The sequence below is a fragment of the Amphiura filiformis genome, chromosome 14, assembly GCF_039555335.1.
Source record: "Amphiura filiformis chromosome 14, Afil_fr2py, whole genome shotgun sequence".
Classification (NCBI taxonomy): Eukaryota; Metazoa; Echinodermata; class Ophiuroidea; order Amphilepidida; family Amphiuridae; genus Amphiura; species Amphiura filiformis.
Genome location: NC_092641.1, coordinates 49,708,201 through 49,780,289, shown reverse-complemented (window position 1 = coordinate 49,780,289; position 72,089 = coordinate 49,708,201). Strand labels below are relative to the sequence as shown.

General features: G+C 37.4%; 1 protein-coding gene across 1 annotated transcript; it reads left to right on the top strand.

Moving 5' to 3' along the window:
- The first annotated feature begins 30,083 nt into the window (after nt 1–30,083).
- On the top strand, nt 30,084–48,912 carry LOC140170239 (carbohydrate sulfotransferase 15-like). The gene is made up of 8 exons (XM_072193570.1): nt 30,084–30,157; nt 34,180–34,512; nt 39,910–40,120; nt 41,747–41,848; nt 44,395–44,557; nt 46,600–46,771; nt 46,901–47,054; nt 48,016–48,912. The coding sequence occupies exons 1-8, from the start codon at nt 30,101–30,103 to the stop codon at nt 48,219–48,221; spliced, it is 1,398 nt and encodes a 465-aa protein (XP_072049671.1). The 5' UTR covers nt 30,084–30,100; the 3' UTR covers nt 48,222–48,912.
- The last annotated feature ends 23,177 nt before the right edge of the window (nt 48,913–72,089 follow it).

Sequence of the window (72,089 nt, the reverse complement as noted above, 5' to 3'; positions counted from 1 at the left end):
TAAATTTATTTATAAAATTTATTAATTTATAAATTTATAAAAAAAAATAAAAAATTATAAATTTATAAGTACTGTCCAAACGCTCATACCCCATCCCTTAAGAATTTCAAAAAATTCCAAATTATTTGATATCATCGGGACATTCTTCGTATTCAGAATTTGATGTCTGATGTGCTCTCATATGTTCAGTAGCGTAGGCTGCGTAGCCAGCAGGGGGCGGGGGCAGAGTGCCACCCCTGACAAAAAAAATTGAAAGAAAAAAGTGCCACTCTGACAAAAAAATGAAGAGAAAATCTGGAGGGCAAAGGAAAAGAAAAAAGAGCCCTTTTTCACTAAAATGAACCAAATCATGGGCCAAAATATTGTAAAATACAAAAAAAAAGTTCGCGCTACGAGCGGACAATGCCACAAAAAGACCCTTTTCATCTTAATCATGGGCGAAAATAGTGTAAAATGCAAAAATCGTCCCAGTAAAGCCTTTTTTTCGTGTTTCTGCTGTTTTTAATGCCCTTTCTTTCTTTTGACCCCTTTCAAAAACCATTTTGCAACCCCTTTTACGCTCCCCTTCTCACGTTCGTTCTTTCTTTCTTTCTTTCTTTCTTTCTTACTTTTCCCTTCCCTTCCCTTCCCTTCTCTTCTCTTCTCTTCCCTTCCTTCCTTCCTTTCTTTCTTTCTTTCTTTCAAATGTAATGCGATTTTTGGAATAGGTTTGTTGCCGACGTATTGGGCTTATGCATTGTTATTTTGTATGATGCGTCTGCGTCAAGTGCACAGGAGATATAAAACTAAAATTGTTTTAAAGGGGCATTTCGTGATCCACAGCCTCATCCCCCACTTTTCTCAAAAAAGTTGAGATTTTTATATCACTGGAAACCTCTGGCTACATAATGTTTATGTACAAAATATTTCTTGCAGATTAATTCATTTAGCAAAGATATCGTAAAATTTGAATTTCGTTCTGGTGTGCACCAGAACGAAATTACAACGTATTGTCTATGGAGCAGTGTAATACACATAATCATGCATAACTCGCAAACGCAATATCGGAATCAACTGAAATTTTGGGAATATGCTTTTTTCGTGGATATGTACTGAAAAATGTCATAAAAAGAGGATGCTAGGATCACGAAATACTCCTTTAATGCGTCTGTGACAATGTGTCACGATCATACTGTGTTGTGTCTATGCGTCAGCGTCAAGTTCATAAGAGATAAACTAAATTTGTTTTATTGCGTCTTGTTCTGGGAAATTTTGTCAGTGACGCATTGGTTGTAGGCCTACATATCGTCACGTGATATTTGTCATAAATGTTATAAAGGCTGCGTCGATGTGTGATGGATTGACGCATGCATGTGAGATCAGGATGTGTGTTATCTAAAATTTGTTTTGAAACTTATGACGGTGACGCATTGTAGGCTATTTATTTTGTGGAAAGTTTAATGATAAAGCGCCTTTAATGCCCGAGTCTGATAATCAGACGCATTGACGTTGGTGACACGCTTTAATCCGCTGAACGTTTATGACGCTGACGTATTGTACTTATAGGACTACAACCTGTTTTGGAAAATTTTGTCAGTACTTGCCCTGCGGGGCTGTTATATTGGGGTCCTTGCAGCAAGTTCTCGAAAATTTTGGGCTGCGGCATGTATGTTCTTAAAAAGAAGGACAAAGCCTACAGAAAATACAATTATGAGCCACATACGAAATCTCCGACCCAGGAGCTCACACTTTCTTACTTGCCCTGCGGGGCTGTTATATTGTGGTCCAACTTGAAGCATGTGCTGGAAACATTTGGGCTACTGCATGTATGTTCTTTAAAAAGAAGCACAAAGCCTACAGACAAAATACAATAATAAAACTACATACGAAATCGCCGACCCAGGAGTTCACACTTTCTTACTTGCCCTGCGGGGCTTTATATTGGGGTCTAAATTGTAGCTGCAGCAAGTTCTCGAAAATTTTGGGCTGCTGCATGTATGTTCTTACAAAGAAGGACAAAGCCTACAGACACATACAATTATGAACCACATACGAAATCTCCGACTCACGAGTTCACAGTTTCTTACTTGCCCTGTGGGGCTGTTATATTGTGGTCTCACTTGGAGCATGTGCTGGAAACATTTTGGCTGCTGGATGTATGTTCTTAAAAGGTCGCACAACATTAAATGGTCAAGAGCGCGGGTCGCACATCACTATTTATTTATTTTTATTTATTTATAACATTTGGCACAAGGCCAGACAGATCCAATATTGATTACACAATAAATTGAAGGATTGCCCTTACATTAAAATCAGAAACATTACTAGAAAATACATATAATCAATACAATAAAATAAAACAAAACATAAATTATGTGAACTGGTTAGAGGAGGTGGGACTGGATATCCAGGCCTGGAGGGAAGAAGCATTGACAATAGCTTCAGGGAGATAATTCCAGATGGAAGGGGCAAACGGATAAAATGATCTCTGGTACAATGAAAGTCGGCGGAAAGGAACTTGAACAGCGCGGGAATTGAGGTTTCGTAGACTGGGTCTGGGATGAGGCTGGAAAGATTTTAAGTAAGTGACACAGAGAAGCAACATCATGACGCTTACTAAGAAGAGGCAGGTCGGAATCCAATAGAAGGTCCTCATGGGAGAGATTCCAAGACTGAAGAATGACACGACGACAGGCGAATCTTTGGGTAGACTCAAGACGGTTGGTAAGGGTTATGTTCAGAGATGCCAAGTAGTACAACCATACTCCAGAATGGGGCGAACCAAGGCCAAGTACAAAGAACGACGGATGCTGAAGGGGGCTGATTGGAAAGATCTATGAATGAAGCCGATGATTTTGCGAGCTTTTCTGCATATATTATCGATGTGAAGATTCCAGGAAAGCTTGTCAGACAGCCAGACACCAAGAAATTTCGCAGATGACACACGTTCAATAGGCAGGCTGTTAAGAGTGAGATTGAGATCCGGAAAAGGGTCCTTCCTAGTGGAAATGACCATGACTTTTGTTTCGGAGGAATTGACAGAAAGGTGATTAAGGGAGAACCAAGAATGGATGGAATCAATGTCGGATTGGAAATCAACCAAGTCATCAGGAGCAGAGATAGGCTTGAAGAGAGTAGTATCGTCTGCATAAAGAACAAGAGAACTGTTTAAAGAAAAGGAAGAAAGAAACAAGTCATTAACATAGACAAGAAACAACAGAGGCCACAGGACAGAGCCCTGGGGAACTCCAGAAAGCACAGGAACAGATTGTGAGTCCATACCACGGATAGCAACCAACTGGGACCTGTTGGACAGGTAAGACCTGAACCAAGAGAGGAGTGGACCGGAAATACCAACAGCTCTGAGTTTATGGAGCAGAGGGCTGTGGGGGACGCGGTCAAAGGCTTTGGATAGGTCAAAAAGAGCCATGGCGATGCTTTTACGATCCTGGTGATTGTACCATTCATAGAGAGCAGTTGAGAGTGCATCCGTGGTGGAAGACTTGGGTAAGAAACCAAACTGTCTGTTAGTGAGAATATTATTATACACTAAATCATTAATTTAATTTTCCCCGGTTTTACAATTATGAACCACATAAGAAATCTCCGACCCAGAGTTCACACTTTCTTACGTGCCCTGCGGGGCTGTTATATTGGGGTCCCACTTGCAGCATGTTCTCGAAACTTTTGGGGTGATGCGTGTATGTTCTTAAAAAAGAAAGACAAAGCCTACAGACAAATATAATTATGAACCACATACGAAATCTCCGACCTATGAGTTCACACTTCCCTACTTGCCCTGCGGGCTGTTATACTGTGGTCCCACTTGGAGCATGTGCTGGAAACATTTGGGCTGCTATATGTATGTTCTTAAAAGGTCGCACAACACTAAATGATCAAGAACGTGTGTCGCACATCACTAAATCATTAATTTAATTTTCCCCGGTTTTACACTTTCTTACTTGCCCTGCGGGGCTGTTTATATTGGGGTCCCACTTGCATGCAGCATGTCTTGGGGTGATGCGTGTATTTTCTTTAAAAAGAAAGACAAAGCCTACAGACAAATATAAATATGAACCACATACGAAATCTCCGACCTATGAGTTCACACTTTCTTACTCGCCCTGCGGGGCTGTTATATATATTATGTCAATGCGACGTTAGATGTGATAAAACTAGTTGGCGAATACGTCCATGTCAATGTTACGTCAAATGTGACAGAGCTATAATACCACATAGTGGGCGAATACGTCAGTGTCAATGCGATAATACCACATAGTGAGCGAGTACGTCAGTGTCAATGCGACGTTAGATGCGATAAAACTAGTTGGCGAATACGTCAGTGCCAATGCGATAACATCACATAGTGGACGAACACGTCAGTGTCAATGCGACGTCTAATGTGACAAGGCTATTTGGCGAATACGTCAGTGTCAAAATAACTTCAGATGTACTTCAAATGGACTGAATACGACAGTGTTAATATCAGTTCAGAAGGCAAGGTTGTAGTTGCACCTAATTCAGCAATTGTACCAAAATTACATATTAATGAGCTTCGTCAGTCACTTTAGCTCATTAACTTTATTGGTTATTGATAAAAAACAATAAGATACAAAGGAACTATAAATTGATATATTTTGAAAACCGTGTCCGATATGCTTCAAACAAAAGGCATACTGATGAGTGCATGTGTTTTGCTCTGCTCAATTAATCTGTTTAAAACATGCTTTAGAGCACTTCCAAAATACCTCAAATACCACCTGAAGTTCCCGCCGAAACAGTATTACAGTTCTGTCATGGGCACACTGTATTCTTTTTCTATTCTTCTATTTATCTTCTTCACTTGTTAGATAGTCTTAGAATCTATATTTATTTAAATAAAACATTACAAACAAGAGCATATTTTTACGTGTTAGACGATTTAATATCCGATAATCTAAAGAGGAACTATTATCACTCATACATAAATTCTAGACAGTTCATGGTTGATTACCATTTATCATTTTTACCATCACCCTCTCCGTGTGATAGTCTTTACCATCATAGTGCTCTGCCGTAGTGCGCCTGCGCCAAGCCGTGCGCTGACTCTTGGACTCGCCGATTTAGTTATGGGGTGGACCCCAAAATGTGAAGTATATCACGGCAAAACATGGTGTTATGTTGATGAAAAATGTATTTTCTACCTTAAATAGTATTTTAGTAATATAATTTATGCATGAGTGATATAAAACAAATATTAACTGTCTTAAATTCGTGTAATGGTCGAAATATAATCACTCGGTGAAAGATGTATTGTTCCATTCCACTCGCCGTCACCTCGTGATTATATTTCGACCATCACACTCATAGTTAATATTTGTATACCGTACTATACTATACGTTGATTTATCATTCATTTTAAATTCGACCACTATCAATTACAGCTTCTGAAAGAATCTCATTTGTCATGTTTGTTTGGCCAGACCGAAAAGAACTCCATGTCAGTTTGTTCACATCGTGTGCCACCTTATTGGAACCATTTGGGTCTGCAAGTGTTTTAACACCCGATTTCCCAACATCCGTTTGTATTACCGTTCTTGCTTGCACAGATCTACGTGTACATTTCATGCGCCATAGTGACAATGCTTTTCCGTTGAGACAAAATGCCCATAATATGAAGACACCTTGTAGAGTATTGTTGACGATGAACACATACCAGAGTACTTCGATTCCTGTAAATGCAGCTACGAAGCCCCAAAGCCAAGTAAACCCCATCAGACAAGATATCTGTGTCATAATAAAATGGAGAACGAAATTATTATCATAGAGTATTTTATTTATAACAATACATACATGTACATCATGCACATACATTAAATATTTATGTAGCGCTGCTACATTTAGAACGAAGCGCTCAAAATTGGCGAGACATACATAAGCTGGATAAACCAAATGGATAAGAAAAAATAAATACAGACAAAACAAATGAGGTAATTCCCCCCCCCCTTTACTGCTAGCAAAGTCAAAAAATTAAAGTTCATCCATCTAATATTAAGCTACACGATCTACAATAATATAGAATAAGGATGTAAAAGTCCCTTCTCTATAGTTCTAATCTCCATATTGCAACAGGTAGCCTAAAGTTAAACCCAGTCTAACTTGCTTCGTGCATACGAACCCAAAGGTTTGCGATTTATTCCGATTCATCACCTGATAAAGATTTAGGGGAGTCGATCGGGAAAGACAAATTACCTTTAAGTAGATCCTCAGTTCTTGAAGAGCACTCTCTAGAGCTGTAACCTTACGCACCATACTCGTCTTTGATCTAGATTGATGTATGCCGTAGATAGTACGGATGTAGAAAAAGCAGTTGATGAATAGGAACACTCCTATTGGACAGCCAAATGATATCAAATTTGCCATACCACCTCGGATCCAACAGGCACTGTTGTCACCGTACGCAAACGGTATGTTTGTACAGTAACAGAACTGAATTACTACACATGGAATGACCACTGCCAAGGGAACTCCAATTGCATACGACAAATATCCAAAATATCGTCTGCGGTGCAATGAAATCACCTTCGTTGTGTACGTTTGACCGAATGTATTAGATAAATCAAAAGCAATGACATTCATAAATGCAAATCCTGAGAGCCAGGTGAAATGACCTAAAATAGCCGAAGCAGAACATGCAGTGGGATACTCCACTATATACCCACCGACGATAAAATTAACTTGGGAAACGATTAGTGTTAGAACAAACCCTATGATTAGTATACTGCCACGCGTTCGAAGCTCTGGAAAAATATAGAACGTCACAATGGTCATTACAGATGCGATAACAGATGCGGCATTTCCAACCAGGCTTACCCAAGCTTGAGCTTCTGAAAATTCGAACAATGCTGGTAAACCTGTTGACTTCACGTCGCTATCGATGTTTCCTGAACATATTTTTACCCAGTCATTGTTGTCCTGAATAAATTCTCTTGGACCCAAAACAACAGTTGTACCACTCAATCTAAGCCATTCCTCACCCTCGATCTGAAGCCTGTTGAACATAGACATTGGTAATGTTACCATTGTGCAATTATTGAGGAGGCGTGGGACACTTGAACAAAGGTTAAGATATAAAGATTTCTCGTATGTTTTGACATTATCTGCTAACGAATAGGATATCTTAAAGGTGATTTCTTCTGGATCATACCACATGTCCGTTTCGTTGATGTATATGAGGAGACTGTCGTTATCACTAGACCACTTAATTTCATTATGTTGTACATGTACCCATTCGGCGTCGCATGTGTCTTGGTTAGTGCTACCCATACATTTATTCCAAATGTCTACCCTTTCTATCATGCAAGACGTATTCAAGTCTGTCGTAACGGGGAACAGCTCCATATCAAAAAATTTCTCAATTTCCACAAAGGGCTTTGTCGATGGTGTAGCTGTACGAAGTCTCAAATCCGAAAGTTGATGGAAACTAGCAACATTTAGCATATTCAGTATAGCTTTCAATATCTTTGAGTCAGGTGGTTCTTCCAAACACGCAGGCGTATGATTAGTTTGGCTACGGCCATTCGTCGTAAAAGATACATCTAGGTTGACGCTGTCTCCTGACGAACAAGGTGAATGCGCCAGAGTTAGTTCAGGTACACAGATGTTGTTTTGTATTTGGAAACCATCGTGACACGCGATAACTCTGCAAACACCAGAATATACGTCAAATACCTCTTTCTCAATGCAAGGAGCGATACTTCTGGATATCACAACATGTCCACGTCTGATTCTGACATTACTAGAAGGCCCAAAATCGAACAAAACTGAAAATGGAATGCCAGGTTGTCTTGAGTCTTGTTCATGTTCGTAAAGACCGCCGTATCCAGGAAAATGCCTAGCTTGGCAATAAAGATCGTATGGATCAGGTAATTTACCTTTACTACAAAGAGCACAGTGTGGATTTTTGAAAAATAAGTCGCTACCTGAATCATTGTAGTAAATAACTGCTGAATAACTATGGCAACCTCGATACGCTTCATGATGTTTATCTTGACAATCTCCTTCGACAATTTGGCATTCCCTCGCGACACTTGAAGATGCCTTTTCCGGAGGTGTTATGAACAATTGACAGTTTGATGTCAGATAGCTCAAGAGAAGATCAATTGATGTGGCCCGCACTATTTGGCGTTGGAATTGTCTCTCGCAGTAGTAGTTAATGTCCCATGTTGTCACGTTACCAATTGGAACACTGTTGCACACCGCGCAATATATATTTGAAAATGACAACTTGGCGTCAGCAATTACAGGTATGTGATTGTATGTATTGTTATTACCTTTTTCATGATCATCATCGAGTCTAAGACATTTGTTGATGATTTCTTTATCTTTATATGAATCAGGACAGGTTGATATCATTATGTAACTGGAAATAAATCCTAAAGAAGATACACATGAAAACTGTGGGTGACTAAGATTGAAAGAGCGCATGTATCCTCTAAGCTCATTTGCATGTGACGATTCTGTTAAATTACACAGAAGATCACGATCATAGCAACAGTCCTTAAAGATATGACACAAGTCATCGCATCTGCAAAGCGCTAGTTCAAAGGAGTCTTCTATGCCGTCATTGCATCCACGTGATTCGCATGTATGTCGGCGTCTGCAAGACGGTATTGTAACACCATGTTTTGAGATCGGAGTATCTGCAAAAAGCATGAAAAATGATTGGTAAAAATTTATTTTATCATTCATTCATTCATTCCTTCATTCGCTCTTTCCTTCTTTTCTTTTCTTTCTCTCTCTCTCTCTCTCTCTCTCTCTCTCTCTCTCTCTCTCTCTCTCTCTCTCTCTCTCTTCTCTTCTCTCTCTTTCTTTCTTTCTTTCTTTCTTTCTTTCTTTCTTTCTTTCTTTCTTTCTTTCTTTCTTTCTTTCTTTCTTTCTTTCTTTCTTTCTTTCCTTCTTTCTTTCCTTCAGTACCACTTACAGCAGATATCTCTGCGCTCATCGAAACCATTACCGCAGTGATCGTGAAAATCACACAAAAAACCAAAAAGAACGCAGTTTCCATTCTCACAGCTGAATGTTTGTTGTGGACAAACGAATTCTGTAAAATAAAAAACAAACAAAAACTTAGTGTTATTTTCAACAACAAAGTTTTATTTATCCGATGTTGTTAAGGGGGTACTACACCCCTGCCCAATTTTGTACCTATTTTTGCATTTTTCTCAAAAATCATAGCATATTGGGGACAAGTTAGATATGTATATTATAGGGGCAAGGACTACAACTACTGCCCTGGAAATTTTTATTTCAGCACAGACAACAGTTGTGGAGTTACAGTAAAAAATGAGGGAAAACCAATATTTAATCAATAAATCAATAACTACTTACTTTGAGTTGCTGAATTTTCAGTACAGAAGTTGTAGTCCTTGCCCCTATAATATACATATCTTACTTGTCACCAATATGCTATAATTTTTGAGAAAAATGCAAAAATAGGCACAAAATTGGCCAGGGGTGTAGTACCCCCTTAATGAAAGATATATGGAATTGCTAAAAGATTGTTCTGTTGTCCTACAAACACAACAAATTCGGCGCGGCTGATTCCAATGATGTGTAAAAAGTTGGGACATGTCGTCGGGTTCATCACATTCGTTACTTGCACGGTTCCGCCATTATGCACTATGTGCGGGAGAGCCTCGAACTGGCAGCATACATGAAAGGAAGAATTATGTAACCTTACACAGAACGTTATGACTAGTTCAATTCCCATTCATGTATGCTGCCAGTTCGAGGCTCTCCCGCACATAGTGCATAATGGCGGAACCGTGCAAGTAGCGAATAGGTAGGTCGGGATTTTGTTTACTTTTAAACTGGCTGTAAATTGCGTTTGATTAAGGCTTTAGAACTTTTTTTTTTCCTTTTTTTTTAATTCATGATTTTTAAGGTCGCAAATCAAACATTTTTTAGGCCTAATGTGTAATGTAATGTATTGGGTTTTTTTTGTTTTGTTTTGTTGGGGTTTTTGTTGTTGGTTTTTTTACTTTGCTTGCCATTTGTTTTTTTTGTTTTGGAGCAAAAGCGCTGTGTTATTTGTAGAGCGCTAAAGAAATGTTCTTTAATAATAATGATAATAATAATAATTATTCAGATGTAAAGTTGATTTCGGAGAAAAACCAATGACGATTTCGATTTCACTGGGTGAAAACTGGTCTTTTGTGTTCATCCTACTGTACTGTTTTAATTTTAAACTTTAAACTTTTAAATGGGTAACGATTTCAAAGTTATACGGAAAAATTCCGTTTCCGATACAATCGGTGTATCACAAAGTATGTATGATACGCCACTATGTGAAACACACTTAAATGTGTATCTCGTAGTGGCGCATCGTACATATATCACTATGCATGTGAATACACATATTTTTATATTTTTTTACCATTTTCTTTCCATAAGCCAAATTGGTTGTTATTTTTTTAATTAACTAGCTTTCAGCTTTGAGACTTGGTGTAATTGAAAAGAACGATTTTTAGAGTCTATATTATACCTAAAATTGCAAGTTGACCCAAAATCACAATAATTCATATGCAAAATATGATAAACCCGACGATGTGTACAAAACATTAAAAATATGTAAAAAAAGGGGAAAAAAGTAAAAGAGTGAAAAACTTACACTCCAAAAGCGTGAGAAGAGTGAAAATTACTCCTACATGAGTGGAAATCACTCCTAAAAGAGTGAAACACTCTTTATTTCAAGGTATGATGTACAGGGCTAGACGCTAACACCCCGCCGCCAACGGCCAATAAGCGCTAGCGATCAAGAAACCAACACGGGGAGCCCTGAAATATTTTGGTCTTGGTAAGAGAGATTCGCTGGCTGATTTTGTCATCGAAAAGCAAGATAACGGGAGGGTCATTATCCCAAATAACCGGTTATACATGAAGATATAATTATTAAAGTATGAATTTCTGCAGTTGATTCTTGTATTGGACTCTTATTATGACTTTGAGGACCAATTTTTGGACAATTTTAAGAATTGGTGACGTCACAGCATTGTTTTAAATATTATTTTTTGCCCCGGGGGAACCCACGCAGATATATTATGAGCTACGTATCCGCTTTTAATTAAGCACGTGGAAAAAGGATCGGATTTTCACAATCGCACGTTGTTTTGGGAATAAGGGGTCAATTTTGCACCGTTCTGACATTAATGGTGTGTTTTTGGAACAATGCTCATCACCATTTATGCCTAGGGTAATGTTTATGGAACTTCATTTAACCCAATCATTTAACAGTCTTAATTTTTTTTTATAGATTTCACCCCAGGAGCGGCGTTCTACAATCCGCCTCATTATGATTTTTATATGCTACATCACAACACCTTGTGACTTTGTATATCGTCACTCTGCGGCGTAAAGCTATTGTTGAGATACTTCGATACTCAAATAATTCCAAAAGTGTATGTATGTTATCAAGCAATATTTTATCTATCTAAATCCGTTGAGGTGCGACAGTGTACCTCATTGTAAGTACTTTTTTTATAAATTTTTTGTATAAATAACGCACGATATGTTATGATATGTACTGAAAATTCATCTGTGCTAAGCAATGTAAGCGTGGTATAATGGATTTTAGCTATCTGCGACGCCGGCGGTCTCAGTTCGATCCCTAATCCCGGCAAAGATGTTTGTTTTCTTCACATTCATTTTGAATCCAAAATTATTTACTTTCATGTAAAAATATTTATATTGCAATGGGAAATATATTTTGTGCTTTTTTTGTCTGTAACGGGGCCAATAGAGGTATGTATAAACGCACCTCGGCTGGGGAAAAATAATTGCGTCCAACGTCCAGGCAGTGTTGCCGTCATATTGTCTGTTTTGTTTACGCTATTGGCTGTTGCCGCATTAAAAGACGTCGGCCACCATCGTCTGGTCTAACTCACCACTTCTCTAACTTCGCTGCAAAACCGATGCCTACCAAACCTAATACCCTTGAACATAGGGGCCATGGCTACAGAGCTATGCGCTCTGTAGTGACCTATACAGTGTATACACCCTAACCCCAAACCACCCCTCTACTCACGTCACCACAGCCCAAAAACCATTTGTTTGTTTGTTTGTTTGTTTGTTTAATTTCTTCTTTTGCCTGGGTTACTCATTCAGTGGATGTTTTAAGGTATCCTCTGTTCTTCCATGAGGCCCAGGACCATTGCACATCTGGGTTGTGTTGTGCTGTTGTTGTAATCCTTTATTGATTATACATGCATATTAACATGATCAAATTAATATATTCTACCTTTGGGGATAGAAGTTGATGCCGACGTTGAATTATCTTGAGCGATAACAGATGCCAAGCGGAGAAGAATAACGATGTAAGTCACTTTCTTCATGGCCGTATTTCTAAGAAAGCAAAATTAAAGAAAGGTGAAACGGTGAAAATGAGATACTACTAATATTCAATCCATGATTGCACACATACACACGCCCCCCCCTCACCCCCCCACAAACACACCCCTCAGGTGATGAGTGCAGAGCAATACATTAAAAAATAGTGTAGACCCATCGCTATGGTAATTTATCCTATTACATCACTATTTCTATATGCGGTGAATTCGACGTAGATGTGATGACGCAGAAGTAGTGATGTAACAGGATTAACTACCATAGAGCTCCATAGCGATGGGTCTACACTATTTTCAATGTATTTCCCTGCACTATAAGGCCCCGTATCCATAGGCTGTTCCCATGTCGCGTGTGCCCTTGTTCCGTGTTCACTAGTTCCAATGTGACCTGCCACACAGACAACCTATGGATACGGCCACTAAGCAAAACAAAGATTCGTTGTCTGTGTGGCAGGTCACATGGGAACAAGTGAACACGGAACAAGGGCACACGCCACAAGGGAACAGCCTATGGATACGGGGCCTAAGGCAGGCTGAACTGTGTATGCGTGTGTACTCATTGATTGAATACGACACACAATTCTACCAGTCCGCTCTTTTCAAAAACACTATTTTGGGCCTCGTATCCATAGGCTGTTCCCTTGTACATGTGGCATGTGCCCTTGTTCCGTGCCATGTGACCTGCCACACAGACAACGAACCGTAGCGGCCACTAAGCAAAACAAAGGTTCGTTGTCTGTGTGGCAGGTCACATGGGAAAAAGTAAACAAGGAACAAGGGCACACGCCTCAAGGGAACAGCCTATGGATACGAGGCCTTAACAAGATACATATTTGGTGCATACGTACCAATATGAACCTCGCGCCAATCGATCCGTGTTCCACGACTCTTTAGGATATTTGGTTAAAAAGATAGCCAAACTTATATCGATTGGCACAAAAAGTGAATCTCATTAACCAATGATCCTACAGATATGCGACCACTGACCTTTTTGTTCCTTATGACCGGAGGAAAAGTTCGACATATCGCACGACTCTCTAGGATATTTCGTTAAAAAGATACAGAGATACGTGCACAAAGTACAGTAAGTGACTATATCTCATTAACCAATTATCGTACAGATACGCGACCGCTGACTTTTTGTTCCTTATGACCAGATTAAGTTTGACATATAGCACGACTCTCTAGGATATTTGGTTAAAAAGATAGAGGATTTTAAAGTGCACAAAATTAAAAAAGTGAATCTCATTAACCAATGGTCCTACAGATATACGACCGCTGACCTTTTTGTTCCTTATGACCAGAGAAAAGTTTGACACATTACACGACTCTGTAGAATATTTGATCAAAAAGATACAGAGTTAAGTGCACAAAGTACAATAAGTGACTATATCTCATTAACCAATGATCGTATAGATACGCGACCGCTGACTTTTTTGTTCCTTATGACCAGACGAAAAGTTTGACATATCGCACGACTCTCTAGGATATTTGGTTAAAAAGATAGAGGGTTAAGTGCACTTTAGCCTTTTGTTTGCATAAAAATGATGCATTTTGTAAAGATAGATTGGCCGTTTTATGCATACATAGCACGAACGTTTGGAAAAGGCCTCAAACAAAATAATAATAAAGACACTGATACGACGATGAAATTGCATAAGTCGGGGAATATCTGCGTCGCAATGTTTTGTTTTGATTTTAGGAATTTGACCTTAAAATTTATGACGTTAAAACATTATCATTCGAAATCAACAAAATATATTTCAGCAGTATATGGCGGCATTCTTTCTCTAGAGTGTTTTGAACATGTATGTGAAATAGCTTCAACAATAGTTCGCTGCATACTGGTAAAAATAGCCTTGACCTGAAAAAGGGCGAGGGGTGCCATATTTACGGATTCCGGCTAAATTCAAAATTGGTATAAAACGTGTGGTTTTTGATCGATTACAAAAATTCATGTTTGTCATTAAAAGAAATTGTGTCTGGCGTGAGTTACACTACAATCTTTATTCCTAGGGCTCTTTGATTTCTTCAAATATTTTTTATAATGATAGAGTGAATCCCTGGCCCTCTATAATTACGCACAAAAGATCGCCTCCCCTTAAGATTTTTAGATGGTTCAATTTTTTAAGGTCAAAAGATTCTCTTATAAATGCATCTACGCACAGTTTCTACCTCGATACACCCGCCCGAATACACAGATATTTCCAAGCACAGCGAGTCAAGCCTCTACGCAGGCTGTGATTATACTACACGGTTTAGCGCACAGCATCATAAGAGCTGTGTGAGAGCCAGTGGAAAATAGGAATCTGTGATTGGTTTTTATCAAAACCTCAAGTGTTCCCTTCATCAAATCAGATTTTTTTTATATCGAACGAAACCTCACATTTCCCCCTAAAAACACCTTTTTTCCTTACATCAACAGATAACGCAATTCAATGATTATAGCAATGTGAATGTGGTAAATATGTTGAAAACGACCTATCCACGCTCATTTTTTGACCAAAATGTAGGTTTTAAGAGTCAAAACCTCAAGTGTTCCTTACAATATTTTTTCCAATTTTATGTCATTAAATGAAAGAGCACACTTATATTGTCCATATACTAGCTTCATTTCAATAAGCAATGGCCAATTCTCATTAAATTGCAAATCTTGTGCAAAAAGTTACTATTTTCGCCTGTTTTGTCATACGGTTGTAAATTCAATGAACTATGACTTTGCTAAAGAGCGCTTACAAATTGATATAGCCGATTAAGATAGTCAAGTCAAAATCCTAACTAGGTTTAAATAAAGAAACAACCCCCCACCAAAAAAAAATTGTTTCCTGCATGCAAGTGAAAACCAAAATGCTATATGTAGTTTTCTTCTTTTTTGCATTTGTTTTTTGTTCGTTTTTTAGAACGGGGTTGATTTTAAAAATATGCCTGAAATGCACATATTTATAGTCAAGTCAACAATAAAATAAGTTTTAGGGCTAAAACCATGTTTGGTGGCTGAACCCAAAATGTAATATGCGTTTTTATAGTTATATAATTTATTTATTTATTAGGTCAGAATTTATCCTTAAATATGTGTCAAATTGCATATTATTATCAACAAGGCTGAATGTGAAAAGTTTGAGCAGCAATGAGGTTGATTTATATATTTTTTAATGCATTTAAAAAGATCTTTTTCATTATTTGTTTTTGCATGATAAAATCAAATTAAAACCAAAATGCAGTGCTATCAACAAAAGCAGCAAATGCTGGGGCCGCAGATAATAATCTAAGTGCTTGAAGATAATAATCTAAGTGCTTTTATCATTATGTTTATAATAACAATATAACAGAAGATTCGTTCTGCACATATAATTAAAGAGGTGAAAGTGACAAATCCTTACAAAATAGTTTTTGCTGAAATTATCCTTCCTTGGGGATATGTTATTGTTGTCTAATGATGGTTTTTCAGATAAAAAAAAAGTAATTACTTGAGATGGAAAAATACCACGCACCACACATTAGCGATGCGTGGTTCTCCTTTCCCCTATTCATATATCAAGAATTATGATTAAGGGTAGACGAAGTATTGTTGGTCGAAGCAGCCAAGAATATATTATTGAAAAATATCAGTTTGATGTTTTACAAAAGTTTATTCTACAAATCATATACTTTTAAAACTTGCTTGATTTATTGTTTTGAATGAGTTATGTACGTTTTACAAAAGTATTGTTGTTTCAGCTCTCTTTAAAACATAACCGAAGAACCACAAGACCTACAAAAGTACATCTGTGATATTTGAGTTCTTCTACACACTCGCTATGAAATGATCAATGCAATTGTTGCCAAAACTCACTAGCATTCACAAGATCGCACCAGTTTAAAATAGTTGCTAACCTTAAGGGGGTACTACACCCCTGCCCAATTTTGTGCCTATTTCTCAAAAGTTATAGCGTATTGGTGACAAGTAAGATATGTATATTATAGGGGCAAGGACTACAACTACTGCACTGGAAATTTTATTTCAGCACAGACAACAATTGTGGAGTTACAGTCAAAATGAGGGAAAACCAATATTTGATCAATAAATCAATAACTACTTGCCTTGACTTGCTGAGTTTTCAGTGCAGTAGTTGTAGTCCTTGCCCCTATAATATACATGTCTTACTTGTCACCAATGCGATATAATTTGTGAGAAAAATGCAAAAATAGGCACAAATTGGTCAGGGGTGTAGTACCCCCTTAAGCATCATGAATTTGATCTCGTGCGCCAGTTTGTTATATTTGAGTGTACGATATGTGAGCCTTGTTTTAAGTTACGATACTTAAGCCCTTACGTAAGTAGTATACAATAAGCAGATACCCAAGCAGATCATGTTAATTTGTAAGCACTCTTTAGCAAAGTCATAGTTCATTGAACTAGTAACTTTTTGCACAAGATTTGCAATTTAAAGAGAATTAACCATTGCGTATTGAAATGAAGCTAGTATATGGACAAGTACAAGTGTGCTTTTTCATTTAATGACATACAATTTGAAAAATATTTAGAATATATTGTAAGAGTATAACTTGTTACTTCCCTTCACATTGTACAACAACAACAACAAGAAAGACGCGATTAAGTGATAAGCTTGTATCTTCTTAATAAGTCATAGTTCATTAAATTGACAACCGCATGTCAAAACAGGCGAAAATAGTAACTTTTTCCGCACGATTTGCAATTTAAAGAGAATTGACCATTGCTCACTGAAATGAAACTAATATATGGACAATATAAAGTGTGCTCTTTCATTTAATGATATAAAAATATTGTAAGGAACACTCGGGGTTTTGCTTTTAAATCTACATCTTGGTCACAACTTGTGCTTGAATAGGTCGTTTTCAACAGATTTTTGGGCGGGTGCGTGCCGCACCCGCCCTGTATTCTCTGACTATTGACCTACTTTCTCACATGCCGCAGTGTTAGAAAATATTCGTGCCGGTTATATCCCAAACACCCACAGAGGTGATAGTTTACGGCGAGTTTTGTAATTATTACTTGATTTTGATATGTAAGTAATACGATAAAGTCATCATAGGCAGTAATGTGTTTGTATTAAAAGAAATAACAAAAATAATTATTTTAGTAATAGAAATACTATTTGGAAATTGCAGCAAGATTTGCAGATGTTTTTATTTGAACAGTACCAGTTCACCAGTTTTGCTAGTTTTCCTAATCTTTGGGCTAAATTAATAGCATCGTGAAGGTCATATATATCATTTTATACTGATAGCTTCGGCATGTACTTCAGCTTGTATGTGCATTGTGTTCAGTGTGTACATAGGCTATTTACTTTTCAAATCTTGTGACAAATAGTGCTAATTGCTGATGCTTAGTTGTATAAGGTATTATAGACAAATTATTAGAATGCATGTACACCAGTAGGCCTAGAAATGGCCCAGGTTGAATAAAATAAATAAACATATGAATGAATATTTTATTCCCTGGATTATTTTTGTTGGGACAAAATAATGATATAGTTTGACGCTTTGAAATACAGTTATGTTAATCATAATAAAGTTACAAAGTTAAAAAATAATATCGAAATATTGTAAAATCAAACTTTTCCCCTCATAAGTTGTATCAAAACAACATATTGAGGAAATTGATGACAGATTTTTAAACTTTGATATGGAAAGATACCCCAGCCCTGTTGTCTCACCAGAGAAGATGAGCAGAAGTCTTTCTATCTGATGATAAAAACAAAACTCTATAGGTATGATTACGAAAATGTTTTAAATAACTATTATCTACAAAAGTTTTATAACAATGTTTTATATAAAATGTTAACATAAAACGTCTTCTGTTATGATGTGAAGGGTTAATATAAAAACAGGGAAAATCTGTTCCAACTGACCAGCAGAGAACAAAGGATAAGCAATAGATAAGATTACAATCAAGGAAAATATGACACAACCTCCCGATGGGGGAATAACAAACGTATAAACGTATAAAGTTAAAAACTCTTTTAACTTTGTTTATACGTTTTGTGTTATTCCCCCATTGGAAATCGATGTTGTGTCATATTTTCCCTGTTTTTAATTGTGAACTTGACTTACTCATTCTTTCATTTCTCTTGACAATTTTTCATTTGCCCGCCCTATTCCTTTTAAAGGAATTTTTATTCACATTCGCGTTGCCCATAAACATTATTGCGTCATCTGTTGACTAAACGAAAAAATAGTGTTAGCGGGAAGTGTTAGCTTAATTCGTTCAATATATAAACTTTTCTGATTGGATGAAGGAAACATTCGAGGTTTTGACAAAAACCAATCACAGATGTCGTATTTTCCACTAGTCACCAGCTATATAGATCTCACACAGGTCTTATGATGCTATGCAATCAACCGTGTAATATAAACACAGACTGTGTAGAGTATAGACTCGCTCTGCTCGGAAAAATATGTGTACTCGGGTGTACCGAGGTGTAAACTGTGCGTAGAGTAGATGCATTTATAAGAGAATCGTTTTGTAGCCAAACCTTTTCATATGAATTTTACAATATAAAATAACATATAAAATCATTATCATACTTACAAAATAAATTACACAACATGCTTTCAAAAGCACTTATAGTGACCCTAATACGTCCGGTTATTTTAGTTAAAACTAGGTCGCATTTAGTACAGGTGCTATCATGCCGCTTATATAACAAACAACGAAAGACGGGTCACCACTAGTTAAGTTTTAAAACTCAATAACAATGTATAAATACTGCGTATATAACAGCCATCTGCACGAAAATGTTTCATTTGTGTTTGGAGAAGATTGTCTCTCTTTCATGGATTTGTTTTTTCATCTTCAATCACTGATAATGGCAGTATACAGGATGAGACTTAATATCAGGTCTGGAGGCCTCGTAATTGCTAATACGGGCTCACTCAGAACTTACCTATAACCGGACCTATAAGCCATGTTCACTCCATCCAGGTTAGGTAATTTCTGGTTAACTTAATGATGCCAAACAAAAATAGGAGGATAAAGTGCATAAAATCGTGTCTATACACTCGTTGCTCCGTTAGGGAACAACCAAAAGATTGATGACACCCTTTCTAAGTTTAGTTAAGGGTGGGTTCAAAATGTTGCGCAAGTTTGCTATGCTCTATCTGAGGGAAGCAATACTTAGCGGCGTTTGCACTCAAATGTTGAGACAAATCAAGCTAACGCACAAGAGGAATGATAATGTGTTTTAAAAGTAGATCCTAAGGCTCGACATTTACTTCCGCCCATGTGCGTAATTTTTATCTGGAGCGGGAACACGTCCAAAACCGCTGTTTTGATATCGTCGGTCGCAACAAATGTATAGTGGCATTTTCCGTTTCACATTTTGACTTAAAGGTTTAGAGCTAGCTATATCCTATAATACTCCTTTTTAACTAAAAATAGTTAATAGTTCTAGTTTGAACCTTAAACTGCATTGTGTATTTTACACGCTTTTTAGTTTGACAAACAATTATGACGGCGAAGTTGCGATTAAATTTAAAAGACTAATTTTTGACACTTGTAAACATCCTCAAGCTTAATCAATTTAAGGTCTACAAGCCTCTCAGAATATGAAGGATGATCTTCAAAATCAACTTCTGGAAAATCTTTATAGAACAAAGAACGTGTGATTTTCCTCTGAATTTTTCCAACCTATCAAAGGGATTCAGGAAACGAATAGTCTTTGCTATCTGCGATGTCAAGTTCAGAAGATAGATGATAAATAAATCCAAATTCCATGGAATCCTATGAAATCCTACATATCTTTTGACTTTTTGCTGTGTAACATGCAAATAGACATTGACGAAGAACTTGTGCTATTTTAAAACTTGATTAAAGCATAACAAAATAAATAAATTTGTTCAAGAGTGCCCTTGTGGATTCTGAAACTGCACACCCCAGGTTGTTATTTAAAGCAAAAGCAAAAACAAAAACAAAATAATATGATACGGTACATTAGCACGCAACTTCACAGCCATACGGCAATAATTTTCCTCGACTATTTTTTCCAGGTATTTATAAACATCTCAAAAAAAGTAACTGACCCCCTTAAATAAAGGCCATTATTCAGAAAGGGGCTATTGTATTGCAAATTTGTAAAATGCGTTGGATGCAGAATTTATTTCTATGCATTTTGACACCTCATTTGATACGATAGCCTAGAAAACAATAAAACACTGGTCAATTTAATGTAGTGAGGTCCAGATTTGAAAGTTGCACTTACATACAAATTTTTACAATACAAAAACACTCAGATATCCTGACACAGATTTCCTTCTATTATACTGAATACAAAATCAATAGAATTTATTGCAACTTTCAAATCCTGGGCTACATTGATTTAAATGTACGCTGTGACGTCAATATTTGGTCAATTGCTACAAACGAGGTGTCAAAATATGCAGAAGTAAATTCTGCTTCCAACGCATTTTACAGATTTGTAATAAAATCCCCCGTTTTTGAATAATAGTCATTATTTAAGGGGGGTCAGTTACCTTTTGGAGATGTTTATGTCAAACTTGTCAAAGTTCTGGTGACTATTTCCTGGTCATGTTTTCTGATAATTGACGGGAGTAATGGGCTGTAAGACTGGTTCTATTTTTGAAATATTATATGCTCATTTAAGCATCAAGCGGCAAGTTTGCGTAAATTAAAGCTGACAACCAAATTATTTTGGTTAATTGGGGTATGCTGAATTCAAACTTTTGTCTGCCAAGCTATATTGGAACCACGTGACCCTAAAAAAAGACCCCCAAACCCGCTACATGCTCATAATAGGGGGGGGGGGAATTAAAAATGCTCTAAATTCAGTAAAAACATGTCAAATTATTCGTGGCGTCTGGATCTAAGGATCACAAAAATGTAAACATATTTGTTACCATGACATATACTGCGCCAAGAAAGTATCCTTACACTTGGAAAAATAATCACAATTTCAAAACTGAACCATATTTGAATAAGTTTGTTTTTGTAATAGATGCCCAATATAATCCTGCACATTGTGACACCACATTGAATCCAATATGACCTCAAGAAGTAAAGTTACAAGCAATTGAATAGACGAATGTCCAGTTTTAAAAGTGACAAACTGGCCTATACAAGGCGCAAAAAGATTCCAACAAGCGCAACAAAGAGACAACACAGTTTCTTCAATGAAGCTTTATTCAAAGCATTTTTTTAAAAAGTTTTTACTTCTCTGTACTTTTCATAACTTTCATTTCATTTGTTAGTTCTTTTGTTTCAGTTTTCTTTTGTTCCTTTTGTTTTAAATTAAAGGCACGCATAAATTAGTCCCGGGGGGGGGCACTTCAATATGAAATGGATATGGGTGTAGGGCTGGCACTTTCGCACTAAGGGGCATTCGGTTAGAGCAAAATGTGAAAAATATGGGCTCATTGGGTGAGAGCATGATTTTTGGCATTCGGTGAGAGCAAAATGTAAAAAATATGGGGTCATTGGGTGAGAACATGACCTTTTTTTAAATGGAATCTTTGAGTGAGAGCCGAAACAGCGCCACAAAAACCTCGAAAATCGAATTTCTAGTTCTAAATGGCTTCAAATGTCATTGTTTTTTCAAAATAAGTAACAAAATCAGTGATAAATGAAAATTGCTGTTCAAATTGAACTTATAAGGGTCTTTGGGTGACAGATCAAATGGAAATATAAGGGGTCTTCGGGTGACAGAGCATGTGTTCTTAAAAAAATATGGGGTCTTTGGGTGACAGCGATGATGAAAAAGGGGGTCTTAACAGCCCTACATACGCGTCACCTCCAAAGTTGGAGTGCCCCCCGGGAATTAGCCATTCAACACTCTCAACCCAGATGTCTAGTCTGTAGAGTTTTGAATAGGCCAGTTTGTCACTTTTAAAACTGGACCTTCGTCTAATCAAATGCTTGTGACTTTGCTTCTTGAAGTCACATTGGATTCAATGGGGTGTCATAATGTGCCGGATTAGATAGTACATCTAATAAAAAAACAAATTTATTCCAATACGGTTCATTTTTGAAATTGTGATTATTTTTCCAAGTGTAAGGATACTTTTTGGCGCAGTATAGTTACCAAGTTATGAGGGTCAACAGATCCAAGACCAATTCCAAGAATATGTTATACAGGAGTGAAAAATTAAAGTTGCTCCGAATATAGTAAAAATTAATGCAAACTGTTCCTCAAGTTCAAGGGATTCAGGAAAAGAATAGCTTTTACTATCTGCGATGTCACGTTCAGAAGATAGATGATAAATAAATACATATTCCATGGAATCCTACATATCTCTTGATTCTTTGCTGTGTAACATGCTAAGGGGTGGTGCAATAATTATGTGTACCGGGGGGTGAATTATAGGGGGGGGCAAAGATTTTTGGCAGGCCAAAAGGGCGGTCAAGCATTTTTTGGCAGGTCGAAAGGGGGTCAAGCGATTTTTGGCAGGTCGAAAGGGGGGGCAAGCAATTTTGGCACAGATATTTTGGGCACTGTTTCTATATTACGCCCTAAAAAGGCGTAGGAAAACGTTACGAACACGTTCAAATATGCAAAATTTCCTGCTCGCTGCGCTCGCATTATATGTTAAGACAATTTAAGGTTTTAAATTCGGGTTCCCCAAAATCTTGCATGTGTTAGGGCGGGGGGGATTTTTTGGCACGTTTTTTGGCACGTCGAAAGGGGGGAGCAAAGGTTTTTGGCACGGCCAAAGGGGGGGAGCAAGCGATTTTGGCAGACCATTTTGAGAATTCACCCCCGGGGTACACAAATTATTGCACCACCCCTAACTAGACATCGCAGATACTGCAAACTACCGGTATTCATTTTCTGAAACCTCTTAGCTAGGAGCACAATTTGCCTCAACGAAAATGGAGCATCTTGTGACTTTAGACCCATACACAACAAGCAAATCGACCAGTGTCCCATAACTTCTTAACGATAGGTCGTACACGCACGAACATTTCTGGGGTCTGTAGGGCCAGACGAATAATTTGACATGTTTAAAAGTTTTATTGTATTAAAAATAATTTTCCCCCCTATGCGATCCTATGGGTTCATTTGGGGGTCTTTTTGAGGGTTACGGTCTTAAAATATTGCTTAGCAGATAAACGATTCGAGTTCAGCATACCAAAATTAACAAAAATAAGCTGGTTGTCACATTTTAGGCAAACTTGCCGCTACGAATGCGATGTTTCCAAAATAGAACCACTTTATATATGCAGTTAGCGAAAAAGCACCAAAGTCGACGTTTTAGTTTAGTTCAAAGCACAAGTCCTTAGAATTTAATCACGATGCGTGGTACGGATGTGACGAGCTCATCCTAGCAAAAGTGTAAACATATTAGAATTGTTTATAAATCGCTTAAAAGTGAAGGATAAGTCATTCAAATTGTCATTTGGTATTTTTGAAATGACAAATTTGGCAAAATATGAAGAAAACAGCAGTATTGACGAAGTTGAAGCCCCATTCAAATACATGGAGCTAATGTATATACTCAGTATATAAATAACAGATTCATGTAAATTCCTTATTTTGTCTTAAATACACGGCTTTCGGCTGAACCACTATAGCAGACTATGTTAACACATTTAAAACAATGACAAAGGTACCAAAATTTGAATTTTGATGATTTTTTGCGATCGTCCGGATGAGGAAATCACTGAATGGGCCTTTAACTGCAACACCAGCCTAATAAATAAATAAATAAATAAATAAATAAATAAATAAATAAATAAATAAATAAATAAATAAATAAATAAATAAATAAATAAATAAATAAATAAATAAATAAATAAATAAATAAATAAATAAATAAATAAAAAAAAAAAAAAAAAAAAAAAAAAACAAAGAGCAGTGATTTATAGTGAGCTACGCACAGGGACAACGTCTAGACGTTGATCCACAAGCCTCAGCACACTCCACAAACAACAACAACAGCAACTGCAGCGAGTACAATATCAATAGCAACACAACAAATCCAAAATAGTTTGAATGATTAATTTGAAATGAAATCACCTTACCTTGGACATACCAACAAGTTTCTTCTTTTAGACACCTCCTCCATGTCAACAAACCGAGTACAATATCAATAGCAACACAACAAATCCAAAATAGTTTGAATGATTAATTTGAAATGAAATCACCTTACCTTAGACATATCAACAAGTTTCTTCTTTTAGACACCTCATCCATGTCAACAAACCGTTTTAGACTTCAACACGTTAGGTTATGGAAATCAGTACTAGTCATTGTTTTTGCAAAAATATTAAGAATGCGATGAAAAGAAGATAGATTAATACCCAATTGGTTCAGTCAGGTTTAAGTTAGAATCACAGATGATGGTAGCATTTTACACACGTGCATTAGTCATTGTTAGTCATGCAGCGCATTGTCGCTACTGTTTCATCTCTACACATCGTATTTATTCGTTTTGTGAGTGTTGTCATTGCGCAGCTTAAAATATTCAACATGTGATGAATTGTGGTAGTTTTAAGGGTAGACGCGGTATTGTTGGCCGAAGCAGTAAAAAAATCGATATAACACTAAGATGTTTTTTTTTCTTTCAAAAGTTCATTCTACAAAACATATACTTGCTTGATTTATTGTTTTAATGGGTTATGTACGTTTTACAAAAGTGCTGTTGTTACAGTCCTCTTTACAACCACAGAACCTACAAAAATATATCTGTGATATTTGAATTCGAAATGATCAATGCAATTTTCGCCAAATCTCACTACCATTCGCAAGATGCTGTGAACTAACAAATCGCAATAGTATAAAATAGTTTGCTTGCTTAGAAGGTCGACTCAATAATCTTACAATAATTCACCGGAATCTGTCTGTCTGTGTGTCTGTCCGCATCTTTTCTCGGAGACTGGGGTCGCACGTTCCTCAAACTTGGTGGGTGGGTGCAGCTTGATATGAGGAAGAACGAGTTTATATTTTTTTAAGGGCAAAGGTCAACGACCGGGTCAAGTCCAATTGAAGTTTAATTTCAAATTGCTCTTATGGAGCTCAAACTTGGTGGGTGTGTTAACCTTAGACTAATAAATAAAAATTTCCACAGTGACCTTTTCGTCAGACCTACGGTTAAGAGGTCGGTCATAGGTCAAAAAAGGTAGAAATTTCAAATTGCCCATAATGGAGCTCAAACTTGGTTGGTGAGTGGATCTTGGACTAACAAACAAAAGTTTCCACGGTGATTTTTTTTGTCAGACCTACGGTTAAGAGGTCATAGGTAAAAAAAGGTAGAAATTTCAAATTGCCCCCTTGGAGCTCAAACTTGGTGGGTGGGTGGACCTTGGACTAACAAACAAAATTTTCCACGGTGACTCAAATTGCTCATATAAATGGAGCTCAAAAAAGCCCCAAACTGTGGGTGGGTGTAACTTTGGCCAAGGAAGCTCAGGTTTGCGTTTGTTAGGTCATCCGTGGTCAAAGGTCATGTCAAATTTCAAATTGAGGGCGAAAGTCAGGTCAAATTGCAAAAAGCTGTAATTGAGCTCAGCTGTGAGGAAAGTGATCCCAGCCAAAGGACATATCCTGATTTTGAGATCTGCAAAAGCCAATAACCATGATAGCCGAAAACATTTTTTACATTAGGTCAATAGATAACGCAATTCAATGTTATAGCAATGCGAACGTGGTAAATCTGTTGAAAACTACCTATCCAAGCACATTTTTTGGCCATGTCCTAGCTACATTAGAATGAGCAATGGTCAATTCTCTTTAAATTGCAAATCTTGCGCAAACGGTTACTGATTTCGACTGTTTTGTCATGTGGTTATAAATTCAATGAACTATGACTTTGCTAAAGAGCGCTTAGAAATTGATATGTAAACTTAAATCTAATGATATGTAAAAAGTGTATGTAGCTGGGAAGAAAAGCCGATCATCATTTGAAAATGTTAACCTTTCGTATTGAAGATACACACACATGAATTTGTAAGCGCTGTTTAAGCAAAGTCATTGTTCATTGAATTTACACCTGTATGACAAAACAGGCGAAAATAGTAACTTTTCGCACAAGCTTTACAATTTAAAGAGAATTGGCTATTGCTCATTGAAATGAAGCTAGTACATGGACAATGTAGGTGTGCTCTTTCATTTAATGACATACAATTTGAAAAATATTGTAAGTATCACTTGAGGTTTTGACCTACGTTTTGGTCAATTGTGCATGAATAGGTTGTTTTCAACAGATTTACCACATTCGCCTTGCTATAAACATTGTATTGCGTCATCTGTTGACGTAATGAATAAAAGTGTTTTTAGCGGGAAGTGTTAGCTTTCGTTCGATATAAAAAATCTGATTGGATGAAGGAAAAACTTGCGGTTTTGACAAAAACTAATCACATATGCCTATTTTCCACTAGTCACCAGCTAGAAGCACACACAGCTCTTATGATACTATGAACTCAACCGTGTAGAGTAAACACAGACTGTGTTCTCTACAAGGTACTGCTGCTTGGACAAAATTGTGTGCTCAGGTGTATCGAGGTGGAAACTGTGAATGGATGCGTTTATAAGAGAATCTTTCTGTAGCCAAACCTTTCCATGTGTTTTTCCCAAAAATATATAAATCAGGAGGATGTTCCTCGTATTCAGAATGCAATTTGGTGTGCCTCTGATGTACTCTCAGGTACCCTGCACAGTGTCATCGCCCGATATCTTCATGGCAGAAATCGCCATGGTAGGTTGAATCCACCGCCACGCATGGCCATTTTGTATCGACCGGTTTAATAGTTTTGAGTCGCATAATGGGCCGAAGGACATCTGCACTCATAGAAATTGTTCGTTGGCATTACTCAGTAAGTTGATGTAAGTCGTTGCGTCAACTTTCCGTGTAATGCCAACGCGTACAATTTTGAGTAACGCTGACTCGATATCATTATGTTGGTCGCACTCATTTGCACTTACTTTATTGAGTTGTTACAACTCAGGAAACTAGCCTAGGTTAGCATAATTTTCTAGAGGTGTGCTATAGTATACAAAATTTTGCACTGATTACAAAAATAAATATTTGAATACTGCTAATTGTGCAGAAAATTATACAATTACGTGAATTAAGTAACAAAGTACCAAATTGGAATAACTCAAAACAATAAGTACCAGTAACTTAATATGAACGAGTTACATCAACTTACATGTTGAGTTACAATAACTCAACTAATTGGTTCTTTGAACCTTGTTTATTTTTCTAAGTTCCCTGAACTTGAATTCAGAAGTTGGCATTACTTAAAAAGTTGATGCAACGACTTACATCAACTTTTTAAGTAATGCCAACAAAGTTGATTAGTTGACGGAACTTTTTGAACTTTTTCAGCATTTTTTAAGTTCGGATAACTAAAATGAATTTTGTTTTGGCAACTTTTACACTATTTTTGAGTTGTCCAAACTTACTCCTTTTGAATTGCACCAACAAGGCGAACAAGTCGTTTCTATGAGTGTGACTAAGGCTACTGACATAAGCCCCGATTAGCTCGGTGACTGACCTCGCTGTGTGTCAGTCTAGCATGGTACCCCATAGGTCATATGCTTTTAGATTACCTCCACGATTGGTCTATACACTGCGATACATAATTCGGCACATATAAATCAGAATTATTGTCAGTTTTTGACTCAAGACGCAAGCTACTCTCTCAAGACGCAAGCTAACGACTATCATATCTGTTCAAAATATATATTCAAGTGCAAGGTACCACATCTGTTTTCTTTATACGAAATCATTTACGGGAGATATTCATCATTTTCTACCCCGGTATCCAAAGATTTTCTTCTCATATCAAACTCGTGCATAGCAAATTCACGTGTATCGATCCCGGGTATTTATTTTAGTATCTCTGCTGACAAAGTAATTATTAGCCAGGCGATGTCGGTGTGCCCTATATCCCTACTATATACAATTATACATTATACAACATATCAATATTGTGACTAAATCGGTTCAATAGGATGATTTAACATAATTATTGTCTTTTGCGTCATATGAGGTTTTTACTCGTTCTAGTACACAGTGTCGACAACAGGTAAATAATTATTTTTCCCTGCAATGAATCGCGTCCTAATACTCCATTGGTGAGCGACGGGCGATTGGTATTTCACCAATAAGATAGCTCGCTTTTCCGAACGCAAGAAAGGGAGTCCTATTTGATTGGCTAAAAACCGATGACAACTTCAGATGTAGAGATGTATTCAATTCCAAAATCAATATTCTATTGTTGACGCAGATAAAGAAAGTTGTATAGTGTTTCACTGTGCTGCATTGTATTATAGACTTGTGATTTAATATTCTATAGCCAGAGAAATAAATGCTGTACAGCACCTTGGTCTGAGCTGAATGGGCTATGCTTGTTCTTTTCATAAGATTATATTCTCAAACAGTTGAATATATCACATTATTATCGTACGATTTCAAAAAATTTCGGTGAAAATGCATTTAAATATATGTGTCGAAAGAAAACAGCAATCGCAGCTGAGTTTATTGAACTTCCAGTTGGTGTATTGAAAACAAAACCTGAGTTTTACCTGACAAGAAATCGAATTTTCTTGTAATGGCAACGTCATATGGGGTACTGTGCATGCGCATATCGTAAAAACGTGCATGAATGGAAACGCTGCGGTATCTCATATCGTGTAAGTGATATGCTTAGCCTGAGTCGCTCGGCCTATCTCGAACAAAATCGCCACGCGTAGCTGTTGAAGAACGAGTGCATTCGCCGTACTATCACGGCAATTTTTGACACGAAGATATAGAGATGATGACGCAGTGTAGTGTATATTTTGGAAAATGGTACAGATCACCAGTTTCACTTTGACCTTGTAACAAAATCTTTTGTACTGTGTTCGTGAATGTGTGTGTGTGGTATTCTTTGGAGCGGAACCAATCAATGACAATTTTGCTATATATTCCGTATATATATATATACATATATATATACAGTGAACTGGTAAAGAAGCCGTAACGTCACGCCTAAGCTTTCGGACATAAGCTGTCCTTTTTCAGAGGGTGTAAACCATGTGGTAGACCCAGGTGTAAACTCTGCAAGGATATTCAGACCACTGAAACATTCACCAGTAACATTACAAAAAAGACCTATTCGATCCGCCAATCTGTTGATTGTACATCTACTAATGTGGTTTACCTTATTGAATGTGCCTATTGTGGTATCCAATATGTTGGCGAGACCGGTAACGATGCGCGTGAAAGGATGAGGAATCACAGGTCTACCATCAAACATCATGACAAGCATACTGATAAACCAGTTGCTGTGCATTTTTCTCAACATATCAATAGTCTTAAATTAACTGTTATTGAATGTCTTAACACCCAATCAAAATTCCGCCGTTTACACAGAGAACGCTTTTGGATTAACGTTTTGAGGAGTAATCAACCCAGTGGTCTGAATATCCCCCCAGTTGACTAAGTTTCTTTTCAATGCATTTTGTCTTTTTGACACCATTTTTTGCTGATTGTGCTCTTTCATTAGGTCTGACACTGTGGAATGTATATTTTGATTTTGTATGCATTTCATTTTGTTAGTGGTTTCTTTATGCCTCTGAAAAAGGACAGCTTATGTCCGAAAGCTTAGGCGTGACGTTACGGCTTCTTTACCAGTTCACTGTATTTTATATTTTCGGAGCCACGCATCTTTTATAGATCCGTCACTTTTACACAAGTATGTCGCGTTTGCCAATTTTTCTGTTAACCGTATATATATATATATATATAAATATATATATATATATATATAGGCATATATGACATTGGCAGCCACACGAGGAAAAAAGTTAAGCCTACTGTGTGTCGTAATGCAGGTAAGATGTGGATTAATTTAGATCTCCAAAATGAGTAATATATTAGCCATTATATGCCAATATGAATTATTAAATCGTGTAGAAACATTGATTAATTACACTGCACCTATATTCATCATGGCAGTCAGATGTATCGGTATCGATACACGTTTGTATAGTTATTTTCTAATGCGCGAGAGGCGCGAGAAATATAATTTTAATGGTATTAAGGTTACACGAAGAAACGTATAAAAAACGTATAAAAGACGTATAAAGTTGTTCTCTAAAACCGCGTTTTCTCAGCAATCAAATATCGCAGTGAGTCAAATGTGGGTGCATGGATGTATCTTAACATTATTTTTGTGTGTTTATACACATTTTTAGAATCCGTTTGAAAATCCTTCGTTTAAATCATTTTTACGCACCATGTTCACAAGATCAAAAACACGTTCCATGCAGTTTTTTTCAAATATTCGCTCCGTATAAAACCACGCCGAGTGATTGTGTTCTCCTTTTTTGTATTGTACTACAAATCGACCAAAGAAATAATGTTGCCATGGGGAAGAACCAAATACAGCACCGATTAAATTTTATTAGCCCGTTTTGGGGAACAATTTTCGAAAATCTTGTACCGCAAAACACTGTTATGTTACATTATCGATATCTGGATTGTGGCACGTTAATTTTGATTTCTAACTGCCTACATTATTTCTCAAAAGTATGTCGATTCCTTTACCATTTGAATTTCACTCCAAATTTAAGCTACTTTTGCAAAAATCGAGGTTTTTTGCCATCGATACCTCCGACATTTACAGCGGTAAGAGATTGTTTATCATAAGAGCCTGATATGCACTATTCCATAATAGTCAGTTTGAGATCGATCGATTTCACAGGTCACTCAGTAGCTCAATCGGTTAGCGCGCTGGACTCACGTTCGACTATATAATACTATAGTTTTGAGCTGGAAAACGTGTTCGAGTCCCTATGTGGTCCATTCCATCTATTTTATTTTATTTTTCTCTCACTTTTTCTCTTTTTTCTTGTTCGTTTCTTTCTTTCTGACTGCAGCGATTGATTGTTTTTGCCCGGTTTTTTTCATTATATAATTCAGGAATTTTTAGGCTATACTAGTCTAATAGGCGCGGCCTATGAATATATTTTTACAAATTAGATTAACAAAATATTGGTTGTTGGTTTTGTTACTGTTGTTGTAGTTATTGTTGTAGGCCTATATATTGCATAATCAGGGTATAAATAGGCATACTAGGCCTATTATAGCCTATAGAAGCATTGATTTATTTCACGACAGATATCATTCAGGATAATTTTAAAAATTGAAAATTTAGAAAATCCAAAGGAAATTTGCCGAAAACGGCTGCCCACAATCACCCCCCCCCCCCATCAGCTCATATGGTCCTATCATGGTCGCCCCTTCCCTATCCCTGCAACATATAGGATGACTCACGAGCCGCGGGCCCGCGGTTTGTCCGTGGCCCTAGTTCAGATTGATACACTATTGCGTGAGTTCATTCTTTTCTGCATGGCTGTTTCCATTATTAACTTACGCCCCTCTTGAAAATCAATTGCAAATGTTTGTAAAGTTTATCTCTACATTTCGAGACAGGGAATCAACTACCCCCTGCCCCAGTATGTATAGGCCTACGCACAATACCTATGCCACTGGCGCTGATGAATGGTGTGGTGGGACTGGGAGGGGGTGGAGGGACAGCTCACACATAAGTATTGCGAATCTTGCACAGGGGCGTAACCCAGACCTGACCTTCAGGGGTGGGGGGGGCAATTTCCCAATTTCTGTTGTAAAGTTGTAGTATTTATGTGCGAGCGGCTTGCCGCGAAGCGTTAAACAGGTGGTGTCCAGGGGCCCGCGGTATGGCCCCTGTTGGGATCTTGGTGTTTGGCATATTAGTACAAATTTCACATTGAAAGTAGTATAGATTTGTTTGAAGCTGCACTAAAATTCGTCCCTCTTTCTTCTTTTCTTCTTTCCCCTTTTTCTTCTTCCCTCTTTTTCTTTTCTTTTCTTTTCTTCCTTCCCTTTCCTCTTCTTTCCTCTTTCTTTTTTCTTATCCATTCCTCTTTCTCTTCTTCCTCTTTATTTCCCTTTTTTCCTCACCTCCCCCCTTTTCCCTCTTCCCTGTTTTTTCGCTCTTCTTCCCATTTTGTTTGTGTCCGGAGGGGGCAGCTCAGCGGTGTAGCTAGGATTTTTCCCGGGGGGGGGGGCCTGCATGGGTCGGGGCCCAAATCCACCAAATTTCCCTGCACTTGCAGGGGGGGCAGGGGCCCAAATAGACAATTTTTGCCAGGCTTATTGATAATAATCGCATGGTATTGCATATCGTATGGATTCCCCATCTCTCTGCCCCTCCTCTCCCTCTCTCCCCTTTCTCCCTCCTTCCGCGGGCGTCCAAATAGGCAATGTTTGCCAGGGGGGCAATTTCCCCCTGCCCCCGGCAGCTACGCCACTGGGGCAGCTTGCAACCACCACCCCTCCCCCCCCCCACACACACACTGGTTACGCCACTGATTTGCATAATCTTTTCATGCACCCATCATTGCCATCTATAACATCCTTTGACCCAGTATGTATCCAACAATTGGACACTACTATACTGGGCCCAAGGATGTATACTCCAAAAGCCCAATTTATAACTAATACTGGTTCAATTATACAGTTTTTTCTCTCCCATTTTTGTAATTGCAATAGCCAATAGCCTTTTCATAGGGTCTTTGATAGTTGTTTTATCGCCCATTGTTTCTTTTGGCCCCTTTCAAAAACCATTTCGCTACCCCTTTTACGCTCCCCTTCTCACGTTCGTTCGTTCGTTCTTTCTTTCTATTTTTTCATTCTTTCTTCTTTCTTTTTTCATCCTTCTTGCTTGATTGCTTGCCGGCTATCTTTCTTTCTTTCTTTCTTTCTTTTCTTTCTTTCTTTCTTTCTTTCTTTCTTTCTTTCTTTCTTTCTTTCTTTCTTTCTTTCTTTCTTTCTTTTTCTTTCTTTCTTTCTTTCTTTCTTTCTTTCTTTCTTTCTTTCTTTATCATTCTTTCTTGTTTCATCCTTCTTGCTTGTTGGCTATCTTTCTTTCTTTCTTTCTTTCTTTCTTTCTTTCTTTCTTTCTTTCTTTTCTTTCTTTCTTTCTTTCTTTCTTTCTTTCTTTCTTTCTTTATCATTCTTTCTTGTTTCATCCTTCTTGCTTGTTGGCTATCTTTCTTTCTTTCTTTCTTTCTTTCTTTCTTTCTTTCTTTCTTTATCATTCTTTCTTGTTTCATCCTTCTTGCTTGTTGGCTATCTTTCTTTCTTTCTTTCTTTCTTTCTTTCTTTCTTTCTTTCTTTCTTTCTTTCTTTCTTTCTTTCTTTCTTTCTTTCTTTCTTTCTTTCTTTCTTTCTTTCTTTCTGTCTGTCTGTCTGTCTGTCTGTCTCCTTCTTGGACAAAGATATACAGCAACACATTTATCACATGCGTGTTGTGCTAATTGAGAAATAAGAAGTCTCTGTCGTACCAGAGAAGATGAGAATCTATCCTCATCTTCTCTGGTCGTACAAACATTTAGCGTGAATCCATCGATCGCTCACAGCTCATCGAAGGTAAATATCTGATCCGATATCATGATCAATAACGATTGATTATCTTTTATAGGCCCTATATAATATTTATTAATAATGAAATGTGCACATAGAGTGAAAATGTTCTTACAAAGCATTTAACGGGACTGGGGTATACGTTTGGCATAGGGTGTTATGGCTAAGTCGGTACGCTATTTTCAGACCATTCATTTTGTGCAGTATACGAGCCTACAGCTATATCGAAACCGGGAATTTATTAAACACATTACCATCTTGAAAATACCAATAAATTCAAATCATACTGTTTTTATACAATTGGTTTAAAAAGTTTACGAATATTTTTGATTATTATTATTGTTATAAGTTTGAAAAAAATTATAGAAAAAAAAAACTTCTTCTAAAAGTAATTGCTTCAGCGGTAATTTTACATTTTTATTAAACCTTTTCTTTTAATTTCCAGAAATTATATTTTCGTACGCGTACGGTATGTTTCGCATTATCAGGGATAGTAATCACAATTTGTACATACCTGTATATTAATGCGTACGATACCCATGCGTTTTTGGCGCAGGTAGGCCTATCGCGAACCATGGACATGCAACGCTTCGACTACAGGAATTTGACAGACACAGGTAGGCCTACGAGCACCATGCGTAGCACCAGCACCAGCACCAACACCAGCACCAACACCAACACCAGCACCACGTGTCCGCGAAGAATAGGCCTACCTGTCGTTCCTGCGGGCAACCAAAGGGAGCATATACCTCATGCGTTATACAGTATGAACCCTAAGGTAAGTTTTAATGTATAAAGCAGAAACATATGGACCGAAGGTCTCTCATCAGGTGTATAATTTGCATCTTGCATTTGAAGGGCACGTCCTCTTTTTATGCTGTGGTTCGATACTGAGACTAATAAAAGCCTATTAGGTATCCACGAAAAAAGGTTATTTCCAAAATTATAGTTGATAATAGGACATTAAATTTGACTTTGTGAGAAAAACAGCTTTTTTTAATTGTGCAAGACTTACTAGTTCGATTTGATTCAATTTGGGTTTGGATAAAGTATTGATCAATAAAAACTAACAGAACAGGTTTGGTACAATTTCCAAGCCTTCCTATTTATTTCGGCATTTCTTTTATATCGCGCCTTTTGTGGATGTAAGGGCTTTTGCAACAAAATAAATTTACCCCTTTTATAGAAACCACCTTTGCAATCAAATTTGCGCCCATTTGTTTGCACTATGTAACTTAATTAATGCTTTCAAAATCAAAAAGAAAATTTAAATATGTCATTTACTTTTTTAATTATGAATTTGTAATCAAATCCGGCAAAATGACATTTTTGAGCATTTCCGAAGCTACAGCTTTGGTTAATTACAATGATTTTTTCAAACATAGTGACCCAAAAAGAATTCCCTTTGTGGCACGAAGGTCAAACAACCACCAAAATGTGTATTTTTACCCACACTATAATATCATTATACACTATAATAACTCAATTTCAACTAGAGCTGGGATGTAAGAGCTTTTGCAACAGATTTCTTCATATATTGCCCCATGCGAAAATGTGCACTTTTTAGGTTAAAATGGCGAATTATGAGGTTAATTTGGTCAGAAACCCACATACAGGCGTCAACATTGGGGGGAGGGGGCGGTGATTGCATGGGCCATCCCAACTTTCAAAATATTGGGGGATTTATCCTCAACACCCCCCATCTACGCCTATGATAGAAAATACAAATTGGACGATATGCAAGAAAATGTTATGCACGCAAATTATGAAATTCTTGGAGTAAGGGAATATAGGGTATGGATCATGAACCCAGCAAACACAAAAACGTTTTAAAAACGTTTTAAATAAGTTATATTTTGGCTTTTGGTTTAGGTAAAACGTTTTAATAACATTAAAATGTCGGGTTATATAAAGGTCATGATAACGTTTTAAAACGTTTTCAATGAAAACACACTACAACAATATCTTTAAATGTTTTCAAAAAATGTTATTGTAAACTACTTTTTACAAACATTTTTGCCAAATATTGTGTCAGTACTTAAATAACATTCTGTTAAAATGTTTGAACCCAGCAAACACAGAAATGTTCTTAAAATGTTTTTTTTTCAAAACCTTTTAATAACATTAAAAACCTCGCGTCGAGGTTTAGAAAAGAAAAAAAAATAACGGTTACTTAATGAAATAACGGTTAGTTCATGAAAAGAAGAAGTGAAATTTAGCAAAACGCGACGAGGTTTATTTGCCCGTAAGAGAGCTCTATTGTTCCGCTATTGTATCCGCTATTGTATCCACTATTGTATTCTATTCATAAAAGCTACTGCAAGAATCGCGGCAATCCCTGATATCGCAGGTGTCTACCGCCGGCGTTTCGCATTTATTAACATTCAAAATGATCCGATACTCTTACATTTATAGACTTATTAGTGCTTTTTATATAATATTCAGAAATTGCAATTATGAAAACTACAAACTTTGAAAGTGAAAATATATTACCATCGAAAATATATCATACTTAAATTCTATAGAATCTATAGAGGCATTGCATGTGACGTATCATCCCGTAAATATGGCAGACTACTCAAATGCATTCAACAAAAGCATGATTGCAATCTACCGTGACAGTTCGTCTCACGCACATAACCCTGCACTAAGATCAAATAGGTTGATGACAACATTTGATTGAATGGACTGTACTCCGCCATAACTACGGTGAAGGACACCGGTTCAAATCCTTTGTTTGGAGCCAATCAATAATTTCATGCAGGGCCTCTATAGATACCCAACCCAGAAGTGCCCATTTATTTTCTAATTTTTTGTAATCGCGCCCAAATATCCCCGCAAATATCTTATACACGGTTTTATTGATTCATTTTGGGCTTACCAAAAGTTAGAAGTCGTCAAAAATGGCAACATCCATTGATAGCAATGCTTGAGTAAACATTGTCTAAACACTAGATAAAAATACAGCTTTGTACAACAGAGAAGATGGGAGGAAACGGAGATAGATCCAGCTATGCTCAAACAAAATATGTGTGCTGCCGCTCATTCAAAAGTAATCACGCTATTCAGGTTTAACAATAAAATACAATAAAGGGGTTCAAACCCATGATGGGTGTGATACACAACTTGCTGCTTAATAGTTTTAGGGAAAGATCAGTGTCTGCATATCATCATACTATGCATACCATGCATGCAGACCCTAACATCCAGTTATATTTCAAATAAAATATGACGTAAGTTCCATGGCAAATTATAATTTCTGACGCTTGTTGACTCTTTCAACCTCTACGATTTATGATACAGAGTATTTTCAATTATCAAAATATCTTTATTAGGTTTGCAGGAAATGACAGGAAAATACATACAACAATAAAATAAACATCATCCCTTTTCTAACAAAATCCTAAAACACTCTCCCTAAATAATTATAATTCGAAATAATAACACCTATTCATTTATTCATTATAAACCTCTCGGGTAACAAACGGGTACTATAATATTTTTCAAAATCAAGAATAATATCAAACAAATCCTCTTACTCGAACAGTACACTTAATTTAGGCCCGGGATTTAGGCCTGCATTATGATTATAGACCTAAGGTTAAAATGCTTGAAAAGATAACAAGAAACTACACCACATTTCGCCATACTGCATTCTACAAACGCTTGCTGTTAGAATAAGAAAAATTTTAATGCTAATTTATTGCACATTCTAGGGAAGCGTGGTAACCTTTTTAAAATAACCGAGTGAGAGGGTTTTCAAGAAAATATTTTTACTGTCAAAACTGAAGCATCCTCTGTATAAAAGAAAATATGAATATTAACTGCACATCATATATAACGATTCGTGATACCCAATTGTAGCACATTTGATGTCGTTTAAGAGGTAAAGAATTTTATTTCAATTTTATATACGCCAAAATATTTTTTTAATTGAGCAAGAATAAGGATAGAAAAAACGTTGAAAATTCTATATGAATATTACATTAGACCCAACCAAAGATTACTGTTTCGTTTTTATGGTAATCTAATCTTTTATTTCCTGAAAAAACATTAAGGGTCTAATGTCGATTATTCACATACTTGATCAAAACATCGAACGTTTATACAAGAAAAATGGTAGGTTCCTCTATAGTATTTTACTGACCATGGAAATGTACTGACACCGCAGGGCTACAAAGAACTGCTAACCGCGAAATATGGATATCCACCTAGTTTGCCCCTCGAAGCTTCAAAAAACAACTCATCGCGAAATATGGATATCCAACTAGTTTGCCCCGCAGGGCTACAAAGAACCATTAACCGCGAAATATGGATATCCATCTACTTCGCCTCGCATGGCTACAAAGAACCACTTACTGCGCAATATCTTTTTACCTCAAAAAAAGAATTAATATCTACCAAAAAACGTTTCAAAGCGTAAAAAGGGGCCAAGTTTAAAAATCTTTCCTGTGTGGCTTTTCACCCTTTTTTAAACTTGGTCCCATTTATGAAAGTTTCTAAAGACCCATACGAAGTCATCTTTAGGCTACTTGTTTGTTTTCTTAGTTGTCAGTGTTCATTTTGTAGAGTAAATTAATTAATGTTCGTGCTTGATTGAAGTTTTTCCGTAAAGACGTTATAATGTATTTTGAATTAAGGCAAAAGTAGCAAATACTCACTTTGTTAAATTCTTCATCGTCTTGTGCGATTATGCGCCTTATGTACAGATGTAGGGCCTACAATATGTAACAGGTTGACAGACAGTCAATTTGCTAAGTATATATAATACTCTACTACTCTTTATGAACACGCAATATAATGAAACATAAACCTTCAAATGTTTTTGATAATACATAGCCTACGTCATATTGCACCGCTTTCGAACAGTCTTAAACCTAATTGTTGCATGTAGAAATTAGGACTCATTCTTCATGTTATTACGGTACTACTTTACTGAATGGGACCAAGTTTAAAAAGGGTGAAAAGCCACACAGGAAAGATTTTTTAAACTTGGCCCCTTTTTACGTTTTGAAACGTTTTTTGGTAGATTTAAATGTCGGGTTATATTAAGGTCATGAAAACGTTTTTAAAACGTTATTGAAAATATTTTTTCAACCCCAAAATAACATTCTGTTTAGAATGTTTAAATAACATTCTGTTTAGAATGTTTTGTATCAAGTTTTCAAGAATGTTTTTGGAATGTTATTAAAACGTTTTTATACCCTCTATATAACCCGACATTTAAACGTTTTCTGTAAAACATTTTTGTTTGCTGAGCAGTAGATTATCAAAAATGTTTTTTAAGGTTATGAAAACGTTTTATACTCTTAATATACCCTTTATATAACCCGACATTTAAACGTTTTCTGACAACCTTTTATAACCTTTTGCGAATGATGTCAAAAACGTTTTGTGTTTGCTGGGAAGTGCCCTTTAAAGCTTTCATTGCATGATTACGCTACAGCTCTCCTTAAACAAATCGGTTTTGTTTTACCAACGTTTTACCTGAATAACTAATTTAACCATTCTATGGTCAAAACATAACCACGTATCTGGGACGAAGGTCAGTTTCTGGAAAGCTGGACTTAACAAGGTCATCTGATAAAAAAATCTAATTCCCTTGACAACTCAATGACAGGAAAAACTGTCGAAAGAGAATGCTGTGATATAGTTAATACACATTTTACTTCAACAGTTTATTTAGTATATAGATTCACATTTCGGCATTAAGTTCGTTGCCTGACTGTCATCATAATAGATCCAGATATCATACTCTTTTTTTCTCAAATGGATATATGTGACCGTACAGCACGAATGAGCCGTAAATGTCCTCAACTGTATTCTGAGTTACAGTGTAAAATGGGCATGAATGTCGTATTCATAGGTACCTCAATTGGGTGCTACGTGTACCTCATTTAATGAGATACACGTAGCACCAAATTGAAATACCTATGAATACGACCTTCATGCCCATTTTACACTGTAACTCGGAATACAATTGAGGACATTTACGGCTCATTCGTGCTGTACGGTCACATATTAATAACCTTACGAAGTTAAATCGGCAATTGCTATAATTCCAGAATACCTACCGTATTTATTCCGAATTGGGCAATTTTTTTCGCGCAGTATCTGTATTTTAAATGATAACCAAAATATGCGTGTAACACATTGTTTTTGTTTTATTTTATAGCTGTTTGATTCCATTCCGAAGACATTTCTGGACAACTTTACAAACCCATGCTGGCAAGAAAACAATACAGTGACATGTGTACCTTTCTATTTTCTAATCGGTTTCTCTAAATCGGGAACATCGGATATCTGGACAAAAATATGTCGTCATCCAAATGTTGTTTGCGATTATCATAGGAAAGAAAGTCACTTTTGGACAATGGAAAGTAAAGGTATAGCAGACGAACAAGTGTTTAGTCGTGACCACGCAGTCGGACATACACTTATTACCAATAATAAGTCACTTATTGCCGGTAATAAGTCACTTATTGCCAGTAATAAGTCATTTATTACCGGTAATAAATGACTTATGTCAGACCGTGTGAACACGACTTTAAGGAAATGGAATAAACCGAGAGTCATTCATGCATAATGTCAGTTAAATCCGTAGACACAATTGCGATACCCAAACGGGACGAATCCTAAATGGTCGTCAACATACGCAGAGCTGCCCACGCACAAAGCGGGGGAGTATTTAGTCTGAAATTGTAAGGAGATCGACAACGGTTTGGATAAAATGAATTAAAGTTTTAACTTCAACTCTGCACATTTTTCGTTTGGGATTATAGGGTTACGGAATGTGATGATGAGATCAACATATTACGGGTATGGGATAAGGATTATGTTTGAATTTGAAAGTTTGAGATTGTTTGTAGCTCTTGCTTGCTTATTCCGCCTATTTCGGGTGGTTTTCCCGAACCACGACAGCTTTCCATATCCTCCTGTCCTGCATCGCCGTTCCCAGGTCTGATGCTTGTAGTCCAATGTCCTGCTTGAGAACATCTACAAATGTAAGGGTGGTCTACCAGGGATTCTTGTTCCATGTTTGGGTGTGCAGGTTATCAGATTGGCGACAGGTTCGCACTCACTCCTGAAGCAGTATCCAGCGAAGCGTGTCCTCCTGTAGGTCTACATATAGAAAACCTGATCTGATACGGTGAAAATAGACTTTGTCCCCCTTGGCCTTATTTGTTAACTCCGTCGAGAGATCCTCCCTCTCAATGATCCAGAACCGCGCCTGGAAGCCGAAGTCGCGACCACTATAAAGTTCTAAGGTTGATCGTTTAAGGTATGCGAGAATTTTAGTAATCATCGGAGTGAATTTCCGTAGGCCGAAAACATCTCGCGAGGTGTATCAAGATTTGTATAACATGTATGCAGGCGGCGAGTGGATTACAGATGGAAATTTACTGAATTTAGAGAATGCACGTAATTCACCACCTGTGTATAACGACAATTTCGACAATTTATTTCTCAAAACATTATAATTGCTTTCATGATGTTCATACTTTGGAGGTTTCGCGTATGGAGGGCTGTTAAGACCCCCTTTTCAGCGTTGCTGTCACCCAAAGATCCCATATCTGTTTACGAACACTTGCTCTGTCATCCGAAGACCCCTTATTTTTCCATTTGATCTGTTACCCAAAGACCCTATTGAACAGCAACTTTCATTTATCACTGATTTTTTTACTTATTTTGAAAAAACAAAGAAATTTAAAGTAATTTAGAAATTCAATGTTCGTGGTTTCTGTGGCGCTGTTTCGGCTCTCACCTAAAGGTTCCATTTGAAAAAAAATGTCATGTTCTCACCCAATGACCCCAGATTTTTTTATATTTTGCTCTCACCGAATGCCAAAAATCATGCTCTCATCAAATGATCCCATATTTTGAACTCACCGAGGTGTCAGCCCTACATCTATATCCATTTCATATTGAAATGTCCCCGGATGTTGTATACTAAATTTCAGGAATATGGTAAGATTGTAACAATTTGCGATTTTCTTCTCTCTCTTCTTCAGCTTCCAGGTATATGGATTTACACGATCATTTTCGAGTTCATTATAAAAAGTTTAGCAACATGATTAAAAATCACAACCCTCGTGCAGCCGACAATATTATAGGTATGTTAGAAATTACAGACTTGACATTTAATATGGAATATTTTTTCGACAAATATCAAGACTGGTCTGGAAGGGGTTTGCATAAACCGCACGGGCTAAATGTTAATTGGGGTGTGTTGGGAGATGGTGTACAATAATCGTTTGATAGAAAATGTGATTTCCATGAGTTTACATTATGGTTCTCATTATGTAGCGAATCTGCCTATAATGGCGGATTTAGGAGGCTGAATTTGAGCTTTGTGGGGGACACAATTTCGGACTTTATGCAACATTGTTCTGTTATTATAAAATTTATAGGGGTTTGAGGTGATATTTCCTAAACTTCGTCAGTAAATGGCATTCATCACAGCTGAAATTTTTTCAACATGGAAGGAGCTTAAAATATGGCTTTTAAAAGGGGAACGTACTCTGAACGTTTGAATGGCTTCCTTGAGGTCAAATGTTATAACCTTAAGGTACAAATCAACTGCGCGGATTCTTGGTTGCCCAATGAACTCACGCTCTTTCTTTGTGTACTGTAAGTTTATAACATTTGGCCCCAGGGGGCCATTCAAAATTTCTGAGTGCGTACCACTTTTCAGCGCCATATTTATAAAGCACCTCCCACTTTCAAAACTGGTAGATTACAAGTGCATTTCAGGTCTGACGAACACTTATTGGTATTTAGGTTCAGTAAATATCACCTCAAACCTCAATAAATTTGATAATATCAGAATATTGTTACTCAAATTCAAGTATTTTAACCCCCACAAAATCAATTTCAGTCTACATAAATCCGACATTTTAGGCTAATTAACTACATCATGAGAACCATAATATATACTAATATATAATAGAAAGCACATTTTCTGTCAAAAGTTACTTTACACCATCTCCCGACACACCCCAATAAATATTTGTCCCGTGCGGTTTATGCAGACCGCTTTCAGACCAGTCTTGGAATTTTGCGAAAAAATATTCCATACTCAATGTCAAGTCTGTACTTGGTACTCTAGGTCGGTAAACATGAGTAAGATTTGATCTTTCCGTAAAGAAGTCCTTTATATAGGGCTGAGCTTTTGGAACTCTAGTGAGTGCCATCTTCAGAGCAAATAAATAAACATGATGATGCGCCTTATTTGCCACCCCTAGTGTATATAAGGCGCATCATCATGTTTATTTAGTTTTTCTGAAGATGGCACTCGCTAGAGTTCCGAAAGCTCAGCCCTCTCAAAAGGACTTCTCTAGGGAAAGATCAAATCTTACTCATCTTATAGGTATGTTGTTTATTTCCGGTGATTTTGAATAGTGTTGAACACGCGTGTCAATCAAATAATGAGTAATAATTCGTTTTTATTTCTTTAATTATTTATTTGCTCAACTCCAATGTACGATTGTGTAACTGTTTCGCTTACCATTATTGAGCAGTGGCGTAGCTAATGGTGGGACAAGAACAACCCAGTTCCTCGTCTTACTTTGTGAATATACCACAATCGTACATGTATATAAAATGTAGTATATAGTGCCCTCTACTGAATGCAGTTAAATGCCATAACGAAACTTATTCTATGGGACACATTGTACAGTTTTCCAGTTTCAGTGGTTTAAAGTAAGTAGTCATGTGGCATTAACCTACATTACACTCAGCAAAGTGTTGCTTAAACTATGCAGCCTTTCCGCCCAAGGTTAGAGCTACCCGAACGTAAGCTGCTTAAAGAGGATGGTCCATATCAATTTGTAAGCGCTCTTTTAGCAAAGTAACAGTTCATTGAATTCGTATGACAAAACACGCGAAAATAGTAACTTTTTGCTCAAAATTTGCAATATAAAGAAAATTGGCCATTGCTCATTGAAATGAAGCAAGTATGTGGACAATATAAGTGTGCTCTTTCATTTAATGACATACAATTTGAAAAATATTGTAATGAACACTTGAGGATTTGACTTTTAAAACCTACATTTTGGTCAAAAATTTAGGATAGGTTGTTTCCAACAGATTCACCACACTTGCCTTGCTATAAACATTGAATTGCGTTATCTGTTGACTTAATGGAAAAAATGTTTTTAGGGGAAGTGTTAGCTTTCGTTCTATATAAAAAAAATTATGATTGGATGAAGGGAACACTTGTGGTTTTGACAAAACCCAATCACAGATGCCTATTTTCCACTAGATCTCACACTGCTCTTATGATGCTGTGTACGCAACCATGTAGTATAAACACAGACTACATAGAGGCTAGACTCGCTATGTTTGGAAATATAGATCTGTGTACTCGGGTGTATCGAGGTGGCAACTGTAGATGCATTTATAAGAGAATCGTTTTGTAGCCAAACCTTTTCATATGATTGAAAGACGATGGTTTAGAATTGTCAAAAGATTTTCGTCTTGCACATAAAGCCATGAGAAATATCACTTTCTGCATCTTGGTTGCGATGGTTAATTTAGCTGATTAGGGCACTGCGGTTGTATGACGCTGTCTTCCTGACTGGTGCTAAATGGGGTATCATAAGATGTGTCTTGTGGGCCATGATAACTGTCTTTCTGCAACTATTCTTGTCTGTAACAGGCGATGGAACACCCAGTACTATTTGGTTTAATTCGCATTGGGCAACTTACTTTGATGCCGAGGCATGTAAAGCTGTTGGACCACCTTATGTATTTGCTGACATAATCCACACAGTGTTACCTGACGCCAAAATGATAGTCACTCTTAGAAATCCTACAGATAGGTAATGTATCGGAACATATTTCTTTCTCTGTTTGTTATAATTATTCTCAAATTATTTGAGAGATTGCGATGTTCTATACACGCAGCCCGTGCGTTCATATAGCGTTCATATGTACGTACAAAATCGCTAGTTGTGCTCCTTCATCACTAAGGAACACAAGACGGCAGGGGTGCTGGTCAGTAGAAGGCGACAAACTCAAAATATAGTGGTACCTATGCAACATTTTTAATTCAGGCTGATTATGATTTTAAAACGGGCCTTATAATTATTATGCCGCTCAAACTTTTTGTTTCCCCCGAATACTATGGTTGAAAAACATTCATAAGGCCCACTACATGCATATACCATGACTTTATTTTCAAAATGATACTTTTTCGAGGGGGAAATTGGTTGCATTGCATGCACCGCATGATGCCGTATAGCCAATTGCAACGTTCTCCGTGCGTTTGTATATGCAAATCGCAATCTCTTTTTCATACGGTCGATCTCACACACATTTCAATGGACAATCTGCGGGTATGAAGCGCGCGTATGAATGAAGTCAAGTTTTTACTCTTCACTTTTGCTTTATTATAATAACGATTTCTTACAACGGACATGCGTCACGAATAGTTATACTTACATTCGTATGTTCAATATCGTTGACTATCTTTATTAGGCGGTAGCAAGCGGGGGACAGGGTGGACGAAGTCCATGGACCCCGAGGGTTCAGGGGCTCCGAGCACAAAAGCGAAAATTAAATAAGTGCTGATAATAGAGAGTATGGTCGGATTTACCATTGGGCCAAATGGGCCCGGGTTTGGTGGCTCCAAAATATTGCCCTATGCTCCTTTCTTTTAACCCCAATAACAGCACGTTTTTTTTTACCGAAATAGATCAAAATTGTAAAATTTTCCGCGCTTCGCGCGCATTCAAATACCAAAATTCATGTTGATCTGGGGCTAAAATAGTCTGAAATTGAATTTTTGTGGTGCTTTTTGAACAAATGTCCTAGTAACATCGGAACAAAATAATGTTAGCCCACCTCTATATTATACGTAAAACAACACGTGAGTTCGGGACCTCCGAATTTTACCCTTGCCCAGGACCCCTTAAGGGAAATCCCGCCCTGGTTAAAAGGGCCCGTACTACTCCTTGTCCACGGGCCCCTGGTGTTCTTGCCATGCCCCTGGCCCCCTGGCAACACCCCTGAGCTTATTATCACTACGTTGTTAACCGAGGAACCGAACCAGCTCTCGCGGTTCAAGCATCATGCAGTTATTGTTAACTACAATGTATGCACACAACACAGGGGCACTCACAATAGGCAATTGTCCCGTACTGGTAGCGCTGTTTTGTAGATATAGGAGATGAACTACTTAGCGTCATATATCAAAAAGTTTATAAGTTATGATTTTAGTACTTGCTCTATGTTTCAATTACTTATTCTTTTCAACATATCTGAATTTCTAACCCGGTACAAGCTTTAATAACGGGGGACCATACATTTGTATGAGAAAGGAAACCTACATCTTATCCAAACTCCCGTGTTAATCCAATGCACATTTTGCTTCACCAAGCCGCCCTGACTTGGTCACATTTGGAAGAGGGGTGCCACGAAAACGTAATAGGTACAAATTTAGTACTTTCTTTCAATCAAGTATGGTTTATTCTCTACATGTCAATTTTTAAATTATTAGCATAGTCCTTATAATAACGGGGGACCGCCTTGGTGAGTAAATGATAGCAAACCAGTGAAAAATACCCCCAAACTCAGTCAGTGGCGCTCCGCCCGTACCTGTCAATAGCGTCATTATCGATTGGTTTAGTCGACCGTAGCGGACAATTCGATCGCTCATTGGAATAATATTATCACGTGGTAAGAAATTTGCATTGGACAATCGATTACTATAATGGTTTAGTACTGCATATCTCGGTTTAATCTTCACTAAGCGGGTTTATGGCTGAAATGGTCACGGTGAATTTGCCGTGGACAAAACTGCACTATGGTGCTATTATTAAAATCTTGTTTCAATAAATCATACCTTGAACTTTATTTGCAGACTATATTCTGACTTTTTCTACTTTTCGGATGGAACTGACACTCCAGACACGTTTCATCTATATGTTATAAAAGCGATTGAAATGTTTAACGCATGCGTGAAGGAGGCGTCTTTCCGTGCATGTGCTTATACATATGGAGAATTCCGGTTGAACAATGGTAAAACAAACAAGGTAATAAGTATTTAGTGATATAAATTTTTCTTGGGTGTACATTACAATTCTAATAAGCAATTAAAGCCATTATTATTTTGCAACCTCTATAATTCTTTATAAACTATTTTGTTTTTGTTTTATTTTCAGAGAATAACGCGAATAACTATTGGCTTTTATGATGTGTTTCTTCACGATTGGTTAAATGCGTTTCCACGTGATCAGTTCTTTGTTGTGAAGTTTGAAGAATGGCGAACAATGTGTCTAACAATTCTTCCAGAAATATTCAGCTTTTTGAAATTAGGTATGTATCCATAAACTTTCATAATATTAAAGGAATATGACCCGACTCAACAGCATCCATCATTGGCTCTATGTCCCACTATCAAAGTTAATTATTTTGTATGAGTGGAAGACATGGATTTTGCTCATTGACCTTGCGAAATAGTAGGAATGACAAATACACATTTCATCTTGTTAAAACCAGACGTTTATTTATTAACCTGACAGTTTCGACAATTTCTTGGACAATTTTCCGATTTCACATCTGGACACCAACAGAGGGCGTACTAGCGCACAAAATCGGATCGCATAAGGTATTTTCAATATGCCCCTTGCCTGTGTTTATCGTTTTCAGTGCCCTCTTCCTCATCCAGATTGACTCTCTGATTTAGCGTTTCATAGCTCTGTTAAATTGATGTACTGATGTTAGATTAAAACATTACCCCCGGGCATCACCCAATCGCCCAAGATGGTTCAAACTGGCAGGTTATCACTTGTTTGACAAAACGAAATGTATATGTATGGAATTCAACAAACCTACTGAGCCTTTTCAAGATAAAATGTGTCATGTCTGACGTGTGTAAGTCTTACATACACAATATTCCGCAAGATTGGTTAATTTCACATTCTGGCATCTCATGAAGCGATTGAAAGAAATAACAGCGAGAAACTCCACGCAGCTCTCCTCCTTGGATCCGCTACTACCCCATTCCATAAAATGTTAAAAATTCTAGATAATACTTGCGATGTTTATAACATTTTAATCGATTGTGAATTTTTGGTACAGCCAAGTTCTCAATTCAAATTGATATTATTAAAAAAAAGGTGAAGTATGATGAAAACTAAATTTCAAAATAGCATTAATAACAACATTGATATGACAAAAACGACATTGACGTAGAACATAACCGAACCAATAATGTGGGTCAAATTAACATCACATTTGTGTTGGATTTTCATTTTCATTTTATTTTCTCTTACAGAAGGACAACCTGAAAAGGACATCAAAAAGTACTGTACTAAGAGGATCGTTAATAAAAACTCATATTACCACGGAGAGATGTTACCTGAAACGAAACAAATCTTAGATAAATTCTACCAGAGTTCACGACAGGAGGTTGCTAGGATACTGGAGAATAGGAAATATTTGTGGGAGGATAACCACCAGACAACAGAGCAAATATCATGATCATATAAAAAATCCCTTAAAAAGGGATGAGCAGCGACAAAGTTCAACATTTGGCTATATGGGGAACAAATTTAGAGTAAGCTAAAAAAGTTACCTTATCAGAGTCCGAATTGAGCAAAGACGTAGCTTGCGACGCCATCACGGCGTCTTCCTTAACTTGCCGTAACGCAAGCTACGTCTTTTTTGGGCGGCGCGGTCACTGGACTTTCGCGATTCGTCTTTCTTGCGCCATGTGAGAAAGTGATCATAGTGTGAAATGTGTATAGTCTGATAACTTAGAAAAAAAAGGTCCTACTCGTCGGACTAGTCTTAACTAGTGCATTATTTTATGGCCAGGGTACGTGTTAAAGGCCTATACGTTGAATTGCACCACAACCAATTGCATGATTATATTAGCCTACTATTCCTTAGCCATATTGCTAAAAGGGAACACTAAGTGTGTTTTGTCTATTAAACATGGCAAGAAAGCCTTGGTGAAAACTATGCGCCTTTCTGAATGGTTTCAAGGATCCAAGATGTGACTATTATACGGTTTGACTACAAGAAAAAATAATGAAATCCTTTATATCCAAATAAATTATAGTTAGCTTGTACTGTCGTTCGAAATATTGACATTTGATCCTGATGTGACAAAAAAATAGCAAAGATTGTTGAAACACATATAAATGCATACAGTTCACTTGTACTGGTCATTTAAGCGAAGTTAGCTGAGGGATTTGTCACCGAATGGATTATGTCGGATATTGAACACAATCTTGACCCAAATCAATTTGGTAACCGCAAGGGTGTTTCAACTTCACATTATCTAGTCAAACTGGTTAACAATTTGTGTTCTCATACGGACCAATTGAAATCAAAGTGTTCGGTTGTCATAACCGACTTCAGTAAGGCTTTTGACCTTATCAATCATAATATCGTCATAAAGGACCTTCTTAACTTGGGAACTCGTCCATCAGTGATCCCTTGGGTGTGCAGTTTCTTAGAAGAACGAATGCAGTGTGTTCGTTATCAAAATCACAGTTCTGAGTTTGTTACCCTAAAAGGTGGTCTTCCGCAGGGTACCAAGTTTGGCCCTCTTGGTTTTCTGGCCAAATTTAATGAAGCTGTCCGCACAAATGTCACTGATGGCCGGGTACTGAGTTTAAAGTATGTTGATGACATGACAATTGTTGAGAAAACCCGTATTGGTGATACTGAATCTTTGCAAAATGTTCTTGATGGTTTTTGTGACTGGGCAAAGCAAAATGATATGAAATTAAATCCTGACAAGTGTGTTAACATGAATGTTACCTTTATGAAGAACCCACCTGACAGTGCACCTGTCCAAATGTGTTCCGAGAATTTGGCAATTGTGGACAAAGTGAAAATTTTAGGTGTTACAATTTCTTCCGACTTGAAATGGGATCTTCATTTGTCTCAAGTCAAGCGTAAGGCTAGCAATAAGTTGTACATGCTTAAAGTGCTTAAGAAATTCAGCCTTTCTGTTGATGATTTGATTACTATTTACAGATGTTATGTGCGGCCTTTATTAGAGTATGCCGTACCTGTGTGGAATGCAGGAATAACCGAATCTCAGGTCTTAATGCTAGAGAGGGTGCAAAAAAGAGCCCTCAGGATCATTCTTGGTCCAGATTATCTGTCGTATGACCATGCTCTTGAACTGTGCAACCTCGCCAGCCTTCAGGAAAGGCGTAAAATGCTGTGTGTTAAATTTGCCATGGGTATCTACAAGTCAGATGAGTTCAGTGCCTGGTTGCCTTTAAAAGTTAAAGATAAAGTGCAATATTCTCTGAGAAATGCTAACCATTTTAACAAAATCAAGTGCAGAACCAATCGGTTTCAAAATAGTGCAATTCCTTATTGTGTCGATTTGCTCAATGAAATCATGTAATGTGCTCTAATTTTAATCATGTTGCTGGCTAACTGTTTTTATATTGAAGTGTTTTATTTTTCCAAATTCTTGATATTATCTTATTGTATTGTTGTATTGAAAGTATAGGGGGGAGAATAGACTATGATATGTGAGTTTTGTTGGTGTGAGGCCTCTGATTGTGGTATAATTCAGGATGTGTCCAGTGTCATGCTGAGTGGTGTGTGTGAGCAACTGTTGTGAGTGGTTATGTGCCCTTCCAGTGTGCTGTAAGTGGATTGTGCTGTGCAAATGTTGTGTGCTTGTGAGTAGTCTGGGTTGGATTTCTTGGGGTGGATTATTAACTTGTTTTGCTTTCGTATGGTTTGTGCTATAGGGTTTGCTGCAATATTTTGTTTATTTATTTTGTTGTTCACTTGCATTTTGTCATAATTCTTTATTGTGTATATTATATATGTCTTTTAATGTAAACTTTGCTGTAATTTAGCCTGCGGGCTACAATGCATTGTGTTAATAAACCATAAATGAATGAATGAATGATTAAACATGGCATTTGCCGTGATAAACTTCAGTGTAGCACAAACATATATAGTCTTTCAAGACGAATAAAACATAGGCAACCTTGGCTCATGGGGCCCAATAAAATTGGATTGGACATTTACTCCTCATTAGTCATTAATATTCTTCGCCAAGTTGGAATTTTTCTACAACATAATCATATATAAATATATTTTGCATCTGGACCTATAAACCCTTATTTTTTTTACTGTTGTGAAAAGAATAGGCCTATTAGTACGTGTAAGTCAATGTTTGTCGGGATGTGTCAACAGTCCACGCCTTTGTTGGTGGGGTGTGTGTGTGGACGTGGATGCGGATTTGGGTGTGGGGGAGCGGTTAATCTTTCTTGAGCGATCAGAGTTAAAGTATAGTTGGTAAACTAAGAAAAAAACCAGGTCCTACTCGTCGGACTAGTTAAGACAGATGAATCATATTGCATGAAACACATCTTTTCTTCTAACGAATGTTATCTTAATTGACCCAATTATACTACACAACATGACCCTGGTGTTATGGGGTTATGTAACGCGTTGTGGGGACATAATAATGGAGTATATATATAAATATATGCGGACGTGTGTATCATACCGGAGTATGGGCCAAACAATGTCTCCATAAACGTGTCCCCACTACCCCCATACCCCCTCTATCCAATTTCGGTGTTTTTAAAGTGTTTTATATGTAACGCGTTGTGGGGACATAATAATGGAGTATATATATAAATATATATGCGGACGTGTGTATCATACCGGAGTATGGGCCAAACAATGTCTCCATAAACGTGTCCCCACTACCCCCATACCCCCTCTATCCAATTTCGGTGTTTTTAAAGTGTTTTAAGAGGACTGGTGTTATGGGGACACTGAAATGTCCCCGTAAGTTGTTGATGCATACTGCAGTTACTGTCCGTTTTCCTATACACAATACACAGTGCTCTTTCCCATTGACGCATGACCTCTACAAATAGCCTACGTTAAAAGTATGGAGATATGCCTAGTTAACGTCGCTGTGTGAAAAATAACCGGCCAATATTAAAAGTACTCTTCTAATGTTCTAGAAAATATAGTTTTGTAACATGTCCTAAATTTTAGCTAATTTAGATGTTTGGAAATATGCGTACTTTGGTGTTTTAGTTAATGTTATAGGTAATAGTACATTGCCTAGTTAACGTCGCTGTGTGAAAAATAACCGGCCAATATTAAAAGTACTCTTCTAAAATTCTAGACAATATAGTTTTGTAACATGTCCTAAATCTTTAGCTAATTTAGATGTTTGGAAATATGCGTACTTTGGTGTTTTAGGAAGGATATGTAAACGAAAAATAACAAAAAAAAATATGAAGAAATTATTTCCAAACCGTGTTAAGTCTGCAAACCACCATGTTTCTCATTTTCAAGAACGCTGGTTAACAATAAGCACGTATTGTCTCATTTCGTAAACAAAGACCACACACAATTGTTCTCTAGCGCTCGCTTTATAATCGTTCACCCAACTGAAAGTATAATCCCAGCTCATTGCTCCATTGTACGTGTAAAGCAGACACATATGTTGTGTGTATTTAACCAGAGAAGATATGATTTAATCAGTTGAGCTGTTTTCAATGAGTGTTATCTTGGTTTAATAGCTTTTAATGGGGTTTAAGTCCTGCAAAGGTCGAATTGAATTCTACTGTAGACATGACTGCATCATGGTCCCCATTGCCAGGGGATATACTTACGGGGATTAGAGCCAGGTATACCAACTTGGTGTGGGGAACAAGACAAAGACAAGAAAAAAACTAATGCAGTATGTAAACCATGAGTGTACACAGTTGGTGCACTAGTAAAAATCTAAAACCACAGGGATAGTGGACAAACTTAAACAAAAATACAACCGACGTTTCGAGCAGATAAACTGCCCTTCCTCAGGGACAAATAATACGTACAGTAGGCCTGACTTACATTGTGCATGCTGTTATGACGCTATTTGCTTTCCATAGCTAATTTAAATATATATCGCTCCGCGGCGTCCTCTCCTCAATTACCCCGGACTATTATTCTGGGCAGTTGTCAGCCAGCCACAGCCGGAGAAGGAACGAAGAATATTTCACTCATCTATAATATTATTGTGATCACTTTGTTGATGAGAAATTAAAGTTTATTTGTGAAGTTATATTTTGCTCTCCGTTTGTTTCTGTTGAGTCTTTCCCGTCTCAGATGGAAGATCTACTAGCCATGTATTTGGTTTAATTTCTAGTAATCAGATAACTGGTTAGTGGATCTTCACATGAAATCTGAGTCATAATAAATGGTGCAGAATCCTATCTTTTCCGGTACCAACCAAGCAGTGACTGGCTGTCAGCTGCCCCTGGTGGGAAAAACCAACCCCCAGGTAAGTTAATTTGGTATTTTTATTTTTAGCAATTTTGAATTGATTCATTGTATATATATTATGTGATATTTTTGATAGATTAAGTGAAATACGCTTCTAGTGATTTCCCGCCAAAGTTGAATTGTGGCGCGAAGAATTTTGTTGCGTGTTTTCTGTTTTCGGCCATTTTGTGAATAATATTGCAGCGTGATATTCTTGTATTGCTACAGTGTATATTAATGTACAAGTAAATGTGATTATGGCTCCTCCTATAATAAGCCACTTAGCCCTAGGCAAGGCCTATTTAGACACAGGTGAAGGTGCGGGAGGTCAAGGCGAAGGTGAAGTTTCAATAGACGATATAATGGCTGAATTACAGAGTATGGACGATAGATTCAAGAGTTTGGAAAAAGATATTCGAGACGCTGAACAAAGGGTTGAATGAACTCATCGTAATCAATATCAGTCGCCTCATCAAGCACATAACAATGCAAATGGGTCATTCAACTCAGGCCAGTCCAGAAATTTCAGGCCGCCCATTGTATGCTATAGATGTGGACGATATAATCATATGCGTCGTCGTTGTTATGAAAGGTTCCATATTGATGGGCGTCCTTTAAACTGAATGACCCATCTGATACTATTCAAACTGTAAATTCAGAACAAGTTCAGGAAAATTCAGATGGGAAAATAGGTATCTTACCTGAACGATTAAATTGTCAAACTCCTGTGAACAATTACTCTCCGTGTGAAGATGTTTGTGATCAGAGTCATACTTTGTATCCAACTAATGAGCAGGTAATACATGCACAAACTGTACAGAAATTTATTTCGAATGATTGTAATGTAAACAAGAGCAGTAATTCTCCGTGTAATTCAGCCCAAGTTCCGCGCGATGGAAAATTTGATTCAAATTTTGCCGCGTCTGAATGCGATAGTGATAACGTTGAAACAGATTTTGATGAAGAAGTTTATATTTCTGTCACTATTGGTAGCCAAAACATTGACTGTTTAATTGACACTGGTTGTACAATGAATCTAATCGATCATGAGTACTGGCATTCTTTGGAATTGTCACACCAAATTGTAGTGTCAAAACCGCGATTAACAAAAGCCCGTACCGCTAACAAATCTGTTGCAAATCAGTGGTTTTGTTGTTGTTCCGTTGTTTATTGAAGGTGCAAAATTTCTCGTGCCAATGTATATTGCTCGAAATCTTAGTCAGGAAATCATGTTGGGAAAGAGATTTCTAAAACAGCATAAGGCCAGATTAGATTTTAACACACAGAAATTGCGATTGTTTAAGAGGAGTAATTTACGTGTAATTGAAAGGCAAGAAATTCCACCTCATTCACAATCAGTGGTGCGTGCGAGGTTATCGAATAATCTTCCAAAAGGCACAATAGGATTATGTCAGGGAGGACGGAGAGTCACTGCTTTAGGAGTATTGATTGCCAATACAGTATCAAGTCGTCGTCCGTATTCCATAGTGGCGTATAGTGGGGCGCCGCGAATAAACAACTTTTCGAGAAAATCGGGTTTGAAGAAATGCCAATTTAAAATCGAGTTGTGTAAATCAGACATTCATTATATTTTGTAAATGATGTGAAATTTCTGTAGTAAACTAAATAGATTTTATTGTTATATATTTTTCAAAAGAAATAAATACATACTATTGCTGGCAAACTGACAATAAAACTATACGTCACTATGGAAAACGAACAAAACGCAATACCCTAACCTTACGTTAACCGTACGCCACCTCGGTCGCCGTGTAATCCCTATGGCGTTATTTTTTCGTCGTTCGTATTCCATAGTGGCGTATAGGTCCGATACGCGTACGCCACTATGACATACGATGTTTTTCATTTTTGCCGATATTTCATAATTGAATACCTGAGTGGAAGAAGGGCCCAACTCCATCAAAACTGTTTTTGAGATATTAAGAAAAAACTTCATATTTTGAAAGGTTTTATAGACAGAATGTTTTCATCTTCAGGGAACCTTCAATACATGATCCTACAATATTACATACATTCGAAATTATATGTGATATTTCCATGGCAACGGTACAGGTCTTAATACGAGCTGGAGTTGGGCCCTTCTTCCACTAATATACTGTAAGTACCAGTTCCTATAAGCAGATGTGTTATAAATAACTACAGAAATCCATTAATTGCACAAGTAGAAGCATGTAATATGCTAGCAAGAAAGTTTAATGTCGTGAAAAGCAGATTTCATGGATGAACAAAATTTCTCTTTAACCCAATATTTGTGGAAGAAAACCATGATTAAGTGTACATGGAAGACTATTTAGAGAGTGGATTTTGGCTCATCTTTCACACACAAGGAAGAACAGTCTGCTGGCCATAAAATGATGGGTCTAACTCATTTTTGTGAAAAATTGGAGTTGGGCCCTTCTTCCACTCAGGTATTCAATTATAAAATGTGTATAAAAAGTGGCGTATGGTCGATACGCCACTATGGAATACAAAAAATGTCACTTTGTAACTATACGCCACATTTAATTAATTAATTACTAATTAATTAGCTAATTATGACTGATGAGACTTAGAAAAAATGAAAGAGAACATTATTAAAACATATGTGCCAATTTTCAAAAAAATGACCAAAAATCACTATACGCCACTATGGAATACAGCCGACGAAGTGTTCAACCTATTGCTAACAAATCTAGTTGTAGTACTCAATTACTTGTGTTAAACACTAGCAATGAACCAATTGTGTTGTATCCTAGAACAAAACTTGGTACATTTACACTTGTAAATAACAGTGAAATCATTCATTTTACCGATATAGATGACTCTGTAGTAGATGAAGTACCTGTATCATCAGTCCGTGTAAAAGCACAGAATTCGCCAGATCCTAAGGTACGTGAAGTTCTTTCTCAGGTCAATTTCAATGATTCTCATTTAACTGAAACCGATTCTGATATGTTATCTGATCTTATATCTGAGTATGTAGACGTTTTTCAAACCAAGGATAGTCCTAGAGGAAGATATACGAAAATTGAGCATGTCATAAGAACTGGTAATCATCCGCCAATCAAATGTCGTCCTTATAGACAACCTCCTCATGTGCAAGCTGAAATACGTTAGCAAGTCAATCAGATGTTAGAAGATGGTTTAATCAGAGAATCCACCAGTAGTTGGAGTTTTCCTGTTGTAATGATTCCTAAACCTGATGGTACGCTAAGATTCTGTTGTGATATGAGATTATGTAACCAAATTGTGGAAAAGAATAACTTTCCTCTACCTCACATAGATGATGCGTTAGATAGCTTAGGCGCAGGAACACCAAATTATTTTTCCACACTAGATTTAGCGTCAGGTTATTACCAAATTGGACTTGAAGAAAGCTCAAAACAAAAGAGTGCTTTCATTACACAAGATGGGTTGTATGAGTTTAATGTAATGCCAATGGGGTGTACAAATTCTCCAGCCACGTTTCAAAGAGTTATGCAAGAAGTGTTCAGAGGTTTAAATTGGAAATTTGTATTAATATATCTTGATGATGTAATAGTGTTTTCCAATTCTTTTAATGAACATGTAGATCATTTGAGACAAGTATTTCAGAAGTTGAGAGAAGCCAATTTGAAGCTCAAGCCTAAAAAGTGTACTTTTGCTCAAGAACAGGTACGTTATTTAGGACACATTGTAAGTAAAGATGGGATAGCTACTGATCCAGAGAAAACCAAAGTAGTCCAAGAGTATCCAGTTCCAACGAAGGTATCGGAAGTAAGATCATTTCTAGGTTTTGTAGGCTATTATAGGAAGTACATTAGAGATTACAGTAAAATAGCCGCACCTTTAACATATCTCACTCGGAAAGATGTTCAATTTATTTGGTCAAAAGAGTGTGCAGAAGCGTTTGAAATCCTGAAACAAAAGCTAGTAGAACCTCCAATTCTTGCCTACCCTCGTTTTGATGGTACTCAATTCATGTTGCAAACTAACGCCAGTATAAGAGGTCTTGGTTTCATTTTAGCACAGGTACAAGATGGTGAAGAGAAGGTAATTTGTTATGGAGGTAGAGCTTTGCATGATTCCGAAAAGACGTATACAACTACTGAACTTGAAGCTTTGGCTGTAGTTGAAGGGATTAAGAAATATTCCCCATACCTTCAACATACTGTAAAGTTCATAATTCAGACTGATCACTGTGCATTGAAATGGTTGTTTGGTCAAAAGCGTACAACAGGTCGCCTCGCAAGATGGGTACTGAAGTTACAATCATATACTTATGAAGTAGTCCATAAAAGAGGATGTAAGAATGGTAATGCAGATGCACTAAGTAGAATACCAACTCAAGTGTCAGAATCTTGTAATTCATGTAACTCATATCATGTTGACTCCCCTACTTCCTCAGCAACAGATTCAAACTGGACAGAATGTGGCTTGGAGACAATGACTGATGACGTCATCAATGACTCTCCTACGTCAGAGACAAAGCCAGATCCAGAAGTGAATACTGTTCGAAATCTGAGATTTCAGAGGAATAGACGACTGGATGGAGACAAAAAGTATGTAGATATTCAAAATGTTCCTTCTTTACCAACTGATGTTAATGTGGACCATTTCAAAGATGCTCAATTAGCTGATCCTTTTGCTGGTCCCATGCACGGTTGTTTGATGTATATAGAATTGGCTTCATTATTAACTAATTGCAAACTATAGATGGCGCTATTTATCCTAAATCATATTATTTATTTGCAAGGGGTAGGTGATTAATACTGCCATTAAAACAGCTGGAATAGGTGAAACAAGCAACAAAGAAATTTTAGAAACATATTTTATCAAACAATAAAAGGAGTTGTTTGTATTAAAAGCTTGAAAGAGTAATTTCCAGTAACTAAATAGCGCCACCAATTTTGTCATAAATAGATACATTTTGTATCCGAAAAAGCTATAAAAATGCGATAAAAGTGAATAATTTTGTAAAAGAGGGAAAATTAAAGTTGAGAATGACTCAAAAGCATCTGTATACATTAGCATGATATCACATTTAGCTATTCAGGCCTAAAATTTGGTTGTATATGATGTTTTGTGTGAAAAACTAATAAATGATCCCATCAAACAACCGTGCATGATAAGGATTTTTGGATGAAGACATATTGCCTGATAATCAAAGACACGCACGTGATATTTTATTGCAGTCAGATCAATACTATGTCCATGAAGGTATTTTGTTTCATATATGGCACACACCCGCCAAACGTCACATGCCAGAAAGAAATACTGTGCAATTTTATATACCTGTAACCATGATTGATATCATACTTAACAACTGTCATGATAATGTTTTAGCAGCTCATTTTGGTTTTCATGGAACATATCACAACATCCGCCAAAGATATTTCTGGAAACGTATGTATAGAGATGTTGACAATTGGGTAAGATCGTGTATATCTTGTGCTCAGAGAAAAACACATAGACACAAAGTTAGAGCTCCCATGATGACCATGAAGGTCCCCAGTGCATTTGAACGTGTAAGTGTGGATATCTTGGGTCCTCTACCTATTACAACCAATGGTAATCGGTATGTATTGTGTTTTACAGATCACTGTACCAGATGGCCTATCTTAATTCCAATTAAGACTATGGATGCAGCTACTGTAGCTAGAGCATTCTTTGATCATATTATATGTCAACATGGTTGTCCGCAATATTTGCTTAGTGATCGAGGTACAAATTTCCTCAGTAAACTGGTGCTTGAAGTGTGTAGGATTATGCGTACATCAAAGTTGAATACAAGTAGTTATCATCCACAGTGTAATGCTATTCAGGAACGTTTTAACTCTGTTATCTTAGATACCTTGTCACACTATGCTAATGAGTATCAGACAAACTGGGATGAGTATATTCCAGCCATTCAATTTGCATATAGGTCTACACCAGCAGACAATTCTGTAGGATTTAGCCCTTTCTTTTTATTATATGGCAGGGAAGCAAGACTACCCCTGGATGTGACATTGATGGCTAAGAGTGAATAATAATAATAATAATAAACAAAGATTTAATATAGCGCCCTATGCAGAAAAGCCTCAGGGCGCTTTACAGATAAAACAATGCAAAACCTTAAAAACTACCAAAAATAACTTAAACTTACACATGATACAACATGATAATATATACAAAATACAATAATATTACTATAACATGAGAATAGGCAAATTGTTTTTAAAATCAATACAAGTAGCAAGTAATATAAAATGTACAAATTAAAATACAAAATATGATATCATACAAAACACATTTGGTGATGTGACCGGCACATGAAAAAGCATGATAACCCAGGAGAGGAGAGGTTACCAGCACTTGCACTCTCAGCGAAGATCAACAGCATCTTGCTCCCATTGAATGGTAAGTTGGGCTGGGTGTTATTAAATGCACAATATAACATTATACATGAACAATAATACAAAGTATGGAAGTAAGCGAAATGTGACCGGCACATGAGGCGAGAAATAACCCAGGAGAGGAGAGGTTACTAGCACGTGCACTCTCAGCAAGATAAAGGCAACAGCATCTTGCTCCCATTGAATGGTAAGTTGGGCTGGGTGTTAATTGCACATTATAAAGTAACAAATAAACAATAATATAAAGCATGGGGTTTAAGCGAATGTGACCGGCACATAAGGCGAGAAATAACCCAGGAGAGGAGAGGTTACTAGCACGTGCACTCTTCAGCAAGATCAAGGCAACAGCATTTTGCTCCCAAAGATGGTAAGTGGGCTGGGTTTAAATAATTGCACAAAGCGAATAGATACACAAAAATACAGCATTACTGATCCTGATGAAAATACATGGTAAAAAGATGCGTCTTGAGCTTGGATTTGAAAACGTCGACAGATGAAGATTGACGGATTGCTTTTGGAATCTGGTTCCATAAATTAGCAGCAGCGAATGAGAAGGACCTAGCACCATACGATTTTGTAGATGGATTCGTTGTTACCAAACGACATTCAGAAGCAGATCTTAGCGTTCTGGTGGGTACGTATTGGTGGACAAGGTCAGTAATAAACTCAGGGGCCAATCCGTGAAGGGCTTTGTAGCAGAGAAGCAATATCTTGAACGCTATCCGCTGTTGAATTGGTAGCCAGTGCAACTTTTCAAGCACAGGTGTGATATGCTCACGACGAGGTAATCGAACAACAAGACGCGCGGCCGTATTCTGCACTCGCTGAATTTTCGCGATTTCCCGTTCTGGTAATCCAAAGAGCAGTGAGTTGCAGCAATCTAGCCTAGATGTAACAAACGCGTGGATTAGCTTGACTGTTGAATCCTGATCAAGATAATGGCGGATTTTACCGATCTTTCTTATGCCATGAAGAGCGGATTTACACAAGTTGTCGACGTGCTGGCTCATAATCAGCGATGAATCAAAAGTGACACCAAGATTGCGAGCTTTGTTGGAGGGATAGACGACAGAATCTCCAATCCGTACAGAAGGTACCCAAGTAGTGTTGACAAACCTCGAAGAGAAGTATAACAACTCTGTTTTGCTGTCATTCAGCACCAGCGCATTGCCTCTACACCATGATCTAATATCGGCAATACAATTTTCGATCTTCCGCACAGCACTTTCGCGATCTTTGGGCGAGAATGTAACATACAGCTGGGTGTCATCAGCGTAAATAACTGTGGAAATACCATGTGCAGTGATGATATCTTGCAGGGTGCACTGAATAATATAAATGCGATGGGTCCTGCAACCGAGCCCTGGGGACTCCACATTTAAGATCAACAGGGTCAGAAAGCACATCATTAATCGCGACTGACTGTGTTCTACTTCTAAGATACGACGAAAACCACTGGAGTGCTTTTCCTTGGATTCCATAGCGAACAGAGAGGCGATCGAGCAGTTGACTATGATCAATCAAATCAAAAGCCGCGCTGAAGTCGAGTAAAATCAGTAAAGCTTCTTTCCGTTGGTCGAGCGATGTCAAAATATCATTTTGAACCTTTAAAAGTGCAGACTCAGTACTATGGCACGGTCTGTATGCGGACTGCATAGGTGCATGGAGATGATTCTGGCTAAGATAGGTCTGCAGTTGATTCACGGCGATTCGTTCGATGATCTTGCCAAGAAAGGCCAAATTAGATATAGGACGATAATTAGACAAGACATCAGCATCCAATGGTTTCTTTAGGAGTGGAATGATGCGAGCATGTTTAAGATGTGATGGAAACATACCAGATGACAATGAGAGGTTAACAATTTTTGTTATCACAGGAAGTAAGTCATCCAAACAGGTCTTGAACAGGTTGACAGGCAGCGGATCAAGTGCACAAGATGTCACAGACGCCGACTTAAGCCGATGGATTTAAGAACTTCCTCCTCAGAAACTTCACAAAATTCGCTGAAAGTATTGATACATGTTTCAGAAGTCGATACAGATGCAGGTGGTGTGATGTTGGTTTTCAGACCATCACGAAGCATCGTTATTTTCTCGTCGAAAAATGTTGCAAAAGAATCAGCTAAATCTTTGGGACTATCATTATGAGGAAGAACTTTTGCAGACGTTTGAGATGACAACTTGTCTACAATGCGAAAGAGATCACGATCATTTGATCCTGCTATTTGGTGGCTGTGATATTCGGTCTTGCTCTTATCTAGAAGCGACTTGTATTCCTCACATTGGTGTTTATAAGATTCCTTATCCACTGTGAGTCCAGAACGCAACCACCTTCGCTCGCTCTGGCGACGTTCTTGTTTAGCTCTTCGGAGGGAATCATTATACCAAGGAGCATGTGGGCGGAGCACAATATTCTTCTCTAGTACAGGCGCATGTTTATCAAGTGTCTTTTTCAGAGCCTCGTTATAACCATTGGTTAAGGAATCTAAGTCACCAGTTGTTGCCAACGGCTCCAACGCAGACTGAACGTCATCGGAAAAACCCTCGAGATCAATGGACCGAATCATGCGAGTTTTAATGCGCTTTATTGACGGTCCAGGACGGCAGATATTGATCAAACATTTAACTGCGAAATGATCAGATGGTAAACCAGTCTGTACCGAGGTACGGCTAACAAGATCATCATCTTTTCTTGATATCAGCAAATCAAGTGTATGACCGCTAATATGGGTAGGTTCATGAACATGTTGTTGTAAATTATGACGATCCAGAATATTGCGCAACATTGAACTGTCGTGGTCGTCATCATCATCTACATGAACATTGAAATCACCAGCTAGTAATAGATGATTGGCGCCAAGTGTCAAAGTTTCCAAAAGAGAAGCGAACTCTTCAAAGAACATAGGCGAGGTGAGTTTCTTTTTGCTGTCTTTTTGAGGGCGATATATGGTTACAAGTTCAAATGATGTAGGCCCTGAAGAAACAGAAATGATCATATGTTCCATGGACTTGAACTCGAAGCTGTCCTTCATGCGTATACGGAGGCCATCGCGAACGAGAACGGCGACACCACCTCCTGTACGTTGTTGACGATGAATATGATGAATCTGATAGTTAGGTAATGTATTTTTGATATTTGCCATCGCATGGTTGTCTCTATCATCTCCTGTTAGCCACGTTTCAGTAACAGCAAGAATATCCAACTGATTATTGATCACATAGTCGCAAAGGGCAGTTGACTTCCCCTTTTTATTAACGGATCTGGCGTTCCAAGTGGCGAAACGAATGCCCGGGGCATTATGGGTTGAATTTATGTTGCTCCGAGGAACGTAGATAAGATTGCTCTTATTGATGGCAGGTTTGACAATTGACGCATTGCATTTTGGGATTCTGATTGAGTTCACTGTTGATATCAGTTTCCTCTTATGTCGTCCCGCTCGACATCCTCTTGGAGGATCATAATCAGAAAGTTTTACTGATGTTGCATTCGTGAAGTACTTGTTTATCACACCTTTCCATTTAGCTTGAAAGGGAGCTGATTTAAAGAGGAAAGGTCTCATGGCAGCACAATAAAAAATACAAGTACAATTAATGGTATATAAATAGTACAAGACTGAATACAGGATCAGAATTCTGCATGGATGCACCGTTGCTAATGTCAACAGAGTCAAATATGATACAGTACGGCGAAGCGAAGTTCAACAAAATGTGATATAATGACGAAATATCTTCAAAGTCAAAGTTCACAACTAATGTCATATAGTACTTACAAATCAATTGACGATAACAATGAAAGCTATAAAGTGGTGCAAACGAGTTAAAATCACAAAAATTTTGGAGAAGTTCTTTTATGCTGCAGTTCGAGATCAGCGCCCTCAATAAATATACCCAGAGAAGACAGTGAGAGAACATATACATCATTTGGTATCTCAATTAGAAGTGTTCCGTGCAATATCTAAGCAACATCTTGAACTTAATCAAGCTAGCATGAAAGACCGTTATGATGAACATGCAAGTGATGTACAGTTTCAGGTATGTGATACAATTTGGTTATATATTCCAGCCACTCAACCAGGCTTGTCAAAGAAGCTCATGAAATTTTGGTCAGGACCATACTTACTCGTAGAGCAAACGGGGCCCGTGAATTTCCGTGTTCGAAATCTGACAAACAATAAGTTGATGTCAGCCCCAGTGCATGTTAATCGAATGAAGTTTGCCTATGATCGATATGCCAGACCAGAAAATCATGTCATGCCCAAAGATTTTGTGCAAAGGGATCCTCTAGAAGATGTTGTAGATGCTGATTGTCCAGATGACTCGTTTGCCCCACTTATGGCATCCCAGGAATTGGATAAGCGCACATCTTTTATTACGGGTCTACCTTTGACTCCTGTTACCACAAGTAGTGAGTATGAAGTAGAGAAGATTTTACGTGGTAGGTACAGGGACAACAAGCTTCAGTATCTTATCAAGTGGCGTGATTTCCCAAGTTCCAGAAATACTTGGGAGCCTGCTGATAATTTAAACCCAGCTGCTGTGGAATTTTTGAAAAGTAATCCTGTGAAGATATCTGGCAAAAGCAGATGAATGTTTTGCAATTAAATTTTGTAATACTAATGTTGTGCATAGAGCAGATTGTAATTTATGAATTTTTGAAAATTGTGTGTTTATGGAATTTTGGATGTATTCATTTTCCAAATTATGTGGAGAAAAAAGCAGATTGTAATTTCAATTATGAATTTTTGAATTGAAAATTGCGTGTTTATGGAATTTTGGCTGTGTTAATTTTTCAAAATTAGAAGAATTTAAGAAAGGCAGCGTATGTTATGTTATGATGAAATACTGTATTTCATGTTATATTATATATGGTATACGGTATTCTTATGATTATGGAATTAAGAAATATGCTAAATTAGATAGTATGTATGTGTTATACTTATACTGAGTATTTTGCTTGAGTTTATATTTCAGAGAATTCGAGTCGTGCTGAATGGATTATGGAGTTCTTCGGTCATTTTCGTGGTCAATCATCTGAACAATAGGTGCATTTGGATTTGAACTTGACACAGAAGAATTTTGTTCCAGTTGGTATGCAATATGTGTGATTCTGAAATGATTGTGAATTTTCGTCAGTACAATATTTGTGATTCCAGAATAAGATTTGATTCAGAAAATAATAAAATACGGGATAATTAACTGTGACCTGATACATGACATCAATTCGTGCGGAGTATGGTGCACAACTTTGCATACGATTTTCATGTAAGCCCGTTATATTCTGAATCAAATATTATCAAGGTATTGGTCTTCAGCGCTGAATGTTTATTTCGTCGTGTGGAATTGTTTCGTCGTTTCGTCAAGTACTGTATCTACGGGAGGAACTGCGTCTTATTTCACAATGTTGGTGCATTGAAAACTGCAATTATATGAAGAAATCAATTCTTCTGTTATTTATATTGACATCCGTCATCAGTTATCGTCTAATTGCAAAAAGCAATTTTATTACGTCATGTTTAAAATTTTATGGAAAACATGATCTGAATCACACCGACAAATTAAATGTCAAGTTCATCACGCAAGTGTCAAGTTCAACGTCAAGATCAGCGTCAAGTACAGTGCAGCGAATGGGTTCAAGTCGACAGCGGTGGATCTACTGGCCAGGGATTCAGCGATTCAAGATTATGAACTCTAGGGTTAATTTTAAGGTGTAGTTTAAGGTGTAGAGTAAGATCTTCGCACCTACTGAAACACATGGAACTTGACATTGTAAATGCCCAGTTTGGGGATTGTGCAAGGTCTTGGTCGATGTCTTTCAGAATTGTGTTAGTTTGTCATCCCCTTTTCCCCTTTTCCTTGTCTGCTGTACGAGCTTCAGAGTTTTAAAAGATGTTGTTTTTAAAAATAATTTTCTCCCCATCCAATTGTGTTTTGGAGTTAAATGTTTCAGATAAAAAGATGCAGTTAATTATTAGTCATGCAGTTACTTGAGGAATGTTATGTCTGATGTTAAAGTTTATGTTAAAAAGATATAATTATTTTTAAATCATATGTTGAATCAATTCAAATTGCTATTTTAAAAAGTTATATTCTTAAAATTAGAATTGTCAGGCGCCAATTCAAGAAAGGCAGAGCGTGTGTTATGATGCTATTTGCTTTCCATAGCTAATTTAAATATATATCGCTCCGCGGCGTCCTCTCCTCAATTACCCCGGACTATTATTCTGGGCAGTTGTCAGCCAGCCACAGCCGGAGAAGGAACGAAGAATATTTCACTCATCTATAATATTATTGTGATCACTTTGTTGATGAGAAATTAAAGTTTATTTGTGAAGTTATATTTTGCTCTCCGTTTGTTTCTGTTGAGTCTTTCCCCGTCTCAGATGGAAGATATACTAGCCATGTATTTGGTTTAATTTCTAGTAATCAGATAACTGGTTAGTGGATCTTCACATGAAATCTGAGTCATAATAATGCTTTGTGAGAATTAAAGGAGGACTTGGAAATTGGATCAGGTGTGAAACACAAAATCGGCTACCAATAATTGTTGCAATTCTTTAATTTCGTAAAAACATTATATAAAAAAATGAAAATTAAAAACAAACGAATCATAAACAGGAAATGTCTTTAAAAAAGACAATGCCTCCAAGATACCAGTGGGCACATTTTGTTATTAGTTAAGGAGATACTTATAATGCTAGCTTTAAGGTAGCGCTATTGGATATAGATTTTTGTCTGATTGAAATATGTGAGTCCATTCTCTCCATTTTAATCGGATATACGGTTACCAAAATATGGCCTGTCAAAATGGCGCGAAACCAAGAAGTTGGCAACAACTTTCTTTTAATTTTGTTATGCAATGTTGTCAGGTAGGCCTTATTTTCTAATTATATATGCAAGAATTATGCAAAGTAAAATTTTCAGATAGGCTACAAAATAAGATATAAAACCCATGGATGCCTTTGGCAAATTTGAACACCACTGCAACAGTCCGACACACCGCTAGTCCGAATCTGAAAACACTTTAACAGTCCGACACGCCCCTAGTCCGAATCCGAAATACACTGCGCTAGTCCGAGTCTGGAAAACACTTCGTCAGTCCGAAACTGCCCTAGTCCGAAACTGCAGAAAACCAAAGCGGTAGTACGAATCTGAAAATAACAGCGCTGGTCCGAATCTGAAAAACACGGCGCTAGTCCGAATATCGTGATAGCAATTTGCTTGTACGTATAAATCGTAATTGTAAACCGGCACGGATCTCACTGTTTAGTGTCATGTATGGTCACTGATGGTCCTGAGTTTGCAATATTGAAATTGTTATTGAAATCAGTTTCTTCCATGTTCAAGATAAAAGTAACATGATTGTACTGAAATGTAAGTTTTAAACATTCTTCCTGTTGTCCAGCGTGTATGAACTATTATTATGATGCAGACACGATGATTGCGGCCTAGTCGAGCATATAAATTTGTAAGTTCATCCGGCCAGGCCTGGCTAGGCCTGCATGTGAGTCGGTCTGCTGACTCGCCGCGTATTAAACGGCACAAAAATACCTCCAATTTTGCACAAAACAATCCATCAAATTATCACATCCAAAGTGTCGCCATGAACGTCAGCTTCAACTTCTCCAGCCAAAGTTTTTGCATTGATAATCAGGTTTCATGTAATCATGAAATTAAACCTTGTTTGAGGTTGTGCAATGTATGAGGTTGTGCGCTGATGTGTTGCAGCACACCTCTCCTGAATCTATCTGGCTATACTACAGATTTAAGGAAACTATACTTCTGTATTTGTTACCAAGTGTCAAGTATTGTTCATGGAAACTCCTGGACAATTTTGGTCGAATCTCAATGTGATTTTGCTGTGTTTTTGTGGATTTTTATGTAACTTGGATCCTCTTTTCTGAATATGGCAAGCACAGTAGCAGGCCTACACCACAGAGCTAGATCAATCAATACATCATTGATTGCATTTATTGGGACTTGGCTGGTATTGGTAACACTATATTGGTATTCACCAGCAGTAAGTACTATTGATCAAATTGATTGTGATATACAACTTCAACTATACAGCACTATGTGTTTTACCAGAACCCAACTAATGGAACTTAGAGTGCATAGTAGACATGTTGAACTGCCTGAAGATATATGGGCAAATATCACCTCTCTTGGGTTACGAGCAAAACCCCCGACTAGAAGGGGTAGAAGAGGAGGTAAACGACACCCCAGCCTGTTACAATATACTCAAGAACTGACTATGGAATCACAGGACTGTAGAACTATCCCATGTATAGTATCTACAAATAAACCTAGTCAAAATGGAAGCATTATAAATAAAGCTACTGTGAAACGCAATCTCATATACCCCCATATAAACAGAGAACCACTTTTTGATGTTCGATTATGGAATTCAAGGTCAATTCGAAACAAAACAACATCTCTCAATGCATATGTAATTCAACATGACATTGATGCAGTTTTCCTTGTTGAGACTTGGTTAGCTGTTGATGATCCGGTGGTAATTGGTGAACTAAAACCTGATGGATACACCTTTTTCAATGTTCCCCGTGGTACAAGCAATCACGGCGGTATTGGTGCCCTTTTTAAATCGCAACTTGGTTTGAGGCTCCAGACATCAAAAATGAACACTGTCACTTTTGAGCATGCCAACTTTCTTGATCCCAACAACGGAGTTCATTACGTTGTCATTTATCGCCCATACCCATCACAAAAGAACAAGTATACAGTATCTGGTTTTCTTGAAGAGTTTGAGGAGTTTTTACATGAAGTCACCTTATTTCCAGGTAAACTAGTTATCCTTGGTGATTTTAATTTTCACTTAGATCTACCTGATAAACCTGATGTCTTACGTTTTACTTCAGTTCTATCTGCTTTTGGGCTACAACAGCATGTTAAGGAGGCTACCCATATATCAGGCCGCATATTAGATCCTATAATGACTCGTGATGACGAGGACTTAGTGAGACTGTGTGACGTAGGCCTCTATCTTGGCTCAGACCACAAGATAGTTAGATGTATCCTACAACAACATAAGCCTCCACCCATCAGAGTTACCTGCGAATTGCGTGACTATCGCAAAATTGATATGTTAGCATTTCAAGCTGATCTTGAACATCAATTGACTACCACCATGATAACACCTCCTGAGTCAGACGTGAACGACTTCCTTGAACGCTTCGCGCATTCTTCTGAAGTTGTGTTAGATAAACATGCCCCGCAAAGTACCAGGTCTCGGACTATTCGTCCACGACCCCGGTGGTATAACGATGACATTAGAGAAGTAAAGCGTGAACAAAGAAGGCTGGAAAGAAAATGGAGGAAGACTCGTCTGCAAGTTGACAGGGATGCCTACATTATACAACATGAGAAGCTTGTGAAGATGATTGAGAAATCAAAAGAGACGTATTACAAGGACTCACTTTGCAACTCAAATACAAAGGACACTTTTAAGACTCTAGGCGTTCTGTTAAATAAGACTGGTAAAATACTGCCCACTTTTGATACACCAGATAAGCTGTGTAACAAATTTGCAGAGTACTTTATTGACAAGGTTGCTAAAATAAGATGTAGCATTGATGATGATCCTGTAAATTCTGGGCCAAATGCTGAAATGAACGTTACTATTGTGGTTGACAGAGAACTTACTTCATTTAAAGAACTAAATGATACTGAGGTCCGTGAAATAATCGTGGGTTGTGCTAATAAGACCTGTCTGCTTGATTGTATGCCAACTTGGCTGGTAAAAGAAAACATTGATATTGTTGTACCGTATATCAAGAACATTGTAAATAAGTCTCTCAAACTTGGAGTTTTCCCATGTGAACTGAAAAGAGCCATTGTAACTCCCATAATTAAGAAAAATACTCTTGATTGGAATGACCTTCACAATTACAGGCCAGTTTCCAATATAAGTTTTATTGGAAAGATAATCGAGAAGGCAGTGATCACCCAGTTTAATGAGCACATTGAACAGAACGATCTTGATGAAATCTTCCAGTCTGCGTACAAGCACAAACATAGTACCGAGACTGCTCTGCTCAAAGTAAAAGATGATATCGCACGTGCCCTGGATGATAATCAAGCTGCCTTCTTGATTCTGTTAGATTTGTCTGCTGCCTTTGATACCATTGATCATGACATTCTGTTTCATAGATTTGAACATCACTTTGGTATCAAAGGCACAGCTCTTCAATGGTTTAGGTCGTATATGACTGATCGTACATTTCAAGTTAATGTAAGTGGGTCGATGTCGGATGTGTTTGGACTGTGTTATGGTGTCCCACAAGGATCAATTATTGGTCCTAGGGCATTTACAGCTTATTCCCAATATGTTGCTACCATCATTCGGCATTACGGTATAATGTATCACATATACGCTGATGATGTTCAATTATACCTTGTTTTCAACCCCAAAGTTCCTGGTGATGCTGCATGCGCTCTGTTTAAACTGTCATCTTGTGTCAGAGAGATTCATTCTTGGATGACAATAATAAGCTCAAACTGAACAATTCAAAAACCGAATTCTTCATTGCAGCATCACCACATAACTTAACTCGTCTGTCTTGCACTACGTTGTGCATTGGAGACACTGAAATTGTTCCATCTTCATCCATCAGGAACCTAGGTGTCTCCCTTGACACTTCATTGACCATGTCATCTCATGTAACTGCTCTTTGCAAGTCTCTGAATTTTATTTTGTGGAACATATCACGTATACGTCGTTACATTGACCAAAATACCTGTAGCTGTGCAATGAGAGCCCTTATCTTGTCCAAATTGGACTACGCCAATGCACTGCTCGCTGGATGCAAGGCTGGTGACATCACACGCCTTCAACGTCTGCAAAACAAAGCAGCTCGCATAATTTTCCAACTCCCTCGTCGCCACTCAGCTTCAATCTTATTAGACACACTTCACTGGTTGCCCGTTAACAAACGCATCATTTTCAAAGTTCTCCTGTATGTTTTCAAGACTGTTCACAACCTGGCTCCTGACTATCTCACAAATAGCATCACAATTCACAAACCATTAAGACAAGGTCTCCGCTCAGCTCTGGATGTTAACCGTCTCGCGACTCCGAAATACAACAGGAGGTTCAGCGATGGCGCTTTCAGTGTTTGTGGTCCCAAATGGTGGAATGACCTTCCTATAACCATCCGCTCATCTCCCACTGTTAGTGCCTTTAAAGCCAGTTTAAAAACCTATCTGTATTAAGTTGTTTTCATTTCATATGTTTCCCTTTTTCTGCATTGCTGTGGTCAGTATAGCTTCTGTTTATTAATTTTTGTTGCATGTAAAGCGCATTGCTCAATTTTGGAAATGCGCTATATTAAGCGTCGTTTGTATGTATGTATGTATGTTTGATGTGTATTCCCATTGCCACAGCATAACTTTTGTCCGGTTTGTATTCTACGATAAGCTGCTGATGAGGCTACAACCTATAATTAAAGACCGAATTAAAAAAGACTAGTTTGCGTCTGACGTCATGACAAAGGCGCGCCGTGATTGGTTGCTGACCTGCGCAGTATGGCATTTTTGGTCTGGTTGACAGGACGACATACGCAAGCTAGTCTTTTTAATTCGGTCTTCAATTATACAACGTATACAGAGCTTGAAAATATTCTAATGCTTAATTCATGAACTTGAAAGACCCACGCCAGTGGCGCCACTTGCTAGGTGTTTCTAGAATCCCTATAGAATAAAATTAATATTAATGCTAATTTATTGCACATGCTAAGGAAGCGTGATTACCTTTTTAAACATTCAATTTAGGGAAATGGCGATAGGCGAATTTATGTATGGCGCAGAGAAGTGGGGGATATATATTGGGCTCTCAATACCCAGCAAACACAAAAACGTTTTAAAAACGTTTTAAATAAGTTATATTTTGGCTTTTGGTTTAGGTAAAAACGTTTTAATAACATTAAAATGTCGGGTTGTATAAAGGTCATGATAACGTTTTAAAACGTTTTGTTTGAAAACACACTACTACAACATTTTTAAATGTTTTCAAAAAATGTTATTGTAAACTATTTTTGCAAACATTTTTGCCAAATATTGTGTCAATACTAAAATAACATTATGTTAAAATATTTGAACCCAGCAAATACAGAAATGTTCTTAAAATGTTTTTTTCAAAACATTTTAATAACATTTAAATGTCGGGTTATATAAAGGTCATGAAAACGTTTTTAAAACGTTATTGAAACTATTTTGGGCAAACATTTTTCGGAAAATATTTTTAACCCCAAAATAACATTCTGTTTAGAATGTTTTGTATCAAGTTTTCAAGAATGTTTTTGGAATGTTTTCAAAGCGTTTTTATACCCTTTATATAACCCGACATTTAAACGTTTTCTGTAAATCATTTTTGTTTCCTGAGCAGTAGATTATCAAAAAATGTTTGTTAAAGTTATGAAAACGTTTTATACTCTTAATATACCCTTTATATAACCCGACATTTAAACGTTTTCTGACAACCTTCTATAACCTTTTGCGAATCATGTCGAAAACGTTTTGTGTTTGCTGGGTATTGGGCGGAAATTCGAGTACTTGTCAGAATATAAATTTGTACAATCAGCCTACATGCCGCGCAATGTGCGGCATTTTAGGTGTCAATTCCAAAACATACTACCTCCTGTGGAAGCAGAAAAAAGTCTTAAGGGGGAATTAGAACAAGTGAATCCTTTACTTATCA

Excerpts from the sequence above, each read along its gene's own strand:
- LOC140170239 (XM_072193570.1), top strand. The coding sequence starts at position 30,101 with ATGACATTGGCAGCCACACGAGGAAAAAAGTTAAGCCTACTGTGTGTC. Across the intron at positions 34,513-39,909 it reads TATACAGTATGAACCCTAAG|CTGTTTGATTCCATTCCGAA; the intron begins GTAAGTTTTAAT and ends TTTATTTTATAG. Across the intron at positions 47,055-48,015 it reads ATTCAGCTTTTTGAAATTAG|AAGGACAACCTGAAAAGGAC; the intron begins GTATGTATCCAT and ends TTTCTCTTACAG.